The 71089-nt window shown below is 40.4% G+C and overlaps 3 protein-coding genes and 1 non-coding gene across 7 annotated transcripts in view; all 4 read left to right on the top strand.

Moving 5' to 3' along the window:
* The first annotated feature begins 18586 nt into the window (after positions 1–18586).
* Positions 18587–32266, top strand: PLIN2 (perilipin 2). 3 transcript variants are annotated; one of them, XM_063422298.1, is made up of 9 exons: positions 18606–19049; positions 21093–21149; positions 21230–21425; positions 22081–22163; positions 22664–22949; positions 23275–23459; positions 24206–24340; positions 24979–25269; positions 31296–32266. In XM_063422298.1, exons 2-9 carry the CDS (start codon positions 21120–21122, stop codon positions 31428–31430), a joined length of 1341 nt encoding a protein of 446 aa, XP_063278368.1. In that variant the 5' UTR covers positions 18606–19049; positions 21093–21119; the 3' UTR covers positions 31431–32266. The 3 variants fall into 3 exon arrangements, with proteins under 3 accessions (XP_063278370.1, XP_063278369.1, XP_063278368.1); XM_063422299.1 differs by lacking the exon at positions 24206–24340 and having other exon boundaries at positions 18594–19049; XM_063422300.1 differs by lacking the exons at positions 24206–24340; positions 31296–32266 and having other exon boundaries at positions 18587–19049; positions 24979–31287.
* Positions 32267–32817: 551 nt separating this feature from the next.
* HAUS6 (HAUS augmin like complex subunit 6) lies at positions 32818–53239 on the top strand. 2 transcript variants are annotated; one of them, XM_063422983.1, is made up of 17 exons: positions 32818–33020; positions 34106–34201; positions 34919–34991; positions 35967–36099; positions 36662–36809; positions 40074–40139; positions 40263–40314; positions 40515–40688; positions 41280–41461; positions 42050–42182; positions 42725–42800; positions 44500–44587; positions 45821–45902; positions 46642–46818; positions 47670–47805; positions 48163–49122; positions 52465–53239. In XM_063422983.1, exons 1-16 carry the CDS (start codon positions 32929–32931, stop codon positions 49089–49091), a joined length of 2637 nt encoding a protein of 878 aa, XP_063279053.1. In that variant the 5' UTR covers positions 32818–32928; the 3' UTR covers positions 49092–49122; positions 52465–53239. The 2 variants fall into 2 exon arrangements, with proteins under 2 accessions (XP_063279053.1, XP_063279054.1); XM_063422984.1 differs by lacking the exon at positions 34919–34991 and having other exon boundaries at positions 33002–33020.
* On the top strand, positions 45616–45746 carry LOC134564829 (small Cajal body-specific RNA 8). Its single transcript, XR_010083666.1, has one exon. It is a non-coding gene; the product is annotated as a small Cajal body-specific RNA 8 (non-coding RNA).
* A 16283-nt stretch (positions 53240–69522) lies between the features above and the next one.
* Positions 69523–71089, top strand: part of SAXO1 (stabilizer of axonemal microtubules 1) — a 6910-nt gene continuing 5343 nt past the window's right edge. The window contains 2 exon segments of the mRNA XM_063423409.1: positions 69523–69689; positions 69691–69764. Of these exon segments, the coding sequence (XP_063279479.1) occupies positions 69589–69689; positions 69691–69764 (175 nt within the window). The 5' untranslated portion in view covers positions 69523–69588.

Below are 71089 nucleotides of genomic sequence, written 5' to 3'. Positions count from 1 at the left end.
GAACATTTGATCCTGTTGGAGAGTCCCAGAGTACAGAAGTGATTCTCTTTCAGGACTCCACAAGTAAACAGCTACATGGCTGCTGCCTAGCCCTTTTCATACCTGAGCCAATGGTGTTGTCATTTGAACAGAAAAGACTTCAACATTCCCAGAGGTCTCTCTGTTCAAGTTTTCTATCTCCTGCTTGAGAAAGCTGGAGGGAATGACCTTGTAACATATTTCTGGCATCAGATGAGTGAGAAATGAGGTAGGATATTTCCCTATGCTACCCTACCCATTGGCTCAGGAGTGACTCAGCCTTTCATCTTTCTGAAGTAAATAAATAGACCTCTCTGCAGCATACCATGGGTGGTGGTTTCAGTCATGACCTTAGAAGTTTGTGTTCTCTTTGTTCCATGTATTTCTCTTTATTCTTTTCAGAAGAATAACTGCTTATTGTCCTTTTTTTTCCTGAATCTTTGTTACAGTTCTCCACTTCTTTCCTAAATTTGCTACATATTGCATAACAAAGAGGAAGCCTAGGTGTATGATCAAATCAGTGCTATTTGATGGCAAAATGTGCAGATATGTTCCAGATGCATGCTGTTCATTTATAGCTTTTCAGGAAAGTGGAAAATCTAATAGCCAGAGCATATCACAAAGGCATGAGTAATATACACAACCCCTGTATTTCTACTTCTTCCCTCAGGATTTTTAACTACCTTTTATGAGTTCCTTAATCTTTCTATGTAATCATAATATTGCATAAATAATATTTTCTGTAGCACTGTGTGACATCAGGATAAAAATACATCAAAATTGTTAACTGTTGTTATAATTTTATGTTACTATTGACTAACTAAAAAACCTAGTACTCAAACAGAAAAATATTTCTCTGCTAGAACAATGTCTTCAGACTTCATTTAACTGTTCCGTACATTTATAGCTATGGAACATTGCAAAACCCTGTGAAATCTGTGTTTCAATAGGAGACAATCCTATTGTATGATAATCCACATACAAACAAGATTTTCCTCAAATTGTCTGAAAGCAAAAGGTTAAGAATAAATGTATAGTCAGCAGGGGTGAAAAAGACATATGAATTAGTTCCAAAACAGTTGCCTGATAAAGTAGTCAGCATTGCCAATGTTTTGACCAAGCACAACTCGATGTAACTAGCGAGAGCATGGCCTGTTACACTATGATTTTTGTTATTTTGACTATATTTAAAACAATAGTGATTAATACCTAATATAGAGCATTTTGTATAGCAGCAGAAGCTGTTTCTCTGGTCTTTTACATTACAAGCATATATGAACAGTTTAATATGTGTATACTAATATTAATATCAATCGATTTCAGAAGAGTTCTGTACTGTAGCATCTAAAATTGTGTATTCATACACTAAAATACATAAATTTCCAAAATAATAAGCTTTTCTATTTGCAAAACTATAGAAATAGAAGAGTTCCTTATCCTGGTAAAAAAGAAAGGTGAAGGAGCTTGACTGTGATTAGAATCCAGATCACTGGACCACAAGTGTCTTAAAGAGAAATCAATATTGTGTATTCCATACATTCATGTATTTCTATTATGAGTTTTCTAAACATGACATTTTGCAGAATAGTCAGTTTTTAAAGCAATGTTATTATAAAATTTTAAAAATTGATGGAAAAAATAGTTAATAAATAGTATCTTTTTCTTTTTAAATCTAATAAAAATTTAGTTGGAATAACCAATTTAGGTACAGCAAGATTTCTTCTCAATTCTGAGCAAACTAAGAATTTTTACTGGCCTATTAATTAGGCTAGGACATGTTAATCTACTTTTTGGGGTCTTCTTATTCCTCTTGTCTATTTAATGCTGGTTTTCCTCTCATCTTTGTGGTTGTGCTGGGGTTCGTTGTTCTTGTTGTTTGGGGTTTTTTTTTCCTGTTTTTACATTAATTCCTGAGGCATTTCCATTTCAGCTGTATTCCAGTCTTTCACAGAATATTTTTAACTAATACCAAATCTGCCCATACTTGGTGACTTAGTATCTAGAACCAGAAGCACATACTGTAGGACTGAAAGGTGCACAATTGAAGGTAATCTGTATATCTTAGTAAAGGTATGGACGATTTGGATATTATAAGTTTGAGAACAGAATTATTTTTGGAAAAAGACAAACCACCTCTATTTCAAACCTTCCTTAGTAATTTATGGTGCTTTGGGAGAATTTTTTGTAGCTTATTATGCATTGAAGTGTTCATAGGATTATTCAAACTGCATTACTTGCTATAAGAATCCATCTTATCCATTCCAAGGTACCTTCACATTGTTTTTCTCAAAATGCGAAAGAAAGATGTTTTTAATTATATCCACTGGAGTAAATACAGAATTTTTGCATATCTACATAAAGGAACCCAAAAACAGATCTGCAGGATGTCACTGAATTGGCCTGATGGGCTGTGCTGCAGGTTCATCCCTAGTGAAAAACATACTGCAAGTACCTAATGAATTGGCACGTATATCTTTGAGTGGCATGTGTGAAGGTGTTTGTTTTTATCTGGAGAATGCATGTTACACGAGTAATTGGTACAGTATGGAAAAAAAGGTTCAGCAAACAAAACATAAGGACCAGATCTCCACCAGTGTAAGTTCAGGCAGTTCACTCAAATGCTGTCAGACTTTACACAAAGGACCTTTCCTGTTATTTAATGTACAAATGCAGCAACACTCAGCACATTCTCTGTTCTTTGGAAACTACCATGATGCCATTGATCTAATTCCAATGATAGCAAAAATCCATTAGCTGCTGAATACATGAGGTAAAGTTGCTGGTGTTTCTTACTTATTGCTGCCATAAGTCTTACTTATAGTGTTATTTTGATAAAATTACGTTTATTACTTTGATGCACCCTATTCAGTTGTGTCTTCAAACAGTGATTGTGTAGCAAATAGGAAGTGTACAGAAAAACCTTTTCCTTTCTGACCATTAGGTGGAGCTAAAAATCTCTTCTATGGGAAAGTTATTTACTTTCTTTCCATCAAATTGTCCCCGCCTCTATTTGGTTTAGTTGTATTTTCAGTTTTCCCTGACAGAGTGTGGCAGTATTGTATAATCTTCTTTCAGGAAATTTCAGACACTGGAGTTGGTCAAAACCTGAAAATTTTCAAAAGTTCAGCAATAAAATCATCATCATGAATGCTTCCCCGATTACAGATGTTGTCAAGCTTTTAGGTTAAATGAATGTTTAAGCACTTCACTGGGTTGTGTCTTATATATTCCTTATATGTCTGGATTGCTGCAGTAAAATATCTGGTGAAATAAGCGTGTTTGTCACATGGACCCAAAATACCTAATTACCTGTCTTTTTTATGTCAATCTTTAAAATTGTTAAAACCAGCTAAAATCTGGGAAGTCCTGATATTTAAACATAATTTGAATGTGTTGTGTCCTGTTGGTGTTGCATGGGCTTTGTTTAGCCAGAGTTCTGCAACACACAGATATAGTTAAAACTGGACTGCAAATGTCTTAATTATGTTTGTAATTCACAGAGCATGCAGCTGCCCTGACCTAAGGGAGGAAGACAACAACTTGTGGTTTATAGGATTTATTCTTCTTTGGATGAATGGAAGGAAGCACAAGAGATTCTGAACATGTTAGCAACAGTGAGATTTTTGTAGGAAGAGAAGGAAAAGTATTCCAAAGTATAGCTGCTCCTTTTGAAAGTCTGTAAATAAGATTGTGGTTATTATAAATAGACAAAGCTGTTGTTTACATTCTACTTTGTTTATATTCCACTGAGATAATTTGAAGAATTCCTGCATGCTCCTTCATATTGTCCTTCACACTATGTATAGGGTCCTGTAAAAATTTTGTAATTTTTTAAAATTATGTGTACAGTATTCATGTTTTTAACATTGTGATTAATTGTCTAAACTTTAATTTCTGCTGTGACACATTTCTTTCCAAATCTGATATAAAATGCAGAAGACAGTATTCCTTTAATGTGTTCAATTAATGGTTTTCATTTTTAATAGTCTGTAAATTGCAAGCCATAAAATACTGTTGAATTAGTTAGATGATACTTGCAAGGCAGAAGCAAATCGTATAACTAGTTTTATGGAAGAGAAAACACTAGTTTTAGGAAATAAAATGTTATTTCTGTGGTATTTAAGGGACAGAAATTGTAACCCATCACTTGCTGTTGTAGGGCAATACTAATACTGTTTTCACTGAGACGATAATTGCAGGCTTTAACAGTAGTCACTGTTTTGGAGACTGATTCAGACAATATTTTCTCCTGAGTGAAACTGTCCTGGTTAATTGTCTCAGTTCATTGAAGTCTCTTGTAATCCATAAGAGAGTCTCCTCATATCTCTTGTCTCAATAAAATAGAGTCTGTTTGAGGAGTCTTCAAAAACCATGAGGAATTTTATGTGGTTTAGGTTGATTTTGCTTGACCTCTACAAATGGGTTTTCACAGTAGATATGTGATTAGCGCTGGCCATCCTTTAGTATTTAATAAGAATAACAGTGTTTTTTAGATGAAAATGAGTAATTCCCCTGAGAAGGACATAATTATTTTTAGAATTAATATGGTATGTTAATCTTACTACTCAGCAGATCTGTATAAATGTAACAGGAATTAAGTTTTCACTTCAATGATTATTTTTGTGCTGAACGGGGCAGAACTTTTGTCATGTGACTATGGTTATGGGTTTCTTAAATATCTTATGCAACATGGTATGCTTACTTCTGAATAATTTCTTCTAGAATGATTGTTTCACTCTTGTACAGCAAGTTTATATGTTGAAGTTTATGGAATTATGCACCAGATCTCCTACCTTCATATGAAACTTTGATTGGACTCGTGTTAGTGACAGGTTTTATGCTGTGTATCAGTACTGGGTTTGCCTGGCAAGGTTTTGGTAGCAGGGGGCCTGCAGGGAGGGGTGACCTCTCTGATAAGCTCCTAGAAGCTCCCTCGATGTCTGACAGAGGCAATGGCAGACGGCCCTGAGAGGAACCCGCCACTGGCCGTGGCCGGTCCCATCGGCAGTGGTGGTAATGCCTCTGTGATAACTTATCAAAGAAGGAAAAAAAGGTATTGATCAGATATAACTGTAGCTAGGGAGAAGCAGGGAGAGAATATGTGTGAGGAACAACTCTGCAGACACCAAGGCCACTGAAGAGGGAGGGGAAAGAGGCGCTCCAGGCTCCAGGCGTGAGATTCCCCTCCAGGACGTGGTGCAGACCATGGTGAGGCAGCTTCCAGTCATTCTGCTACAAGTTACAATGACTGAAGATTGAAAGACATCTGTGAAATTTGCTGGTCATCGTGGTAAGGACAGTAGAACAGAACAGCATTTTACTCACTTGATAAGGTCAGTAGAACAGAAAAACATTTGCTCTTATCAAGGACAGTAAAACACAACAGCACAACCTTGGAGAAATAGATAAAGGATGCAACTTAGGCAAACAGAAGTCATGCAAAACACAAGCAGGATGCCAGCTCAGCTCTACAAGGATGGCAAAGTAGAAGCTGAACAAAACAATGATACTGTACTTACCCAGAAGCAGAGGTCAAGGAACAGCCACACAGAAAGGACACTGGACATTGAAGACAGACCCCAAAGAATCAGATAAGGACTTCTGATAAGGGGAGCAACTGTGTCAAATAAAGTCAAGTAAGTGGGCATAGCTAGTGAATATATAATCAGTGGGTAAGATGAAATCTCAGTTCACTTGATGTTCAGGGAACTGAAATGGAGGAAGGGTCCTCCAAGGGACCAGCATGCTTTCTAGTACTGAGAACTGTGTTAGAAAATTTCTACCCAGCCAATTTCAGTATCAGACAAACATACATACTTGTTTGCATCCACTAATAGAGTTAAAAGTTAAATTCTAAATTACATGATGTTATACAGATGAAAGCTAGCAAAAGTACAGAGTCTGCTTTACAACTATATTCCGCAGAGTATAGATTTCTTCTTTATTCCTGCTCTTATGACTGGTGAAGACATCTCAAGGGTTTGAGAAACTATAAATTCCACTTAAATACAGAAAAGATCACCACTACATTTGAGACAAAATTCAATTAATTTACAGTAAGCTCCATTTTTTTTAAAGGAGACATGGAATGCCATGTAATGCCAATATATATATTTGTTTTTTAAATATTTATCATAGGACAATGCTTTCATAAATGATGTGGAATTTATTCAGGAATATGTTAGCTAAGTGTTTGTCCATGAGAAGGTACCAAGAATCTTTTTATCAAAAAAAAAAAAAAAAAAAAAAAAAAAAAAAAAAAAAAAAAAAGAATGCATTGCTCACATCCAACTACAAATTTAGTAAATATGTGTATAAAACTAATATTGCTTACTTATGAACAGTCTTGGATTGTGATAGATCCACTACCTAAACAATTTAGCTAGCAATGGTACTTACAGGTACACTACATAATGACTAGTGGAGGAAATTCAAGTGAAGTTACAGCAGTAAGCAGAATTAAGAGGCCAGTTGAATGAGGTTACACAAGGCCAGGTGCCAGGTCTCTCCCTTGGGGTACAACAACCCCATGTAACACCACAAGCTGGGGCCAGTGTGCCTGGAAAGCTTCCTGCTGGGAAAGGACCTGGAGGTGCTGGTAACAGCAGCTGAACGTGAACCAGCTGTGCCCAGCTGGCCAAGAAAGCCAAAGGCATCCTGGCCTGGATCAGGAATGGTGTAGTCAGCAGGACCAGGTCAGGGAGTGTCCCCCTGTATTTAGCATTGGTGAGGCTGAGCTTCAAATCCTCTGCTCAGTTCTGAGTGTGTCACTCGCTGTGGGACAGACATTGGAGCATGTCCAGAGAAGGGCAAGAGGCTGGTAAGGGGTCTGGAGCACTCATTTTATGGGGAGCAGCTGAGGAAGCTGGGGTTGTTAACCCTGGAGCCAAAGAGGCTCAGGGAAGACTTTATCCCTATCTATGACTATCTGAAAGGAGGTTTTATCAAGGTGGGAATTGGCCCCTTCCCCCAGGCAACTAGTGACAGGACAAGGAGAAATGGCCTTAAGCTGCAGCAGAGGAGGTTCAGGTCAGACATGAGAAAGAGTTTCTACCTGAAAGGGTTATCAAGCAATGGAATGAGCTGCCCAGAGAGGTGGTGAAGTCACCATCCCTGCAAGTCTTCGAGAAATGACTGGAATGGCACTTAGTGCTATGGTTTAGTTGTCATAGGAGTGTTTGGTCAAAGGTTGGACTCTGTGATCTTGAAAGTCTTTTCCAACCTTAATGATTCTACAATTCTTCATCAAAAAGCAAGAAAAGAAATTTACTCATATTGAATTATATATGTACTTTGAAGCTTTGTGAGAAAAGCTTGGAAGATCAGTATTGGGTTAAGACTATCAACAGAAAAATGCTGAAAAGCTGATAAAGCCATAGCTGCTAAAAAGGAGGAAGATTAGTAGGCTTAAGAATTGTATACTTAGTGACTGTAACTGTCCATAGGTCACACCCACTCATTTTTTATTCAAATACGGATACTCTAGGGATTGCCTGGAAGGCAACAAACCTGAGAAGTTCAAGTAAGTCTATAAGGGTTGTCTTTGGAAGAGGGATGAAAAAGTGAGCATGAAAGCTAAGTCATTCTACAAAAGCAAATACAAGACTGTGAGGCTGTTCCACCTGAGTGCATCAAAGCTATTAAGTTGCTCATGCTTTATACTGATGCTGTGCTTACAAATACCAGCCATTTTACAGCATGATGCTTTATTTTTGTATTTTGATTCAGAGCTGAATGAACCGTTATCAGCCAATAACCTAAGAAAATAGGAACTCTTTTTGCAGGAAAAGACGAAGAAGAGTGACCTCCAAACCCTCAGAGATTTATTCAGTGCCTGTTGGAACCTCTATCTGCTCATTAAGGGATGTTAAACAGATCACTTGCATTCTAATCCAATGTTAATAAGAAGTTTAAGTGGGTTTGGAAAGTTATTATTTTCTCTTTGGAATTACATTTTCAGATGTCACTGTCAGGGGTTCCAAAATCTGAAACTTCTTATAAAGCAATAGCAATAGCACAGCATCGGGTGTGGGGTTTTTTTGCTTTCTTTTCCTTAGTTTTAGCCGCTATAAGAAATATTACATGTCTGTAAAGGAAGGCGTGATGTCTGTTTCCTGACAGAAGCTCTGTAATTTTGCAGCTTTATCAAAAAGAGAGCTTTCTAAATAGGCCTTACTGAATGGATTTTGTAAAATGTGAGGTACTGACATTAATTATTTAGAGGAATTCATTATTGGATTAATGGATTAAATTAATGGATTTCTGCTACCTGACTAGTTCTGTCCTTAATATTTGTGTAAATGTAGTTATTGATCAGTGGGATGAGCAAGTAAAAAAAACCAGGGAGATGATACCCTAACTTGTGAATCTGTTGTCTTTCCTTATTTTTAAAATCAAGGGTGTTGGTTTTGATGCAAAAGACTATGAACACACAAAAGGAAAAGAAAGGAACTAGAGGAAAGGTCAAAGATGAGGTATTTAGCAATTCTGGTAAATACATATAGCATTCTGGCAATCTTTGTCTGACACATCCCACTGCATTACAGAACAGAAGGGAAATAGGGACCACTGACTTCACTCAGGAAGCTTGTTGTCTGCTGACTCATGACTCACTGTGGTTCACTTCCAGAAAAAGTGGTTCCATATGAGAAGAAGACTTCACAAATAGCTGAATAGTTCTGAGGAAAGTCAAGGAAACAGCACCAAGATTTTGAGTGCATGGAGTTTCTTAACTCCACATGATATGCTTTATTTTTCTTTTTAAAAGGCAGCCTAGCTAGAACAGAAATGCTGCCAAAAGCATACTTGCTTAGTGCAAATATAACCTGATTGTGATAAAGTAAGAAAAGTTGAAGAAACACAAGCTTTTGGTAGGTATCAGGAAAAAGACTAGAGATATTTTTGAAAGTAAAGCTTGAAGTAGGTTCCACTTGCTTAAGGTACTAAAGAGAGATGCCTCCCTTATAGGGAGATGTCTGCAGACATTAAGAAAAAATTTTCCAAAAGTAGTTACCTTGGAATTCTCCCACTGCTGGAGTAGGAAGGGCATGGATATTCAAATATACTTTGCATGTCTTTATATTCAGTGCCTGCTGCCTGGGATTTTAGTGAAAAATCGCTAGTAGAGGTCTCTAGTTGTTCATTCTTATGTGATGCTAGCAGCAATTTCATAAAATAATTGTTAGTGTCATATCTATGTCTATCTGTCATAATTCTTGTTTGAAAGAGCAGTCACAGCCTCAGCACTATTTACTTACTAAGCAGCTAAATTGGGGTGAATTTATAAACCCATTGTTCTAATCTCTTAAAGGAAGAAACCTTTTTTTAGCAGGCATGTAGTAACTTAGAGAATTAGTTTCTGTTTTCTTTTTGTATCCTCCTTCCACTTTTAAGCTTAAATATAGAAACCTTAAGTATCTGGCAGAAGTTAAAAAAACCAAAGAAACCTAGAAGGAGCAAGAAGTTGGCAACAGAAGTAAGAAGAGTTCTCAGCCCCTGAATTAGTTTTTTTTCTCTTCTCAGTGGTTGTTGGTTACCGGAGCTATGAAATATTTGTTGGAAGGGCCCTGACACTATCTCTCCCCCTAGGGGTTTGGCTACCTCAGGACTAGTTTAATGTCATTGAGGACTATACTCTCTAGGTAAGCTTGGAGAGATCCCTCCAAGAGATATCCCTTGTAGACAGCACTGCACAAAGTCCTTACCCTCCTCTGGGAACTGACCTAAGGTGCTGCTTTACTGATTGGATCCCACCTGGGCTATAGGTGCTACTACATCACAATCCTGTCTATGCCTGGCCCTTAGCCTGCTAATCTGGGTCCAGACCCTAGGGCACAGGATGATGTCCCATCCTGACCTTGGACCTTCCTCATCACTATGGACCTGTCTGGTAATCACTTGTTATCCTTACAGGGCCTGGCCCTAACTCTGAATTTCTGGCTTGTATTCCTGGCTTTCCCCATACTATCCCATGACCCTGACCTTGCCTGATGTCCTGGTCAAGATTCTGGGGCCCCCTCAGCTCACAACTCCCCTCCTGTATGGAGTGACCAGCCTGTGCAGCGTGGTGACATCAGACTTTCTTGAACTCTCAACCCGGTCAGCTGTGAGGAGGGATGCACTTACAGTACTTACACTGGCATACATTATTGTGTGAATTGGCACAGGCAGGCAGAGGGAACAACCACAAACGTGTGGTTTGAACACAAGGAGTGAATTAATTTCTGTTACCCTGTGAATTGGTGTCTTGGGTTGAAAAATATAACCAAAAATGTGTATTCTATTTTCATCTGTTGAAACCATTTGGGAGATCTTGTTCTTTATCTCTTGTACCTCTAGGGGGGAAGAGGGCGGATGCCTTCTGTTAATGGGACACCTGATAACACCAGATAAGGCAGTGCCTTCTTATCTCTTCCTCCACTAATCCTCCTCCAAGGGACATCACCTGTGAATGGGCCATTTAAGGCCTCTCACCTGACTGATAACATCACCTCATTCCAGTGTGAGATGCTCCACTCAGTGGGAGGAGCCAAAGCCTTTCCACCTGGATAAAACCAGCAATCCCAAACACTAATTCAGCCGGTTTTCTATTGAATCTTTGGAGGAAGACTGGACCCATCTTGCCAGCATGGGACCCTTTGTTCTACAGGATCATCTCTACTTCACAGAACAACATCTGCTACTCCAGGAGGACTTATCTGGACTGCTTCCAACACCCTGACAACAGGGTGTCAGGTCATATCTCTGACTCTGTCAGGGTTTTCTAGGACTTTTGTTTGTTTGCTTGTTTGTTTTTTTGTACTACTGCATTGGTATTTTTTAATATTCCTAGTAAACAACTGTTATTCCTATTCCCATATTTTTGCCTGAAAGCTCCTAATGGCAAAATTGTAATAATTTCGAGGGAGGGAGCTTTTACATTTTTCATTCCAAGGGGAACTCCAGTTTTCCCTGACAGATACCTGTCCTTCCAAACCAAGACAACCAGGTTATCCCCAAAGCAACACCTGGCCAGAGGTATACAAGTAGACATGCAGGCACTCTTAAACTCAGTCCATGCTAGAGGATCACTGGCCTGCTCTTCACGTGTGCTTATCCAGAGTTACTCCCAGCTGCAAGTCACTTGAGCAATTTAAAATCCTCCTCTCCAGTCTTCTGCTTTTTCATCTATTTGCCACAATAATTAGTGTATATATTACACCAATTAATGTGTAAAAACTTGACATTTATTTTGGCATTTGAAGCAGTCATACTCCTAAGTATCCTGGCAGAAATTTGTGCTTGTGAACATGCCTAACAATCAGCACAATGAAAGGTGTCTACCCAGACCCAGGAAATTAGGGACCAGAGTTCAGACTGGTTATAGAAAACTGTTGCCCAAAGAGGGGAACTACAACAATCTGTAATTGCTACCAAACACACATATGCCTTCCAGGGATATCCAGGATTATTTTTTTAAAAATCCACAAAAAAATATCCATTTGCAGTTTCCGCTGGCATTACTACACTCCTGAAAAGAGTCTGATGGTCTTGATCATTCCATCACATTCTTTGCTTTTGTAGTCTACCCTGCTTTGTCTTTTGCGTGTTCCCTTGTAAGAATAGAAGATGAAGTTCCAACAAATGACCTTGTTCTGTACACATAACTCAAGATGGATGAATTATTTTAGTCCTGGAACCTTTTATGATCACAGTTTCGCTGTGTTACTGTAGAGTTTTTCATCAGCTCAGTACCTATTGTTCATTTGGTTACAGAACAAAGCTTTACAAAGAGAGTATCAGGCTACTGTGCCAAGTTCTCATTCCAGCTGTTTCAAAATTAAGTCCTAGGAGACTATTTATGTAAAAATTATACTTTGGTGAGAACATAATTCTTCCAAGTTCTCTTCTGTGATGATTTTGCTGCATGATTACAGTATTGTACAGGGGAGATGCAGCTTCTTTTTGTTTCACCAATGCTAATGGAAACATTGTTATGCTCTGCTAAGTTACAAGAGTTTCAGATTCTTATGTGAATTATTCATGCATTAACCCGTGTGAGGCAATGTGAGATGAGTTAACAATGTTATTTAAGCTATCTGAAATAACCAGGTGTAATTTGATGGACATGGGTTGGGGAGTATTACACAATTCTCTCCTTTGGCAGATCTGAGAAGCTGTTGACATCTGTATCTACAGAAAAGAGATACCTGGGTAATGTTGAAGTAGCAATTTCTTCTCTATTTCTTTTTATCATTTTTTCTTTGCATTTAACCTGCCAGTGCATCAGAGAAATAAGAATGGTTAGTGGTTTTATTGACTAAAATGCCTTTCAGTTCCTCTTCACTGAACTTTGTACAGGCTTCAGAATATTGTCATCATACCCTCAAAATATATGGTTGCTCTTCTCCATAACAAATGAAGGATTATTATTCGTTAATTATTTGTGAACTTGATACAAGTGGATACTTCAAGATAGATAATTGCTGAGCTGTTCAAATTCTGAAGGTTCATGACTGATGGAATCCAGCCCTGGTGGGCACGTGAGAAAGAAGACCAGATAATTTAATCTTCAGAATATACTTAACAAAATAGCCTCAGTGCTGAATTTCTATCACTTTCAGAATTCAACTAAGTCTGTGGAGATACTCTTATTTTATTCTAAGTGCTTTTCTTCTCCTTCTGGACTCAATTTCAGTTTCTGTTGCAGGTTTGGACCTTTGTGGACTTGCTGATGTCTGTTCTTCTGGTTTTTTTAAGTGGAAACAGAAGCTGGCAAAGAACAACCTTCAGCGTCTGCCTGTTTTACTAGCTTTCCTTGAACTTCAGATGACAGAACATTGAGAAACATCAGCCCACATCCTCATACAAGTTTCTTGTTATCTGCCTTGAACCTGTCAAGGCAAGCTTAGCCAGACTTATCTTGCAGAAGTTATTAAATTAAGAAACACTCCCAGGAAGTCCTTTGCTAATAAATCTAAGGAAGAAGTAACCTCATACAGCAAAACAAAGACAAAGAGATTGGGAGAGTCACATTTTTCACATGCTTTTAAAAAGAAAGGGAAAGAAGTGTTCTTAGGTTTGCCTACTAATGTACAGTCAATGAAGGTACAGGTTTCATACAAATTTACAGATTAACTATCAGGCTTCTTACACTATCCCACTGATATGAAATCTACAAATATTTTTCCTTCATTAGGACTTTTTTACTTAGTTCAGATGAAGAATACTTTCTTACTCTGATTAAGAAAACTTTTCCCCCTCCAGTTGTAAGATAAAGATGTAAGCGTGCTAGATTAGATCCACAGCATAAAATCACAGAATCATAGGATAGTTTGGGTTAGAAGGGACCTTAAAGATCATCTAGTTACAAAGACATAGGACTACAGATCAAAACTCTCCCAAAGACTGGAGGTCACTGAATGCATCTCATATTTATTTGTTAATAACAAATTGAACTCATAATTTTGTTTTTACAATTGGGAAAATTAAAACATGAAGAGAGCTAGCACACAGTTTCTAAGGCAACCTGATTTTGAATGTCTGAGCTGGACATGCCATTCAGAGGCACTGACTGTCAGGAAACTCCTGTTAGAGCTGAGGAAAATTTGCCCTTGTCCAAAGCTGTGTTAGCTACCAGTCCAGGCTTGCCAATTTGAAAGAAAACACTACTACATTATATAGCATAGTAGGATACGAATCTTGGTTATAATAATGGACATTAACATTCTTGGGTTGTTAAGTTCACTTTACTACTTTGAGCACTGGAGGTGAATGGCTCTATTTCTGACTACAAGAATAGCATTCAGAAATAAGCAATTAGAAGTAGACGGCAACCCTGTGAAGAATTTTTTGAGGTGATAGGGAGAAATAAAGTAACTAGTTATAAATTCTGTAACTTAGACTAGGTCAACACTGATTGGCTCAGTTTCCACAGGTTTATGCTCCAGTCTGATGGGAAGATATGCACCTCTGTTAATAAAGTCGGATACCTAAACCCTGCGTCTTACTGGAAGAATTTGAAAGGAAGGGCATGCTAACATAGCAATAAAAACTTCTGGATCACCAGTTCTGTGTTTAGCAAGTATAGAGTCTAGGGGAGACCCTCATTGTTAACAGTGGTTTTTGAACCTCGATCTGCTGCTTTTCATTCCCCTGAATCACTGACCAGAATGCATAATCTTGTGTACACACATTGCACAGTAGAATTAAGCAAGCACCAAATAGCCTGATTTAATAGTAGTGTTTGATTTAGCGGGTTGATGAACTTTGCACTGCAATAAAAGATGAGTCATTTTCATTGATTGTGGCAAAACAGCCAAGTGGGCTTTAGCCAGGTTTTGTGAGCATTTCCATGGATGAGTTGCATATCAGTAGCACATATTCAAGCATGTATCTCGTCAAGAGGACAATTTCCAGGGCTATCAGGGATGCTAAAATGCTTCTAAGAGAAACACATTTAGACTTGTTTGAGAAAAAAAAAACCCAGTAAGGTGAGGAGCTTGTGGAAAGCTTAGAGTATCAAGAGAATCCTCCACAAACACGGCAGAGTAAGAGCAAGGCTTTGGTGGAAGCCTCTTTGGGTTCCAAAAGAAGGATATTGTCCACACTGCCAAACCTGAGACTTGATTCTGTCTCCAAAGGCTTTTACCAAAGGATCATTTGCAGCTAAATCAGGATAGAACCCATAAAGTCAGTAATGCCACAATGATTTCCAGTAGCTGTCTGGCCCTCTTTTCTCTTTTAGTATCAAGTCAAAATAAATGAAAGTAGAGAAAGCTTGGATGCTTTGTAGTGTATTCATCTTAGATTCCTATGTAGTATATAAGAATAAAAATACATCTATTAAGGAACTAGATTTTTTGGAACTTAATAAAGGAAACTCTCAGATCCAGATAAAAAGAAATAATTAGTTGCTTATAAGTGGCTTGTTGATACAACATTAAAAAAATGTGGTTTAGGTGGAGAATAGCATGAAGTATCTCAGGTTTTGTGGTGGGAAGGTCTTATGGTAGAGCCATTACAGTTTTAATAGCTATGTTTTAATAGTTACATTATAATTAGTTATGAGTTATATTAATAGTCCTAGAAGAGTTCCTTAGTTCTTGAAGAGGGCCTGGACATTTTTGTCCTGTGCATTTTGTATCTACCAACAAAATCCTTACCCATAGCTACATCTCCTAACTGTTAATGGAATGCAGTTAAACAGTTACAGGATCTTGTTAGCATAAATACAATACTTGGTGTATTGTTTAACTGATGGCACCTAGATAACTGCCAAATAATGACATTTTTCTTTCTGATGGTGAGTTATTATGAAGTAGTTTTTCTTTTAAAATAGACTGCTTTATTGATAACTTCTGTCATGGCCTCATCTAGTATGTTTGACTATGTAAAGGGTGAAAACTAAAGGGGTATACATGGGCTGATGGGAGTTAAATGTCACATGAGACACGACGGCCTGCTGTAATCTTTCTGAAGTGCAGCATGACACCATGACAATAGGTTGCTGCCTAGCCTTCTGATGACATCTGGCAGGGTTATAAATGATCTGTAGCCAGATTAACAAAAAATTCTGTATAATGTGTAAATATGTATAATTGACTCCCTGTCCTTATCAAGCCAGCATGAGTTAGTCCCGTTCCTTCTTCTTCTGTCTTAATTAAACACATAACATCTGTTGTGGGGGTGGGTTTATAGTGCCTGTCTGCCTGTAATTGATGATATTGTTGTTTGTTTTTGCCTTTCTTCAAGTATTCAGAGGAGAATTAAGTTTGACCCAGTTAGTCTCTTTTGAATCAGATGCCAGGTTGATTCTGTTACAGCTGAAGAGGTAAGAGGTAATGGTCTTTGGACAGTGAACAAAAGATGAGACACACTGAAAGATAACTACATTCCAGAAAAAACTGAGTATGTTATAGAGAAAATCTGCAGGTTGTGTTATTCCGAAACAAAAGGTGGAGTGCTTTACTTCTGGGCAGAGCAGAAAAGGGATGCTATTCTTTCTAAGTACAATTAGTGCAGACTTACAAAAGGAGAATCAGGCCTCACAAATCTGATATCCTCTTCTGGAGACAAGAAAACTGAGAGAGTCACAGCAGCAAAACTATTGACTTGATTAATCAAGACAAGGGGAAAACTTTTCATGCAGGAACATACAAAAGGCTTAACCCCAAACACAAGGAGTAAGGCAAATAAACAGTTTAAGTGAATAAGAAGCCAGTTGCAAGTTCAATGACAGAATGGTGTAAGACAGGATTACAAAGACTAGAAATGAATTGTTGTGAAACTGGAAAGAAAAGGGAACAGTGAGAAAGCTGAGCAAAAATATTCTTTGACAATTGTGTTATTTCACAATTAATAGTCTCAGGATGTCCAACACAAGTATATTGATTCCTGGTTCAGTAGAATCATTTGCATGTTACATGACAAAGCAACATCTGTAAACACATAAAAGAAAAATGTTCTTTGAATATTAGACACCTTTGAGGTCAGATGAACGGGTATAATGAATTTAATTGATTATTTATGGTATGGACCCTGGATCATCTATCCTTCACAGCTATAAACACCCTCTTTTCCTTTATGTCCCTACAGCATTCCTGACTTCTGGGAATACTTCAGTGCTGGTGCTGCTGGCAAGAACTTGAGGCAGAGAAGGCATGTCAGTTTTCTTGTGCTTCTAGCTACCCATTGAAAGCCTCAAAAACTGTGTCTGGAGACAGTCCTTCAAAGCCTGCCAGCTTTCTTAAGGCTGTGGTAGACCTAATTTGTTGACAGCTTCAAACAGCTAACCTCCTCTGCTCTCTGTTTGCATGCCAATCAGATAGTTTTTTGATAGTTTCTCATAACACAGTTAGGAATATGACACCCCTTCAGTGTTTGAACAGTCATTCTAAAGACTAAGAAAAGGCTAGCCATATCTAGCTATCTCAACATGCAAGAGTGACTACTTTTAAATAAAAATAGCTTCAATCTGTTGGAGGGGCTCTCAGTCCCCCATTTTTTGAGTGCCCAAGATATCCCTCCATCCACCTTCTGTGAGGACAGGCGAAGATCCCTCTATCAGATCTGGTTAATACCCTAGCACTCTAGCTGTCAGTCAGCCCTACATCAGCATATTAGACTACACCTGTTCCTAAAGGAATATCAGCAGACTACTCAGGTCCCTTCAGACTTAGCACTGCTCTCCCCTTTGGCCTTTCTGTTGGGGAACAGCTGACAAGCTGGTCTCAAGACGAGTGGACGTGCCTGTCACCAGCTGGAACTGTCAGTCAGGGCCTCGATGGTATAGACAGGGCTTACTGTCCCTGCCCAGCCTCCCCTAGAGCATCCTGCCATTTCAGCTTCCTGGGGCTGCCGGCCCCTGCCCCAGTGAAGCCACAGCAGGGATGCTCCCCTGAGCACTGCTAGGCCCGGGCTTGATGTTCCAGCAGCTCCTGCACTTGGGTGTGCTTAGACGGTAAGAAAAGCTGAAGGACCCATGTTATCTATTGCTACTATCTCTATCAGAGCTACTATCTCTGTCAGAGAAAGGAGGCTGAAACCTGAGGTGTTCTGTATCATGAAGGACATTATAATGAGTTTAAAAAAGATACACCAACGGATAGATAGGTTTATTGTCTGAGCAATTCACTCAAATCTTTCTCTTTTTTTTTTTTTTTTTTTTTTTTTTCATTTAAGGATACATAGGTGGACTTACATTCTATAATGTTAATTAAATGGGCTTGGAGGGATGAATGTGCTGATGTATTACTCTGAGTTACTTCTTGAAAGAAGTACTTCTTTCATTAGATGCATGTGTGACCTTAAACATCTGCCCTTGCCTCACAGAAGAGAATAGGGTATACTATTATTGCCTTCCTCTTTTAGCAAAGTCTAGTGCATCACACTTTTGTGCTATCTGTTGCCTTTCTTGATGCTGTTCTTGATGCCTTCCTCTTCATCAGTCTTGTCATGGACCACACCACTGCTCTCTCTGTTTTATGCTATTTGAGGAATTTGATCCATCCAAGATGTACTGTCTTCCTCTCCCCCTTCCTCCCTTTGCCTTTGCCCTGTCTGCCTGTCCCTTTAACAAGGGCATTGTTCTCAAGAGGCAAGCTTGTAGATTTTCAAAACTTCAGATAAGCCTCTCCAAGTTTATAAACTACAGAAGGGCACCTAGTTGTGAAGAAAAACACTATCAGAGTCTACATTCTTAGCCTGCCAAGGACTCTCAAGGGGCTGGTACTATCTCTAGTTACTGCATTATGGCAGAATGTGTCACTGGCTGTGCGACTCTCGGGTGTTTCTGTACTACAAATAACCGTGCTACTTATTAGCAAATAATTCCCTGAAACAATATAGAATTCTCAGGAGAGGCACTCCTGACAATTGGCATGTAGCCATGGGCACGCCCAGTGGTTTACACTTGAGAAGTCACCTGACTGGGGGGAAAAGAAACAGAGTTCTCGGATGACAGCAATGTAATGAAAAGAGCAGAGTGCATGTAAATGTTTGGTATGCATGCTAGCAGAGATGTAATAAATCTGTTCAAGGAAGTGAAAAATTCTAGCTTGTTTCATTTATTCAGCTCTGCTGTCAGGGGAGGTTTAGGCTGAATATTAGAAAAAGGTTCTTCACCCCTGGGTTGGTTGGACAGGGGAACAGGGAAGTTCCCCGCTCCCCAGCGAAGTGGTCACAGCGTGACAGAGTTCAAGAAACGTTTGGACAATGCTCTCAGGCACACAGTGTGACTCTTGGGGATGTCCAGTAGCTGGACCCGATGATCCTTGTGAGCTCGTTCCAACCTGGCACATTTTGTGCGTCGGTGCACCGGCCTCTGCAGGAGCTCCCTCCGCTGCGCCGCTGCGGGCAGGGCCGTGCCCTCCCGCTGACCGCCGCTGCGGTCACTGCGCGCCCGGCCCCGCCCCGCAACGCCGCTGACGCGACCCGGCCGTGACGCCCCATAAATAACGGGGCGAGGCCGGCGCTCCCCACTCCGCGGCGGCGCCCGTGCCCGCGACCCTGCCCGTGCTGCAGTCGGCGGCGGCTCCGGCTCCTCCTCCCGGGTGAGTACGGCCGGCCCGGTGCTCCGGCGCGGCTCTCGGCGGCAGCGCCGGGCGCCCGCCCGCCCCGCGGCGCTGACTCCGCAATATGGTGGAGCCCGGCGCGGAGCGGGCGGGTGCGGCCCCGTGTGCGGCGCTGACCGCCGGGCCGGCCCCGCCGCCCCCGCGGCCCGGCGTGTTTCCGTGCGCTGGCCGAGGTTCTCCCGGGACCAGAAAGACCCGAGAGCCTTGTCCGCCGCCGGGAGCGGCGCTGGAATGCCCCATGCCGGAAGCGGCCCCTGGAGGCGCTTGGGAAAGCGGTGCGCCTTCCTGCTGTGGGCACCGCGGCGAGCCGGAGCGGGCGCCACGGCTCGTGTGCGGGGCTCGTCGCGCTGCTTCCTTGCACTTCTTTCCACAGCGCGAGGGGAGAGTAGGAATGAAGTTTGTGATGTAGTCTGTGTGCTTTCCTCTCTAGAATCTTTTGCTGTCTTTGAAATATGCCTGGACTTGTATTCCAGACGTCTCACTCACCTGCTCCAGAGCAGTGGATCTGACTTTTGCTAGGGCTGCACCTATTCAAGATGTTTCTGAAACCGTGCAAGAATCTAGTTATCTCCCTTGTCTTTAGGAGCAGGAATAACTTCACAGGCTGACTGGGCTGGTTTATTGACTAAAATTCAAATGCATGCCCTGTGTAGATGGATCTTGTGAGACACACTACGAATATTGAATCATCCTTACAGCCCTTCTTTCAGAGGCCAGATTCTCTGCCGTTAGCATCTTCTCCTGTTCTGTAGCATGCATTGCAGTTCATGGTAAAAGTCAGCTGTACTCCAAGTGATCTAACTTGTAATGTTGAGTGAGAAACATAGCACGTTCCTGTGGGTGTTTAAATTCTTGTTAAATGAAAGGAAAACTTTTTTGTTACCAATGTAACCATTGTCTGTTACTTGTCCTGCTTGTGTGTTCTATGTACAGTGGTTAATCTCATTACAGGCATTACTTTATGGCATGTATATGTTAATATGTGCAAATATGCCTGGAAAATGTTAACAAGATGCCTTTGTCCTCTTTCCCCATTACATAATGCAGAAAAGTTTTATTTTACCTCAGATGGACTATTAACATATTCCTTTTTTCCTGTCATATATATGAGACAGAAAACTGCTGTCGGCCCTTTGACAAACCTAACAAAAGGCCTTGTAAACCACAATCCTTATGAAGACAGACTCCTAGTTTACCTTTTTGTTGCCTTCATTCATGCAAATACTTCTGGAACTTAAGCAATATGTAAAATCCTTAATGGAACAGGTGCTTCTTGCAGATTTAGTTCAGCCTGCATGTGTGTGTATGGGATGACAGTGCGGTTCAGCGTGTTCTCCTTATATGGTACTGCCATACCCTGCCTCTTCTGTAGGGTTCTTGTGGGGAGAGCTGTTAGTATTTTCTCCATGGGAATACATGTTGGAATGCATGTTGAATACTGTGGATTTGTTGAATGACCAAGGTTTGCAACTTGTTTCAGTGGGGAATGTGTAATAATTTAGTCTAAATTAGCATAAAGGAGATTTATTTTCTACAGTAGAGAAATCGAATGCTCTCTGTGTCACAGGAATGCTAACTCCTTTGCAAGCAGAATAGAGTGAGCCTTAGGTAGCCTCCCTAGAAGATCTAATCTGATTACAGCTATTGGTGGTGGGTTCTTTGTCTGACTTGGACATTCTGAACTAGACTTTTAGTCACTTGTGGGCTGGCTTTTGTTTGTCCTGTCTCAACAGTTAAGTCTGTCTTAATTCTTCTAGAAAAAATGAATGACTCCACCACCTGATTATTCATCAATGAACTGCTGTACCTCAAAGCCTGTCCCGTGCATATGCTTTACTTGCATTACTTAAACCAAGTTTTGGATTTTTAAATTTTTGCAATAAAATCTAATTCCTGTACGCATGAATGTGAACATCCTGATCCCACTACATGGGGTGGATCACAAGAAGGTTGTTGATTTCAAAGTTTGGTCCTTAGGTGAAGCAGATATGATGCCATAACTCGTATATGCTTCTTTCACAGCCTGTGTAAAATTCAAGACCTGAAAAAATGGCATTGGCAGCAATTGATCCACAGCAGGTATGTCTGAGTTAGTCCCATAATTTCTTTGTCTAGATCAGAAAAATAGGTGTCAACTAACACCTTTCTCTTTTAAACAGAATGTTGTATCGAGGGTTGCCAACCTTCCTTTGGTGAGCTCCACCTATGATATGGTGTCCACAGCTTACATCACCACAAAAGATAACCATCCTTATCTGAAGTCAGTATGTGAGATAGCAGAGAAAGGAGTGAAGACGATCACATCAGTAGCCGTGACAAGTGCTATGCCTATCATTCAGAAACTGGAACCACAAAGTAAGGCAAAGATGAAGCTGTTGATAACTTTAGTTCAAATGATTGTTTTTTATATCCAGATGCACTTACGGTTGAACATGGTCATGCTGATCTTGAATGCTGTTGCAGGTAGCTGACTGAACCTGTTGCCTGACATGTTGCATAACTGATTACACATTGATAAGATTTTTTTTAACAAAAGTTAATAATCTAGAGTGAAAGCAGATTGTAGCTTTCATAATACTAAATTGATGGATAACTTTGATATGTGAGATGATTACGCAGTCTCTTGCCCAACACGTTCCTCACCTTTCACCTGGTTTCAAATGATACTGCTGTACTTTCTTACACTGAGAACTGGTTAAATTTGGAAGTGTCACAAGACTGTTGTAACCAGAAGCCTGATTTCATAGAATGGCAGAGGGCCAGGTGTTTCAGCTTCTTCTACCAGTTGCTTGTAAATTATCAAATGAATTTTGTTTGCCTGCAAGGATGTTTTTTTCTGGCACTGTAAATCTGCCTCGTTCTTTGGCTTCACTGCCTCAAATCTCACTAAGAAGGGGAGGAAACTACTTCAAGGATGTTGCATGGGTTCTTTTGTAAGAGGAATTTTTAGTTTGAGTTGTTTCACTAGAAGAAAAGTAGTTTAAACCAACTCCTGTAATTTCTTTTTTAGTTGTAGTTGCCAACAACTATGCTTGTATAGGTCTAGACAAAATTGAAGAGAGACTGCCTATACTGAATCAACCCACCGACAAGGTAAGTTCTTTCCATTTATGTATGCAGAATAACCATACACCCTTCTTTTCTATCATCATTGAAACCCCAAGAAGACACATTTCAAAAAGCTGTTCCTGAAGCACAGCTTGGAAGCAGTGAGAAAGTCAAAGGTCTATCTGTAGAACACTTTGTTGACTTTGAGAGACCATTAAGCTTTTTTTTCTAAATTATTTTAAATTGCCCACCACTTAACAACATCTTTGTATGGATGCAATTCACCGGTGAGTGTGTTTTAAAACTTGAGTCTTTATCTCTTTCTTGCTCAGTGTGAAGAGCCTGGATTACATTCACTGAAGTTTTTTGAGCTGAAAACTGTGTGGCAGTCATGTTCTTTTTTCTCTTGTACATATTATTTCAGGGCATATTTTCTCCTAGATAACCAATACATGTACAAGTTTTAGCATAAATTTATTATTTCCTGGATTATGTCGCTCTCACTAGTTAATACTTTTAGTGAATCCATGTATGTCCTACCACAGGTTGTTGCCAATGCCAAGGATGTGGTTGTTGGAGCCAGAGAAGCTGTAACAACCACTGTGACTGGTGCCAAGGAAACTGTTGCTCACACGATCACTGGAGTTGTGGGCAAGACTAAAGAAGCAGTGCAAGACAGTGTAGAAATGACCAAATCAGTTGTCAGTGGCAGCATTAACACTGTCCTGGGAAGTCGTGTGGTGCAAATGGTGAGCAGCACTGTGGACAGTGCTCTCACAAAATCAGAGACCCTTGTAGACCAGTATCTTCCACTTACAGAAGCAGAACTAGGTAAGATCAATTGAAGGTTTGATTTTGTTGGAATGCTTATATTGGAGAGGAGCAAGCAATCATCCACTTATTGCTTACTCATAGTGGGGAATGGGGCACGTGCTTCCCAAACTGCCTTTTGCCTTGCTAACTGTAATAGCAGCATCCTCAAAAGGAAGCAGAATGAAAGTAAGAATTTCTCTGTAAGGTGGTCTATCAGCCTAATCATGGTGCTAAATGACTCCTCAACAAACTGTGTATTCAGCTGTTACTAGGCAGATAAAATTGCCTCAGACCTCTTAAGTTTTCCTCCAGTGATCAATTTGCTTCCTTTCTACATACCTAGAGAAAGAAGCTGCAAACATTGAAGGCTTTGAAGTTGGAGTCCAAAAGCCAAGTTACTATGTTAGACTAGGATCCCTGTCTTCAAAGGTCCGCACACGTGCCTACCAGCAAGCCTTAAACAAAGTTAGAGATGCTAAACAGAAAAGCCAGGAGACAATCTCTCAGCTCCACTACACTGTTAGTCTGGTAAGTTTAAGCTTTCACTTGATATATAAAAAGCATATGTTGGCCTTGGTTTAAAGTGAGGAAAACAGCCAAGAGAGTCAGGAAAACTGGGATTGCTCTCTGACTAAATGCTTTATTACATCATTACACATACTACGTGTATTACATTAAATACAAAGAATTAAGAGGCCATCAGCCATTTTCATCACCATTCAGGAGAGTTCTAAATCAGGCTAAGCTGTGAACTAATGAGCAATTGCTTGTAACTGCAAGCACTGCAGGAATAGAAGTGACATGTTTAAATTTATTCCTCTTTTGTAGTGCTGGTTTTGACACATAGTTCATTAAGTGAAGTGTCATGCAATTTAGAAACATTTGAACATTTCAAATTCTTTTTGGGACTTGCTGTCTTGCTGCTTCTGTCTCTGAGCATTTCTGGTACTTCAGTAGTCTTATCCTAGAAGATACCTTTATGTACATGACAAACTGTACATAGAGGCATGGCTTTCTATACACTTTCAATTTCTCCTATAGGATGGAGGGAGGGGGAAGTAATTGAGGCAGAGAGGAACACTACATAACATCTTAAAACTGCTTTCAGTTTTCAATTTGTTGATGAGACTAAACATATTCTTGTACTCCCCAAAGTTGTTTATACTGATTTTGTGAAATATTTTAAAATGAGGTTACAAAACAGTCAAGGTAGAGAAGCCCTAAAGGAACTGTTTGGACTCTTGGCTCTACTTCCTTATTTGGCTATATTTCAGATCGAGTATGCCAGAAAGAACATGAATAGTGCCAATAAGAAACTTCTTGGTGCTCAGGAAAAGCTTTATCAATCCTGGGTAGAATGGAAGAAAAATACAGGCCAAAATGATGGTGATGACCTGCGTAGTGCTGAGGTAAATAGATGTAAATGTACACCAGAAGTAAATGTATTATATCCCATCAGAGTGATGACAAACTAAGTCCCTGAAGTGTGCAACAGAGAGGCTGGATGCTGAAGCTAAGGGCAGCTGACTTCTGAGAAGTAGGGGACCCAAACTCTTTAAATGAGCCTACTTTCTGCAAACACCCTGGGGTTCATTCTCTCTTGAGAATGGTCATCCTGTTTAGCATGTGAACCTGTGTTGGGATATATGTATGTAGATTCACTAGAAACTGTTTATGTGATGTGCCCAGATCACAATTAATGATTTGTCAGCAGTCTTAGGCACATACATATATGTAGCTTTCAGGGATAGTCCCTTGATTAGAATGTACTTACGTGCTGTGACTTGTTATCCAGAGTTGAAACAAGAATCTGCTTGACTGTCGCTGGGTAGAAGCTATCAGTTTCTTTTCATAAAGTACTTGAGTGTTGAAAAAATATCAAGTACTTCTAAGTCTTTGATGCTTCAGACTTAAAACCTGGTTTATTATCTTCTATAGCTTTCTTTCACTTATATCCCCTTTACTTTGCTTTTTTAAGTATTGTGATCAATATAAAGCTGCTAGTCATAAAAAGACACTAATGTGCTGTTATGCTTGTTCTTTCCAGCACATTGAGTCAAGAACTCTAGCTATTGCACGGAGCCTCACTCAGCAGCTTCAGACCACCTGCCTCACACTGGTCTCAAGCCTACAAGGGCTGCCACAGAATGTACAGGATCAGGTTTACAGTGTTGGGTCAATGGCAGGTGATGTCTACCAGAGCTTTCGGTCAGCATCCTCCTTCCAAGAATTATCAGACAGCTTTATTGCAGCTAGCAAAGGACAGCTGAAGAAAATGAAGGAGTCTCTGGATGATGTGATGGATTATCTTGTTAACAACACACCACTCAACTGGCTGGTAGGTCCCTTTTACCCAGAACTGCCTGGCATTCAGCATGCTGAAAGCGAAGGTGAAGGGGAGGAAAGTTCCAGCCAGAAAGACAAACAGCCTGAACACACTACTGAGTAAACTGCATAGCATGCATGTAATCTGCTGACTGACCAAATGAGTGGCCTTACTAAGTGTAGCTGTCAAAAAAATCAGTTTTCACTGTTTTTTGGTGAACATTCCATAAATACAGGAATAGAGGAATCTACAGGCCAGGACACCTACACATGGGCTGTATTGTCTGGTGTAGTTAAGCCACTTTTGAATACTGAACTAGACTCAAGTGCCTAAGTGTTGCCAGCTGACAGTTGTCAGGATGCCCTATTTGTCTGTCAAGCACATCATTGTGCTTCAGTGATATTAATGCCATTAGTCTAAACAAAACCCACCATAGCCGAAAGCCTTTGATTTGTTGCTTAATCTCTACCAGAACGATGTAAAGGCCTTACATACTGTGACGTGCATCTAAAAGCTCTACAGTCTAGCTATGTACACTTAAATGCTATGTTTGCTGCAGATCGCACATTTGATAATTATGCATCTGACTATCTCAGATTGTATTGCTGCATAATTCATGACAAAAGTTCTGTGAAAGAATGCCAAACTGAAAGTGGGGTTTCTGAATGAGTCAGCTGGAGTTAAATGCTGTAACAGTGTTAATATTAACTGTATAAACTTAAGTATTGAATAACATAGTAACTTGACCACAGAATCACAGAATATTTCCAGTTGGAATGGACCCATAAACATCATCAAATTCGACTCCTGCTCTTTGCAGGACTACCTAAAAACTAAACTAGAGGACTAAGAGCATCATCTAGATGCTCCATGAACACTGTTCCAGTGACTGCCCAAATAATTATAAATACATTTTTAATATGCAGTATAAAGGCAAGATTCATGCTGTTTGTACCCAGGTGCCTGCTGTTGTGTGTGTGTGTTTTTGTAGCCATCGTTTTGTAACTGATTTTTGTATGTTAGTAATAAATGCTTTAGTAGCCAAAGCCTGTTGTTTTTAATCCTTTGTTTTAAAACAATCTAACTTGCTCTTCTGTGACTCCCTCAAACTGGGTCCAGCAGAAGGCAAGTTTGACATGCAAATGAAGTAGATGTACATTGAAAGTGTTTGTGTATGTACTGATAGATAAGATACTGCTGCAGCATTTCCTTCCTTTGGAATTTCTGTATATCTGTCCATTGAGTCTTAGTTTTACTGCTGCTTTTGCTGATCCTTGCTGTTGTCACCTTTAAAGATGATCTAAGCTTGAGCTGCTGGATGTTCTAAATTGAATTGTTCTAAACTGTTCTAAATTTTCTATTGAAAAGAGATGGATATGGACAAAAGAACCCTCTCCTCCCTGACATGGCCATTTACCTGCTTTGTTTTCTGACCTCCTATGAACAGTGTTTACTTTTCAGGTGCATCACCGGTTTTAACTTAACTTTATTAATCCTTTTCAACAAGTGATGAATGTATGTTAACACTCAACTACTTCAGTGGAATTGTTCACAGTAAGTCCTGTGAACCCCTCCACTGGAAAAGAAGTAGTTACCAAGAAATAAGCTTTCTTGGGTTAGGGCTGTCCAGGTAATTTGTACCTTTTTTCCTGATCCATGCCCTAAACAACTTTGGGTTGCAATCATCTAGTGTAGCAATGATAGCTACCATTTTCAAAGAAGTCACCAAATAGTGTAAGGCAAAAATGCAGTTCAAAGACAGCTTAGCACGTAGTCACACACTGCTACATGGAACAAATACCTCCACGTGGCATGATGTAGGCACTAAAGCAAGTTACAGGTTGTCCAGCTGTCTAATGTGAGAGGGTTGTTAGATTGGGGTTGGCCTAGAAGTGTGAGGAAGACTGTTTTAAGCACAGTATTAAATGAAACTGTAGCAAAACAGGATTGCAGGTAAAGATTCTGTAACTTACAGCTTTTAATACTCACTTTATATAAGGAGGGGTGTTTAAAATGAAATTAACATGAGATGGTGAGACTCCTGTGAGAACTGAGCTGGCTGGGGTGGATAATATCTTAGCCCAGGTAGCTTATGCAGAAACCATAAACCTGAGACCATGGAAGGCAGGATACTCAAAGGATGGAAATTAGGATGCTAATGGCATCATTCCAAAGTATGTCACGTCTCTGGTTCTTGTTCTCTGTTGGTTTGGGACCTTTGACATATGATGTCATGTCCCTGTCCCGCGTTCGGGATTGGAGCCCTGCTCTCAGGTAACCTTATATTACCTGGTAACCAGGCTGCAAACGGACCAAGGTATGGTTAAATGCTTACCTAATGGCTGGGCTCCTGTGTCATGCTGTTGTGATGGGTGCTTGTTTTGTTGGATGCTGCCCACCCCCCCAAATGTTTTGAAGTTTCTGTCCACACACACACAAGCCCCCATCTCCCATCAGAATTAGGAACTCTTCACTAGTGGAAGAGGCAGCTGAATAACAGCAAATTGGTATGTTCCTGGTTTTTTCATATAGAGTGAAGTTCTCTGATTATTAGACTCTGCTAATAAGGAGAGCATTGAATGTTGAAACTGATTTGCAACTGTACTTGCATAGTTATCTTACTGCAGGTAATCTAGCATAGCATACACCACACTCCAGTCTAATTGCAGCTCTACAGATGGAACTTGGGATTTTCCTCTGGTGTAGCCAGAGAGAATGACTATTAGTAAGTCTGCTAAAGGCCAGAATGATGCCTTCCAAAGTCTTACTTGTATTTTTGGCCACTGTTGTTTTTGACTGAAGCTGAGGTGGTTCCTCACAAATAAAGAAGGGAAACCTGAGATACTGCCATCTTACCAGTTTTTCTCTAACTGCCTGTATTAAACAGCTCAGTTGCATGGCACAGAAGCTTGCATCCTCTTAGTCCAAAATTATGTTTGAGGATATAGTTTAGGCTAGAAAACTGTGAGGTTTCTCTGGAACCTTTTAAAAAAGTTAATACCAGATGTGTTGAAAATGGTAAGAAGTAGGTTTAACTGTTTTCAGCAAGGCAGGTAAACTAGACCAAATGGAAGAATGTCAAAGTCACACAAAACTTAGGGTGGTAAAGGTAAGAATACTAACATCATTATCACTTGTAAGGTTATTCAGGGTTTATTTAGAATTCAGAAAATCACTTCCTATTTTAGAGATCACTCAAAAATTGTTCATGCTAGTTGACACTTCCTCTTCCCAGGTGCATTTAACAGAGAACTATTATTCTATCATTGCTGATAATAGTTTTTTAGAAAAGCTATAAATATAAGCATTTGTAAATAGCTCCATATGGTATGTGAGTTTTGCAAACCTTTATAGCATTGGTCAAAGCCAAGTTACAAGATTTATATAAGGCCTGGAGTTGCAGCTAGTTTGCCTCAATGTAAAAAAAGGTGTAAAACTTTGGAAATGTCTCCTATTCCTCAAGATTAATATTTTTGCAATAATCTTTTCCAGAATTCAACTTAGGGTAATATTTTATAGCTAGTAAAACAGGTGAAAGGATTTGGGAAGAACTGATTAATTATTTCTCATTATTTAAAAAAAGCAGTAACTACCACCAAAACTTTAAACCCTCTAATTAAAAAGATGAAATGGAACCAAACTTATTTTAAGCATGCTGGGTTAGTAATTTGCATTATCAGAGAGTCTTACATGCAGCAACCTGCTGGAGATATTTTGCACAGTGTTTTGTTAAATAAATTTATTCTTATTTATTGCCAATTCATGGTAATTTTATTTCTTTTGGATAATATAGTCTGTGATGACTAAAAAGAAGTGCTTGCTTTGAAAGTTCACAAAGTGAGAATGCTGTGTCAAAATGCTAGTGGCTTAGTTCTAAAAACTTAGGAAGAAAAAAATGGATTGAAGTTAGTATTGACATTAACGCTTATATATGAAGACGGCAAAATGACAAAGTATTTTTTTGCACTGTTCTGTGTAGGGATTTTGCTAGTATTATATCTTTGTAAATTATTTACTGAATCATACAGAGAAACTGTATGAAGAAGAGTTATATCTGGTCTTACTCATTTATTGCAAGAATTTATAGGAAGTTGAAAGCAGGTAGTCAACTGTGAAAAGTGGTGTGGAAGCAAAGGTCTTCTACATAAGCAATCCCGTAACACCAAGGGTTTTGCATAGTTTCTGGTGCAGATGTCAGAATATGTGATTCTAATACAATTTAGCAAGGTCAAAGCTGAGATGAGTCATACTGATATCCAGTCTGTTTTACTCATACTGAGATACACTGCAATTTGAAGTTCTCTCATGGCTATCAAAATCTAACTATTACATTAAAGGAGTCAGATTCTTCTACTGCATGCATTAAAGAGATGAAGAAAGCAGAGACTTAAATGTGAGCAACTACTCTGTCACTAAGAACAAAACGGATATAAGTAATAAAGAGCTCTTAAATGTATGATAGAGAAAATTCTTTCTGGTCAGACACACTTACTGAACATGGCTGTGTCCTGGTCAGTTTAAATATATAGAACCATCCATTTGAGTACATTCTTAAAAACTGCATATGGACTACTTAGGCTTGTTAGGATGCCTGTATTTGTACCGCAGTATGAAATAAAAGGTCATGTGCTGCTAGTGGGGAAGCTTTCTTTAAGTGCAGTAATGAGAGGTTTAGGAAAACTGCCAAAAGCAGAAAGATGCAAGATAATTCTTGCTGGTAGAAAGATGCGGTTCTTGCATTCCTAGTGCCTTTTGATCTTTTGGGAAACAAAAATTACTGATCTTATATTGATGAAGTTTAAGTTCTCAAAGTTGTCCATGCATTTAATGGTATTCACAGTAGTGCCTGGTTAGGCACTGGTTAGTTACATGCTGCTTAAGTTATTCTAAAGATCAGTTTTAATAAATAATTAGTATTTCAAAGATCCCTGGTGTCCAGTGACTACTAACTCTGTAAGACCTGTAAATTAACATGCAGTGCTTCTCTGTTATGTACAACCTGGTAGCGGAAGCAGTAGTCCCTTTATTTGATATACTGTCTGTCTTTCTGACCTGTCTTCATAGCAGGCAAAGCATAGGTTTTTCTTGCTTACTGTCTTTCATAAAAGTAAGTCATAAGGTGTTTTGCAGTTAGGGAGTGCAGTAAAAATGCCTCTTCAGTCAGTGCTGAGCTTAATTTACAGAAATGCCTACAAGCTGCTGTTGCTTTGAATGTGCCGAACCAAAGTCCTGTCAAAATGCAGCAGTAGTTACTTGCTGATACTGTGTCTGGCTCCGATTATGTCACATCATCAACATTAAAACTAACCATATATCATATTACAGATGTGTTTTTCACTTGGGGCAAAAAACTTACAAGTACATTGCTTAATTTTATCCCATTTTTCAGAAGTGCCTAAGTAACCTAAGTCCTAGAAAGGGGACTTAAGGGTTGGGACTTAAGCTCGTAAGTGTCTTAGCCAACATTTTTAGAAGTCTGTAACATCCATGTATCCACTGATGCCTCTCTGGCAATTCCTAAAACCCTGTGCTGCTTAGCAGTATAGAGTACTACACAAGCAGTTAAAACAGAGGCCAAAGTGAGATTGCAGTTCTGGGTATTTGTTTTGTCAGAAGGGGTCTGATGCAGTAGGCAGGCAGAACAGCACAGCAACCCATATCAATCTCCTCAGGGCAGATTACTTTGTATAGTCCATTGCTTCTATGAAAAGAAGAAAGGCAAAATTAGTTAAAAAACCTCCTTTCTTAATTGTCCTGTCACCAGTTTAACTAAATGCAGTCCACTACATTCAGGTCTTTTCCACCTCTGCTATAAAATCCTACCTTCTAAGCAACTGATTTCCATCTTGTGTAGTATTTGAGCTGTCTTAATGGTTCGTGTGTCCTTTGTGTCTGAGCATATTTCACTCTGTAATCAGGATGTTAGGTCTGATTTCTAGAGGTGCTGAGCATCTTTGTGTCCTCTCTTCAGTGAAGGAGTACTGCACAAATTTGTTTAGTTTTACTTTTAAACTGACTGAAGTTTCATTCCTATACAGGTTCCAGATTTCACTATTACAGACCTGTCTTCAGAGTCCGATGATGTCCCAGATATTTTGGATTTGGATGAAGAGGAAGAACAGGATTTTTCACGCACAAATGGCCCTTACACTACAGGGCAAAGAGCTGAATAGAGAAGCATAAAAATGTCTTTTTGATACAGTGTACCTTTGCCATGTTTAATTTAGATTTCTCCTTTTTAAAGATGAACCTGCCTAGCATAGGGATTATGGGGATATTTTTTTAAAAATCAGTACTGTTTCACTTAGCTGCATCAAAAATCTGGGTTTTTCAATGTAAGGAATGCACGCTACATTAATTGCTTAGCATGGGTGTCAGGCTCCCATTCTACAAGCCAGGTATAGCCTAACCAGTGTATCCAACTAATCTAATCTTTGTTGATGATTTGTTCTCCTGCTGGTAGCAGCCATGAGAACACCCCAGTGCTTTGCATAAAGGGCTGCCAACAAAAGGAGTTGATGAGGATTTGCCCACAAAATTTCCCCTTTCAGTCTATGTGAAAAGCAGTGCTGCATCTACCTCTTTGCTGCTGGAAGCGGTAAGAGACTGTCTAGCTAAGATTTTCTCAGGTTCTTTTGTTAGGCTCTACACCTACAGAGTTTAGATGCTTAGAGCTTTTCTTTGGTAAGAGTGCTTTATGCATAAAAGGACTTCCTTTCTTTCCACATGCCTTCTATGTGCAAATATTTTGGCCGTAATGATGCTATCAGTTGAGGCGCCAGACTAAAAGGGAGTAAATGCTTCAATATTAAAGTGTTTTGGGTATAAGGATAGCATTTAAATAAGAAAGGGGAAGAGAGTGTAAAAAGAAAGGAAAAATAGAGAGTGCAGAGATAAAGACATCAGACGAAAGAAAATTTGGAAAAAAAAGAGGAAATTGAATGTAAGGAGAGTTCTGGTGACAGTGATTTTTAAAAAAATGTTTTAATAAAAATCAGTTATTTGCTAAGGACTGGTGAGTCTCCATTTCCTTGCACACAGTAACTTCTCTAGGAGTTGGGGAGAGTGGGAAGGGGCCTGGAGGTGAACTTGTTAACATTTCTCTCTGAGGGCCAGGTGCACAGCTGGAGCAGAGACCTCTCAGTCACGGGAGTTGTGGCAGAACTCTCTGCTGCGGCCAGGGGGACACTGCTGTGTCCTCATCCTGCGACTCCTGTCATTGTGAGGGCCTGGAAGTCCCGTCACTGAAATGCTTTGGAATAAAAGTAAACCGCGTAGCCGGTGCGAGTTTTTCTTGTTAGGTTTTTTGGTTGTATTGGGGGTTTTTTTTGGGGGGGGGGGTGGTTTGGTGGTTTTGTTTGTTGATTTAGGTGTTTGTTTTGTTTTGTGTTCGTTCTCCCGCAATCTGTAATTTCTGCAATCCGGCTACAAACCCCCTGTTTAAAGGAAGGGCCCTTCGGAGGGGTAGCGGCACGCGGACTACAGCTCCCGTGAGGCAGCGCGCCCGGCTCGCCTCGCTTCGGGCGCCGGGGGCGGACGGGAGGTCTCGCGAGGGTAGCGGCGCCGTGTGGGCGGGCCCGCGCGCGGGAGTTTTTGGCGGGCTCGGGAAGATGGCGCGGCTGTGAGGGGCGGGAGGGGTTCGCTGCCCGCCCGGCTGGTGCCGGGGCTGCCATGGACACCACGTGGGATAGCGAGCACCTCTGGTTCTATTTGCTGGCCTTGGGCTTCCGCCCGAAACGCCACCGTGGCATAAGACTGGGGAGGTTAGTGCCAGGGAGATCGGGGGGAGGGCGGAGGTGGGGAGTCGGAGCGGGGCCCCGGGTCTCACTCGGGAGGGCGAGGCGGGAGCATCTCGCCGTGGCTGCCGAGAGGCCTGGTGCCCCTGGCGGCATGCAGTGCCTGGGAAATGCCCGCAGTGCCGCCGCAGTCCACATTATCTAAAACTTTCTGAAGAAGTCAAACCCAGGAGTGGTGAGAACTCTTTCTCCTCCGCACAGTCCTGTACGGAAGGAGAGGTGAGGGGCTTCCTGGCGCGTATTTTGAAAACTTGTCGTGAAGGAATGGTTTCGTAGCATCGGAGATGGTAGGGGGGTTGGAATAGACCTTAAAACATCACACAGATCCCACCTTCGCCCCCTCACCGACGGCCAGGACGTCTCCCACTAGACCACGTTGCTCGAGGCCTTACCCAGCGTGGCCTTAAACACTGCCAGGGTCGAGGCATCCACAATCTCCCTGGGCAGTTTGTTCCAGTGCCTCACTACTGTCACAGTAAAGATTTTTTTCCCAATTATCTAACCTAGTTTTTCCCTCTTTCAGCTTGTACCCATTAGTCCTTGTTTTGTCACTACAGTTCCTGACGAAGAGTCCCTGTCCAGCTTCCCTGTAGGCCCCCTTCAGATACTGTAAAGGTTGCTGTAAGGTCTCCATTCAGCCTTCTCCAGGCTGAACAGTTCCAGGTCTCAGACTTTGTAAGGGAAGTGCTCCAGTTTGCTCTTCAGCTTCGTGCCCCTTCTCTGGACTTGCTCCACCAGTTCCATGTCCTTATTATTTTGGGGGCACTAGAACTGAATGCAGCACTCATTCAGTTGAGTGGGGGTCTCACAAGAGCAGAACTGAGGGGCAGCATCACCACCTTTGACCTGCTGGCCACGCTGTTTTTGTTGCAGCCCTGGATTTCACATGCGTTAAGTAGGATGCAAGGTGTATACTTTTACCTAGGAAATCAAGCATTCTGTTAGTTACTCTGTACATTAACACAGTTTTGCAGTCTTGAGCAGCCAGTAAAAATGCTCTGTTAAGTTTTCCCCGTTACTACTTCTGATGTGGCTGTTTGTTTGTGTCCTAGGGATATGTTTATTCGACCAAACAGCAAAGCATTTTCTATCATTGCCCGCTTCCTGTTTACTAAGTTGGACAAGCACCGCGCAAGAAACACTTTCCGGTAAGTGTTTGGCTACTGCTATGCCCTTAATTAAGAATATGTTTTATACAGTTGCTGGAGGTTTCTTGGGGAATGCTTTGGAAGAAGAGCATGCGGTCAGAGAATTTGTTTCCTTTTGATCACAACTCAGTCAATCAATTTTGATCAGTCAGAAACCTTGCCTTAATTAGTTCTTTCTGTTACTATTTGTTACCTGACAACTTTGATGTAAATTTTAACAGCTGATAAGGAACCTAACTGTCCCATTCTTTCTGACCAAACAGAAAATAACATTTGGCATTTGTAGATTGTTGCCAGGACCTTCAGCATGGCAAAACTCCTGTGTTCTTAAATGGTTTTCTTTTTATAGCAGAGCTATTTCAGCTTATGCATTTAAAGACATGGCAGGAGGAAGACCAGCAATATGAAAATGGTCAGGGTTCTGGTCTTTTTTTTTTTTTTCTTTCTTTTGTCCCAAGTTAGAAAAAGCTGCAGACAAACTTTTCTCTGAAATAATTTGTAATTAACTTATGGAAAGAAAACATTGTCATTTAACAAACTTTCATCTATTCTTGGTCTAGAGTATATGCGCCTCATTTTCTGGCTTGGCATCAATAAGAAATCTGTCTTACTCGTGTTTTTACAGTAGTTAATTAGGTATCTGAATATTTGAATGTGTTTTGACATGGCTTCTTCTTTTTTTTTTTCCTTCCTGTTTCATCCTTTTTTAATGAAAAGGCATTCTGGATTCAGAAAATTACCAAGTCCTAGATTTAGGAAGCACTGCAGTATGTGGCTAAGAGAAATTTCAGTGAGTATTAAGAAAAGTGGAAGTTGATGCTCTACTGGTTTATGTGACCTTAGTCTTTTTTTGAGGGAACTGTTTTATATGAGAGTTTTTTAAAAGGATTTTTAAAATGAAAAAATTCGGTTTTGCCTTTTGTATTCTTTCATATAGTTTATCTTGGACTTCCTTGAAGGAAAGATGTTGGCATTGGGGAGTTTAGAAGAGAGGGACCTAGCTGGGTCCTAAAAGTGCTGTGGCTTGCTTTTGGGTAACAGTATTTGATTAAATGGAGGTCTAGAGAGTCCCTTAGCCCTGGGTGAGAATAGCCTCCTTCAGCTTGAGGGGTGTTTAAGTGGCCTGGGAAAGTGTTTATTATTGTGGAAGTTGATTCACATGAATGAAGAACGTCATTGATAACACTTTCTTGTATATCGGGAAGGGGGCTAAAATGTAAGGCAAGCTTTTTAAAGACAAAGCAAAACTGATTGCATCAGGTATCGTTGATTATTATGTCGTTCTTATACTGCCTTTGTTTAAATGATTGTTCTAAAAACCTTGTCTTCATGTTCTTCAACACTTCCATATTTTAGAAATAGCGGGTGAGGTGAAAACCAATGACACAATATCTTTAAATATGATTAAAATACACAAATTCATGACTTCAGTACAAAATATGAGAGAAAACCTGAATGTGTTTTCAGAGATTACCTTATTCAATTAGGAATAAGGAGGGAACCAATTTTTAACGTTATTCCGACACTAATGTCTGCCTTTGCATTGAAACCATATTGTGTACAGACGTAGGTGGGTGTTGGGAACATTGAAAAAAGCTTTATTCTCTTCTGTTGACTACAGTAGGTGTCAACTGTGGTGGCAAAGTCATTTAGCTTTGCATGAGACTTGCTAGTGGGTAATCTGCAGCATTTTGGTATGCAGACAAATCTTTGATAGCTGTTGTTTATGCTTCTTAGATTGCATTTAATGATTGTACTTTTCTAGAATCAAGAGGAACTAGGTCTTCCACGAATTGCACCTTCCAAATTGATTTGTCCTGGTGGTGCTAAATTTATTCACGTGGTCCACCATTTTGCAAGATACGTAATGATTAAGAACATGAAAAAGCTCACTGTAGGTAAGCTGTATGGGACAATTAAAAAAGCTTCATTTGTTATGTTTGTAAATCTGTCAAGTCTTTAATATATGATGGGAGCTTTAAGCAGTTCTTAGCTGGCTGCTCAGGTCAGAGTCTTTCATGGGATTCTGTGCATTTGCGTAGAGCTACTGCTAATGGAACAGTGCAGATGGTTTTGCTCTCTATTGCTTTATAGGTCCTGTTGTAAGGTTCACCTGTGCAATGCTCTGCACAATTACCTGCACAAGCAATGGTTTGGTCCAAAAGTGTTGGACAGCTACACTATTTTCTTTCTTGGAACTTGAGGAATTCTGAAGGATCAGATCTGTCTGTTTCAGGCATCTTGTATTGTAACCTAAAGAATATAGAAAAGGAATGAGGGAATGAAGATGTATACAACAGAAAAAAGGGCAAAAGAGGCAGTAGGCTGCATGCTCTTATTTCAGGCCAGGTAAACATGAGCAGCTTGATTTGTGATTTTTGCAGTTTGATTTAGGCAGATTAGGAAGCTGTCCATTTTTAAAAAGCAAACTAAGTAATCCAAATGCCAATTTCTGTTTAGGTGCTGGTATACCTTTTGCTGAAGCTGTAATGTGGGAACCAGAGGATATGTACATAGCAAAAGCAAGACACAGAGTCGCATACAATAAACTGCTGCAAATTCTTCAAAGGGAAGACTTTGTTATTCAAGAATATAAGAAAAAAACACAGTAAGTAATGCAGTCAAAGAAAGTGAGTCTTTTCATAAAAGCTGATTTATGTGTATGTGTTTTTAAAAGGATTTGAAAAGTCTATATATGCTTTACATCACAGAAGTAATTTGGTTGAACTTCTCCCATATTTTCCCCTTTTATCTTCTTTCATCAGCAGTTCTACTGTTTGTAGGTCTTTTGTGAAGCATAATAGTCTAAAGAAATGAATCATTTAGGACATGCTGTATGTTACATGGGCATTAAAATGGTCAGGGAATTCTACATGTATAGCAGTATGATTTCTTTTGAAGGGTCATGTCCTAAAATGTGACATTCTCAGGATGAAACACTTGGTTTTATTTAGTGACAGCAAGACACATTTTATTTATTTAAACCTTAATTATTTCACTAAAAGTGTGCTATTCTTAGGTCTTGTTTATGGCAAACACTCCCAGCTTGAGAAATGTCAAGAGCTGGAACGTTCTCTGCAAGCATAGAGTTACATATCAGTGGAATCTACAGGATTTGTGTTTATATGACTGGAGCACTGTCACGGACAGTTTTGGGTTGTTTAGTAAATGGCAGAAAAGAGCGAGGGCTTGCACTGTAGGTAGAAGAGCAGTGTCAGTGTATGTAGTATAGCTCCATACAAGAGGACTGGTCATGTGTCATGCCTTTGGATGAGGGTTTAGCATCCAGGGAGACCTCATGGTGGGTTTCTGCCGGCCTTGGTTCTCACAGAGGACTTCAGCTTACGCTGGTACTTGCTAGGAAAGTAGCTCAGTGGTGCATTAACCATGTAGGAAATGGGAGTACCTAGGGGATGACTTGATAAGGCAATTGCTGAGTGTGTTGAGTAGGAGCAGTACTCTTTTGAACTCACTGCATGTCAATGAAGGAAACTTCTTCTCTGAAAATGTTATAGGGCTCCTATGGTCACTCCAGCCAAGAACTGTAGAATTTTAAATCCCAAGGAATGTGAGGATGACAAAGAAAATTGATGGCACTGTCCTTCTAATTTGAGTGTATTTCCACTGGTCTAGGCAACTGTAGGAGGTATCTTGTGGAAACAGAAAAGCTCATGAGATGGATACTTTCAGAGATCCTTGCTGAAGCTCATATGTGATCCATCTCTTTAAGTCAAAAAAGAAACAGATGCAACAAGGAACCAGCCTAATTAGGACAGTGTAGCAACATATGGAATATGGAAAAGGGAGCTGACACCAAGACACCAATATAGAACTATTTCTCAGATGTGCAGTGATGTAGCTAGGAAGGCCAAAGTTCAGCTAAAGCTCCAAGAGCCTGATAAGAGCTTGAAAAAAGAATTCTGTAGTATATTATTAGGAGAAGAAGTACATGGAGGATTTAGACCTGCTTCTGAACAAAATGGTAAGTTACAAGTCTCACAGCTTGGAATACCCAATATGTGCCTTGACTCAGGCTGCATGGTAGGATCAGTAGCTGAGTCTCTGTGCTAAGAAGCAATAGTGAAAGAAGCAACAAAACACTGACAGCAGAAGAGGGTAAAGGAAAAGTTTCATTGCTTTCATCCAAGAGTTGGGATACTTACCTGATGTCGTTTCAGAGCAGATCTGACGTATTTGGAAAGACAGAAGGCTAGGTAAAGGGGTGGTCCCAAAGGATGAGTGCCTCAAAGTCATAACTGGTCTGTGAGTGGAATTCCTATGAGGCTGATGCTGTGTCTTCTTAAGGAATATCGATGACAGGCTTGAATACAAACCCACCAAAGTTGCAGATGGTGGTGAACTGTGAGGAAGGAAGATAGAAGATACTGCAATGGGGAAGTATTTCACAGAAAGAGCTTGCTGGATCTGGGGACTTGCACAACAAAAATTGTGTGAGCTTTAACAAAGAAGACCAGTATGAGGTCCTGCACCTGAGAGAGAGAATAGTCCCCAACAGCAGCACAGGTTTGTGAGTTATTAGCTGGAGAGTAGCACTGCTAAGAAAGAGTTAGAATTGAGAGTAGTGTGGGGCCACTAGTTGAGCATGGGTCAGCTACTAATCAGGACCAGCAGCTACCATGTTGTATGGGAATGACCACTGGTCAGCAGATGGTGGACAGTTGTATTATGCATCACTAATTTTTCTTTCTTCAGTTTTACTCTTCTCTCTCTTATTTACATCTGTGTTATGGTATTTTTATTTCAGTTATTAAACTGTTCGTATCTCAGCCCATAAATGTTACCATTTTTCAGATTCTCCTATTCATCTGGGACTGGGGAGGTGGGAATGGAGTGAGCAGCTGTGTACTACTTAGTTGTTGGTCTGGCAATTCTAATGCCATATGTGGAATACTGTGTTCAGCTCTGATCAGCCCAGTTATGGTAGAGAGTGAAAGATGGGAGAGATACTAGCAGAGGACTGCAATGGATTACAGGGCTGCACAGTCTGAAATGTATGAGTAGAAGCTGTAGAAATTGGGTTTGTTTAGCCTGAAAAAGGCAATGCTAGGTGTTTCATCAGAGTTTCAGTATCTAAAAAGTAGTTGTAGAGAGCACGGAGGTAGTCTTCACAAGGATGTCCTGACAGAACAAGGCAACAGGTCCAAGGTGTTTAGGGGAAAACTCTGTCTGGATTTGAAAAAAGTGTCTTGTGAGAACAATCAAACTGAAAAAAGTTTCCCTCAGGATGGAATCTCAGTTCCTGGAAGCATCCAAGACTTGGTTTGACAAGACTATGAGTAGCATAATTAAAGGCTCTGCTTTCAATGGAAGGCTCAAAAATACAATTTCCAGAGGTCAAAGGCTCCTAAACTTCTTTGATTTCTGTAATTCTGTGCCTCCTGTGACTTTGTTTGGGAAATACTACTGCTATTTACCGTGTGAATGATACCCTTCAAAAATGTAATGCTTTATAGTTTTTTTTATTATTCTTGTCAGTGCATCAGAACTCGGAAGATCCTTTCGAATGCAGCATGATTCAGGCACACAGTGTTTGTGAAAATCAGACTACTACATTTTTACATGCTTAAAATGTCAGTAAAAGCACTTTGACGAAAGAGCTTCTATGGTCCAACGGCTTGTACACCAGTATTCTGTTCTCTGGTCTTTTGAAAGTGAGGGGTTTGGGTGCTGTAGAATTGCTGAATATATTTGTAGTTCATGTTGATAATAGATACTTACAGTAACTTACCTATTGCTGCTGGGTGTAAGAAACAATTGCCTCAGTATGTAGATTTGGAAAGAATGGACACGACTGGTTAGTGACTGTAAGCAATTCTGATAAGCCTGTACTAGCTCTTGAATTTTTTCCTAGGGATTTAATTAGAGAAATAGAATGGACAAAGTCTGCATGTGCAGTTCTAGAGAAGCAGTCTTGCAGGTAAGTGTATTTCCTTGTAACTAAGCTAGGATGTATGAAATATATTAGATGCTTGGTTTTATCAAGTATGAACTATAATTTCACTGTAGTCCACTTGAACTTTTATTTTGCATGTGCATACAGGATGAAACAAAATTACCAAAACAAAAATGACACAACTGAGAAAATTCAGAAGGTAAGCATTTTGTTCCTGCTGTGGCAGTGTGTTGAATTCTAACGTTTCTGCAACACTTACTGGTCAGATACTGTTATTTGCACTTGTCTACCTGTGATTATGCTAACACTTTCATCTGCCTTCATGCTGTTTTGGTACTCTGTCATTATAGGTATTACAGCAAACGTTTTAACACAGTGTTTTTGTCCTTCCTTATTAAGGTCCACCACGTGTGGACACTTATAGTGGAAATGCTTGCATCTCTGAAAAAAGAAAGGGAAATTGTGGATTCTGTACTTGAAGACTGTCTTAACCCATGCATTCTAGATGGAACTAATATTGTTTTGAGTGTTCCAGGATTGTTGACTTACAGAGTTGAAAGCAACATATATGGAGTAAGTGGTTTTTGTCCTTCTTGCTAAATTGCTAAACTGCTTTCATTTAGTCCTTAGGCATGCAATTAAATACCTTAAAAATTAAACAAGTACTTCATGGATTATTAGAGATGATTGTGGAGGGATGCATGAAATACATGTAATTCATATACAAAGATTTCTTGTTATTATAATGCTGTTTTGTATTTCTTATGTCTAATCCATTAACTTTTTCAGTTCAGTAAATACATTGATAAGTCTGCCTAATTAGTACTTGACTTTTTTGTTGTTTAGACATTAAAATTATGTTGACTGGTTTAACTGGTGCTTCAACTGATTGGCTTTTGTTTCCATTCTGTAATATATGGTGTTGTTCAGTTATGACATCAGTTTTGTTTGTGCCCTATCTTTTGGGGCAGTGGTCAAACAGAATACCTCATTGGTTGAAGTTTTCTTGTATTGCTTTAACCTAGAATGTATTTTTTGAAAAATGAAACTATCAGGACCTGAATCTAAGTGTAATGTATAGTGTCTTGGTTCTGCCTACAGAAGACTTACCTTTCTCATAGTGGTACTGTTCCCTAATTATTTTTATCTATTGCTTACTCCAAGTTTTGCACAGGAAATTTATATGAAGATGGAAAACTGAATTTCCTAACAGTTATTCAGTTGCTAAATGAAGCCCTGACGACACTGAGAGATGAACATTGTCCATACGAATTAAAAGAACTCCACAAAATTGAGGATGTGGTTACATCCTACAAGAATATACTACAGGAGTTGAACACAAAAAGGTAATTGTTGGGAAATTTTCTCTAATTGCTTGTTCTTAAATGGTAGGATCATGTCTACTAGAGTTGTTTCTAGAAAAATGTTACAGCAAAGATATGTTGGTTCAGTCTTTTTCTTGTGCCTCTGGGGAAATTAGTGTTTGTTTTAATTATTTATATGACTTTTTATTGAGATTCTTTTCTAGTTAACTTCAGCTTTTTGCCTTTGTTTCATTAATATTTTAGTCTTTGTTCCTGGGGACCTCATTTGCTTGCTGATCTGATTTTTGCCTTTTTTTGTCTTGTTGCATTAATAAGTTCTGAGACTCTTAAAACTTTCATCTATAACTGGCTTAGGGAAATTTAAAGTGTTTATTGTGTATATGTTTTAGTATAGTTTTTCCAATTCTGCTGTAAGAAACATGAAGACTACCTAATAGCAGCTTTTTTGGTTGTGAATTTCAGTTCTTAGTGTATGAATAAATGCATGAATAAATTAATACATATGAAAGGTTTCTCCGGATAAGGGAGAACATTTAATACTGTCCCCCTTTATGTAATTTGTTACCTCTACCAACAGATGTATTCATTTTCCATGTTTATATGTTACAGTCTAAGAAGAAAGCAACAGCATTGTGAGCCAAAGCATCAGTCTATTTCTAGAAAACAGGAAATCTGGGAATCAAAGTGGGAAAAGTTTCTTGGCCAGTGTCCTTTTAATTTAATCTTTAAAATAAGCAGCAAAGTAAGTAGTGTTCATTTTATCTTATTCTGAGAAAGGAAAATGGTGAAGTGAGAGAGGATGTAGGTCTAAACTAGTGTGTTCTGTTTCAGCACTTTAACTTTATATGTAAGGTCAGGGGCTCACATAATGCAGTATGTCTGATTCTGCATTAAGAAGTCGTGTTTCTTAAAGAGAATACATTTGGCTTTATGATACCTGATGTATTCACTGGAGGTGTTGAAATGGTAGATTGGCATAAGAGTGAGCAGACTGGTTTTCATTTTGTTTCTGTCCTTCCCCCTGTGGAAGCTGAGCATTTGTACATTCAGTGTGAATATTTGCTGATTTCTGTTTTCCTCTTTTAAAACAATGTACTTGATAAAGGGACAATTCCCATTTTGATGACAGAAAGTTATGCCCTTGTGTAGCTACCGAGCAGAGAGAGGAGAAACTTCATGTTGAGTCTGACAGCTGGTTTGCTGAAAAGCTGTTTAAAATAACTGTCTGTTATTGCTGCTGACTTTTTCTGCATGCTTGTGTAATCTTTTCTTTCCTTTTGAAAGCAACCAACTTCATCACGCCAGTCTCCTAGTTCTTCAGATGAAGATGAAAACACTATCTTGTATCAATCATTTTCAGGTGGGTGAACAAGAGAAGATCCTTTTCCTTCTCCCCCACCACCACAATTGTTAAAAGTTACATGAAAAAGGCTCCCTTCCTGCATTTGCAGATGGTCTTTGATAGTCTTTGTTAATTGGTTTTGAATGACTCTTTGCCAAAATTGCCTTGCGTTTTTCAACTTCATAGTATCATGGAGATTCTCTGAAGCTTGGCAAAAACCCAGTGCTGAACTGTTTGATATTTTGTTGTTCTTGCACAAAGGATGTTGAGACAGATGATGTCTGTGCACAAAGATTTATTCATGGATTCTAGAGAATGCATTCAGTCTTAACAGTAAAGGTTAATTTGGGTTGGAGGAGTAATAAAGAGAGAAAGAAGATAAAACTTTTCCCATTGACCATCTAGGAAAAGAAATTGAAGGTGTCCCCCTAGGTAACTATCTTGTCCTGGTGTATTCTGAAATACTTTATTCCTTAGAAACTGTGCCATTTGAACAGGACCTCACTTGGTCTGTGTTGGTTGCATTTGGTCAGATCAGGCATGGTTGTTACACATGCTGATTGGCTGATGATCTGATGATATTTTACTGGGTAACCTCATTTTACTTATTGACCGAGTCCTGTCTGTCACTAGTACAGAGTTATCAGCTAAAAGCTGCAAAGCAAGGGGGATGACTGCTTGAATCATGACATTTGCAGTCCCTTTTAGGAAGAATGGCATAGCAGAGGTGTATTGGAATGTCAGGATTCAAAACAATGGTGGGAAGATCCTTTTGCTTACAAAGGTGAAAGTACTGCTCCAGCCATCTGAATGTGTGTGGGTATAAGACTACAAGCTGCAGAGGAAAGACAACAGAACTGGATTTGGAACATAGTTTGCCTTAAAAATTAAAAAGATTGAAGCACTGTACAATGATGCCGTGAGCTGGTAGAGTCAAAAAGCTTGAGCCAAACTGATGTCTGTGACATTCTCTCTACTCTGTGGTTAAGATGCATTATTGGAGAATACAGCCACTAAGAAAACTTCTGCCTGTTAATAGGGTCAACTCCAAAAGCAAAATACTGATCTAACTACTGGAAGTGAGCTTGGATTTTTGATGTGTTGTTGAGTTGAATGTGATAGGAAATGCCATTTGTCCTTGCAGAAGCTGAAATTAGGATTAGTAGAGAACTACTGAGGTTAAACTTTGGCTGTGTATTCAAGATGTGCCAGAGTTAGTACATTGGTCCAGACAATGTGCTGAGGTGACTGAAGTATGTGTACCTCCAATAATGTTCAAAACATTTACTTCTGTAACATTTGCTTGCACAAAGCTTTACCTTGCTTGGACTGATGCAGCAAGAGGGATGAGTATATCCACAGATATTTATTGATTAATGCAGTTGTGGTAAAGGTGAGTGGAATTGTGCTTTGTGGAATTGAGGTGTATGTGGAGAGGAGGATATAATAAAGTGGCAGGGATTGTAGTTTGGAGGAAGGGGGAAGGTCCGATTGGCATGTGCAGGTCAGCAGATAGAATCATGGTTCTTGGTCATGTGCTCAGGAACAACAGAAAGAAGTGCTGGCTGCTAGTGGCATCTGTAGCTACAGGTACTGCCTGAGCAAAAGGATTGATAGTACTATTCTGCTTATGTATGAGTTTATTTTTATGTGTCACATGGGAAGCCTAAGTGAAAAAAATGGAAGCAATACTAAAACTTTTGGGTTGCTTTTCTAGATAATGACTCTGGTGATGAAGAATGCCTTGGGAAGAATGATGAGGCTTTGGAAACCATGATGGATACAACAATAGTACCCTCAGGATGGTATGCTTAATGAGAATTTGATTAAAAACAGTAGAAAAATTAGATGTTTACTTATGGACTTGAATATTTTGCATCTCTTGAGTCTTAGTGAAATATTTCAGTAGCCCACTCATTACATCACAACTACCTGATTTAGCAAAATAATCCTTAAGTAACTCCTGCTTTCTCCAGCTGACGACAGATTGATCAACTGGTTGCTGCTGAATAGGAGGAGTAGCAGTCAAATCGCAAGGTTTTTTGCTTGGTTTCTAACTATATTCTAAGATTCAAGAGACAGATGGAGAGAACAGAAACTTCTGTTTCTCAGGCTAAACCTTCTCTGCAAGACTTTTTTTATTACTCTTCATTAGAGTTAGTCACATAGTTCTGTAGCTACTCTAAAGGGTTAAACACAGAACAGCGGTATCATAGAAAGTTTTTCCCTTGTGTCATTTGCTTGGTCCAGGAATATTTCATGACTTTCTGAATAATGCTGTCTTTCATAATATGACTTCCACAGATGCTTGAACATGGCCTACTAAGAGACCCAGGGAGTTAGCAAAGGAATGCTATCCATTCTTAGACATCAATAGATGTAGTTGCATGTAAATCTCAGAGGCTATTAGAGTACTTAATTAAATGCTGGGTTTCTTTCAGTGACTTCATACAGCATGGAGGTTTGTCTGCTTCTGAGGTTACAGACAGGTAACACCAAAAACATTTTAAGGTGTGCTTTTCCTAGCAGGTGAGGACTGTGCAGTTCTGAGAGCTATGAAATTGGCGTAAAACTTACCAGAACTGATAAGGCTGAAGTTTTTGGTAGCCACGTGATTGTTAAATATTAGCAAGTTTGTATAGGAACAGACCTGTGGATGCCAGAAATAGTTCAGACAAAGACTGCATAGGAAAAAGAATGTTGTAAAGTCTGCAGAAGACTCTTCAGTTATCTTTTACAGCAGAATGCAGAAGACTTGTTTATAAGTGTACTGAAATATCCCTTATTTTTCTTTGTACTAGCCAATAGCAGAGTTTTATTAATCTGCTGGTTTTGGGAGGCTGATACACAACTAGGGCTAAAGCTGCTCTAGTTGTCACGCTGTTCTCCCTATAGTAAAATTGCTTTCTGATGACCGGGACGAATTGAGGGAAATCGTAACGGACAGATACGGAGCAAACAACACAGAACAGCCTTCTAAGATTTGCATTCCAGTTGTTTAATTTGTCTCTAAGATTGTTGGGGTTTTTTTTGTCTAGTCACTTCATCTCTCCCTGCTCGAGACCATCAGTGCCATCGTTATCAGACGCATCTGAAAATGGAGACCTGTTAACTGAAAATGTAACCTTCTATCTCTGAAATTAATTGAACTTAAGACATGTCCTTTTCATATTGGTTGAAACTTAGACTTTTTGGAAAAGGGTTTTGGGGGTGGTTTTGGGGGGTCTTTGGTTTGTTTTGTGGAGTTTCAGGGGGTTTTTTGTTGTTTTTTGAGCAATATTTTTACACATTTGAGTTAGTCTAGCAAAATTGTAAAAGCTAACTCTCAGTGACTTCGTTAAGCTTTAAGGAAGAACAGTAGGAAGAAGATGCCTTTGTATCTGACTTCCTGTATGACATACAGTGTGTGAGTGACTGATTCCTTGTTTGCTGAAACAGTCTTTTTGATGTGAGCAGTGGTCAGACTGTTTCTTTAAGTTGTAAATGAAATTTAAGTGTTAAAATGTGTTGTAAGAGCAACTTGGATGTACAGTTGTCCATTGCACAACTGTTCACTGTACTGTGATCAAGGTAGTTGCAAATGAGTCATCTGTGTTGTATGTAACACCTATCCTAGTCACTACTTAGGTCCTACTTTGAATACAGTTGTAAAAATATTTTGTATTTTGTTAGAATTCAAGACTGAAATATTTAATATTAATTAATATATATCACTATTATATATTTGTTAGAATTCAAGACTGAAATATTTTTGTTGACTAAACACTGGGGCCATTGCAATTCAGAATTTCTACAGCAGTTCATGCTAATATCCTTGCTTCATTTAAAAACTACTGATAATTCCTATGTATTCCTGTAGAACATGCGTACTTGTGAGAAAAATAAAACACCTGTGCCTCCAAAAATCTTAAAAAAAGGAAAGGAAGAATTCCCCACTTCAGAAATGGAGAATGCAGGTGAAAATACTACCCAGCCAAAGTCTCCTGTGAAAAAAGATGACATTCTTATGAAAGCCAGAGATGAACTGGCAGAAAAGGTTAGGATTTTACATTTTTTGGTTGTTTTTAAGTAAGTGATCTCTAAGTTCAGAGAACAAATCACTAATTATAACAAAAAATGTCTCTTGTAATCCACATACATTAAAAGTTACCTTTTTCTGCTAGATAGTTACAGAATCACAGAATTTTAGAGTGGACTGATAAAGTACACTCTGAAAGCAGGGCATCTGTGTAGGTATCATACTTAAAAATCATGGTGAAGTGAATAGCATGTTCAGTAGAATCATGGTATGATTACGCTTCAGTCTGAAGTACACTGCAAATATTCAGAAACAAAAAGAACTTGTTAAATTCTTAAGTTATACAGGTTAAGTATTTAACTGGGACTTGGTAATTTAAGCAGGAATTTAAGTATTTTTTCTTTTAGGTATTTTATTTAACATTTGGCTGAGGAATTCCTTCACAAGAGTTACTATAAAATGTACCACATCTTATTTTGGAGAGTAAATTGCATTTTTCAGTGAAATTATAGTTATTTTTCATCTGCTAAAATGTTTGATTTATCTGAATATATCTTGAGTCTTCCTGTGTATGCAGTTCTTGGCTAATGTCTTAAGTATATTCTGTCTGAGCACACTTTCTTATTTGAAAGGTGGATTCATAGATGATAAGTGAACTGAGAATTGAATCTGATTTCAGTCTATTATCTTCATTTTGTGTTTGTAGGATACTATGGTCATTGGGAACCTAAGTAGTAAATAACAGAAAAGGATATTCCAAATTCTCCAGATGATTTGGAGGATGATATTTATTTTGAACCATAACTGACAGAAATGAAGATGTTAAGATTTTGCTTTCTCAGAATTTGCTGTTCTCTAACATCCTACAGATTGCACAGTCAGTGATGTCTGAGTCACCTGACGGTGGTGAAGAAAAAGGAATGTCATTAGATGATCTCATTAGCTCTCTGTCTTTTAACCCATTTTTAACGAGGAAACAAATACCCCGAACTCCAGAAAATCTGCGTGAGTTTGAAATTCTGGTTTTATAATGCTCATTGGTAAAAAATGTGGTTAATTCATTGACACGTCACACAAGAAGAAAGGGATAGTTATTTTGGTGATGTTGCATGTTTTTCCAATGGTTCACTCTGTAACACGACACAGTAGACCTAATAAGATGTGAACACAGTGAATTCAACTTTATTTTTTTTCTTACGTAGAATCCTCTTTATGTTGAGAAATCATAAGCAGTATAAAGCAGCTATACATATATCCTCTTGGGTTGCTTATGTCATTGAAGGGACATAAAAATAAAAAAAAAAAGAATAAAAACAGACTGACTGAAAATACTGAAATTTTACCTTGGTTTGTTCCGTTTAGTTACTGAAATTAGAAGTTCGTGGAGGAAAGCTATTCAGACTGAGGGCTCCTTAGACCTAGAGCTGTCCTTAACTGAAGTGGTGACAGAAGAATCTTCAATGAATGCTACACTCAGTATGCAGGAGGAAGTGGACTCCAGCTTTGTGTGCTCTGAACCTGCAACTCCTCTATCTGACTTTGATCCTTCTGTGTCAGAAAAGAAGTCTCAATTAAGTTCTACAGAATCTAGTTCTCAGGAGCAGGTGAGCATAAGTCATACATTTGAATCTTCAGATTCAAAAACATCTGGAATTCAGGAAAATAAGAGAACTGAATCAGAGGAACTAGATTGTTCTGCTTTGAGTGGAAGTTCTGTAGAAGATCTAAGCCAGACTTTGGAATATGTAGAGAAGAGCATGAATATTCCAGATACTTGTTTGAAAAGTAGTAGAACAAATACACTTCTTTCAGATTGTTCCAGTTTTCTGATGGATGAGACAGTATGCTGTAATGTATCTGTATTAAATTCTGTGGGTCATGAAACTCCTGACATGGGGATATTGGATGAGACAATTCCAGAATCTGATAGTTTAGATCTCAGCATATCTGCAAGCCCAGACTCCATTTTTTATTCAATGGGCAGTGAAAATTTAAAGAGAATCCCAGAAAATAATGAGGATGTAAAAGAATTGGACCTAGATATACAGTCCCCGTCCAACTCACATGAAGTTCTAAAAAGTACTGCATCGAAGAGTGAAGAAGAGCTGCATCAAACACATAATGGAGACAAATTTGAAAGTTACAGAGCCGAACTAAGTACGATACTAGAAGAAAAGGAGGAAAATGATGATGATCCTTCCACCAAGATGCCATTGCCGGATTCTCCTAATGAAAGCAAGTATTCCCTGTCATCTTTGCTGGTATCCTGTCAACAGATGGATGGTACATGAAGTCCCATTAACTTACTGCATAGATTGAAGGGTAAGTGTCTGTGTTCTTTAGGCATCAATATTTTGTCCATTCTGTCACTGGCTGTACTACCATGAATAACCTATGAGTAGCTGAACTGTGCTGTGTAAGTGGAGGGAAACTATTTATATGCTTATTCCTCATAGAGGATGAGACATTAAAAATAAAGGAAACATGCTTCCTTTAGTTCTGGAGTTCTATCAGCATTGTTCAATTACAAGAAAAGATGTTCATCTGACTTTCTGCTGTAATCTGGAGCTGTTAAAGAAAAAAAACAGCCTTAAGGTGCATTGACTGCAATCTGCAGTTAGATTTTGAATAATCTGAAGTTAGATTTTAAGATTTCACAAAGATAGTTTGAAGTCTGTGTTTACTCTAAACAAATTTGGCTATTTAGAAATGTGTCATAGGTCTTTGAAACTTCTTTGAGATCCTTGAGGTGTTGATAGAACTATCCTGCATTCCAGCTTGCCTATCCCCTTACCCCATGTCCAACAGAAGTGTCAACTGTTTAACCAGTATTGCAGTGTTTATGTTTATTGCAGTTACATGTGAGCTTAAATTATTGAAATGCATTGATAAAAATGAACTAGTAAATGAGGACTTCCTTGAAAACAGGAGGTATGCAGGGATGTGATGAGGGAGGCCACCACCCACTTGGAATTGAGTCTGGCAAGGTATGTCAGTGATAGGTACATCAGCAGGAAAAGGAAGATTAGGGAAAGTATGGGGCCATGGTTGAAGCAGATGGGTGTCCTGGTGATGGAAGACACAGTGAAGGTGGAATTAGTGAATGCCTTCTTTGCCTTAATCTTTACTACTGAGACTATCCTTCAGGAATCCCAGACCTCAGAGGTAAGAGAGGAAGGCTGGAGAAAGGAAAACTTGCCCCTGGTCATAGAGGCTTCAGTTCGAGGTCAGCTAGACTGACTTAGCGCCCATAAATCCATGGGCTCCTATAGGATGCTCCCATGGATGCTGAGGGAGCTGGCAGATATGAAGTTGCTAAGCCATTCTCCATAATCTTTGAGAAATGGAGAGCAGTGTGCCTGATGACTGGAGGAAAGCAAATGTTACTTCCATCTTCCAAAAGGGCAACAAGGAGGAACTAGGAAACCACTAGCCAGTCAGCCTCACCATCATCCCAGAAAAGGTGGTGGAACAGATCACTCTTGAATATTGTTACCATGCACGTGGAAGAAATGCAGGTCACGAGGAATAGTCAGGATGGATTCACCAAGTGGTCAGGATGGCCACTGGGAGTAGACAGGTGGAAATCATACTTCACCAATAGCCTTCTGAGATGACATGGCAGGACAAGTTGGCCAGGGGAGAGCAGTGGATGTTGTCTGCTGTTAAAGAAACTTCCCAGTCTGGCCATTCATGAGACTCCATGGCGGTGACATTCGCGATGTCAGAGACTTTCACTGTTGGGAAGCCCCTGCACAGTGGGTGACTGGTAAGCTGGTGGGTGCCCTGTGTGATTCCTTACACAGCCCACACTCTCATGCAGTCAGTTCAGGTTTCCCATAGCAGTGTCTCATGTCTCAGTCCACAAAGCCATTTATTCACAGCACAGTAACACAAAATCAGCTTGAGCTGGTGCCTCTAAGCAGAACCCCCAGCAAAGAAACCCCAGATCTTTTACATCCTCAGTCTCCCTGTGTGCAGTTTAGCTCTTCCTTCTGATTTTCAGCTTCTGTCCCTACTCTCGTGTCCCTCCATCTAGATGGTGTCACCAGTCTTCATCTCCTTTGCTGTCCAAAAGGCAGTGCCCAGCTCCTGATGTGTCTGTCATTGTCCATTCACCTGGCTACTGTCACCCATGTTCATGCACCTTGTTACCATAATAAAGATTGGCAGTTCACAGCCTCTTGTCTCAGGTTCCCAGCCAGAGCTCAGATTACATCTCAGTCATCAGCTTGGGTATCCATCTGCCTGGTGGTATGGATGGTTATCAGCACTACCTTAATTTCAGCTAGAGTTTTGATGTTGTCTCCCATAACATCCTCATAGGTAAGCTTAGAAAATGTGGGTTAGAGGAATGAACAGGGAGGTGGATCAAGAACTGGCTAAATGGCAGAGCTCAGAGTCATGATCAGTGGAGCAGAGTCCAGCAGGAGGCCTGCAGTCAGGGGTTTTCCCAAGAGATCAATACTGAGACCAATCTTACTCAAGTTGTTTGTCAATGACCTGGAGGAAGGGATCAAATGCACCCTCAGAAGTTTGCTGGTGACACTGAACTGGGGGCAGGGGCTGATCCACCAATGGCTCTGCTGCCATTCCGTGGGACCTTGATCAGCTGCAGGGATGGGCAGAGAGAAACCTAAGGAGGCTCAACAAGGGCAAGTGCCAGGTCCTGACCTGGGGAGGAGCAGCCCCAGTGCCAGCACAGGCTGGGGCTGACCTCCTACAGAGCAGCTCTGTGGGAAAGGACCTGGGACTCCTGGTGGGTCACAAGCTGTCCATGAGCCATCAGTGCCCCTGTGGCCAGGAGGGCCAAGGGAATCCTGGGGTGCACTGGGAAGAGTGTGGCCAGCAGGTGGAGGGAGGTGACCCTTCCCCTCTACTCAGCCCTGTGAGGCCACACCTGCAGTGCTGTGTGCAGCTGTGGGCTCCTCAGCACAAGAGAGACAAGGAGCTGCTGGAGAGGGTCCAGTGGAGAGCCACAAGGATGGTCAGGGGTCTGGAGCTTCTCTCTTATGAGGAGGGACTCTGGGCACTGGGCCTGTTTGGTCTGGAGAAGAGAAAACTGAGAGGAGCTCTCATCAATACTCAGAAATATCTGAAAGGTGGGTGTGGGAGGATGGTGCCAGACTCTTTTCACTGGTGCTGAGCAACTGGATAAGGAGCCATGGGCATAAACTAAAGCACAGGAAGTTCCACCACAACTCGAGGCAGAACTTCCTTACACTGAGGGTGGCAGAGCACTGGAACAGCTGCCTGGGGAGGTTGTGGAGTCTCCCTCTCTGGAGGCTTTCAAATCCCAGCTGGACACATTTGCGTTGTCACCTGCTCTCAGTGACCCTGGCTTGGCAGGGGGGTTGGACTGGATGATCACCAGAGGTCCTGTCCAATGCTAACTATCCTGTGATCTGTGATTTAATGAAGTACTTGGAATTTCATATAAACTAGTCTTGGGGAGTAGTGAAATTTATTTCTTTGTGCAAGCTTTCTGCAATATAGGTTTCATTTAGAACTGTAACTGTGTTGCTAACAACTGATTGGAGCACTTACCAGAATTAGAGCACCATTTCGTATATGCTGTATTAATACATGTGAAACAACTTCATTATTTCCATCTCAATAATTGAATATAATACAGACTACAAACTAGTATGTTTTCTCTTTCAGATAAGAACAGTTGAATCAGAAGCCGGGCATAAAGGAACCTTCATCAGGATGGAATTGGTAAAGCAGAAGCATAATCGTAGCAGTGTATTCGTTTATAGTTCACTGGAGTGTGTAGCATCTTCTCAAAGCATTGTCTGGATTGGGAAGTTGCGCTTCTTTTGGTGGAGACTCCATTCCAGTTTCCTTGTTTAAGAGTGTCACTTGCCTGCTCTGGCGCTGCCAATTTCATATCATCCACTGTGGCTCTCTGTGTACAGCCCATCATTTATATACAGAACTGTATCTTCTTTTTTTAAAGCATATTTTGAACAGAAGATGTTGAGTAAATGGCATAACACTAGAAAATGGAAAAATGAAATGTCAGAGGATAAATAGTGAAATTTGTTAATTTGCTCCTAATCCACATCTCATATTCCATCCCAACCCTCGACCCAACAGATTGAAATTACTTGGTGCTCCACATTCCAGTGCATTAATCTCTCTTACTGAGACTTCTGGTCTGTACTGCCATCACTTCTACTTGTTGACAGTGGCTGTTCCCTTTTCTAAACCTCGCTGGAGTGCATATTTCTTTAGCTGTATTACTGAATAAATGCTTTACACTAAAGTTAGAAAAATATGTTGCTTGTGGTAGTGTTAATGCTACTTGATTTAAACAACTGACGTGCACTTACTATGTTGTGGAGATTCCAAGAGGTAAACCTCTCATTGTAAAAATACTGACTCCTAGCCTAATTTGTTTAGAGTCATTGTTAAATAAAGATGATTTTCTGTTCTGGATTGTCTTCCTCCTTTCTTCAAAAACCTTGGGTTTTAAGAAGAAGCTCCACCCGTATTTGACATCTTCCTTATAAAGCAGAATTTGACAGGCTCTATGAGGAAGCTGTAATATGTGTAGTGTGGCGGTGTACGTTAGCAGACGGGGGAAAGTGCTGCTGAATAGCCAGTTTACATCTTGGTCAGACAGTGAATCAGGTGTTCTCCAGGTTTGACAAGTGGCAGGTGGGCGTCAGTCTCCCATGTACCAAGGAGCACGGCAGAGGAAATGGCCCCAAGTTCTACCAGAGGAAGTTTACATATTAGGAGAAATTTCTTCATGGAAAGGCTACAGTGCTGATACAGACTGGCCTGGGGATTGGTGAGGTCACCATCCCTGGAGGTGTTGAAAAAAAGTGTGGATATGGCACTTCATGTGGTTTAATGGTGAATGCAGTGGTGGTGCTAGGCTGTTTGTTGGGCTTGAAGATATTGGAGATCTTTCCCAACCTAAGTTCTATGGTTCTGTTGCCACCTTAGCTACTGGCTGCCTGGAACAGGCACAGTTGTGTTCTGTCTATGCCTGGGCTCTGGAGCTCAGCACAGGTGACTTCACAAACATTGCCCAGGTAGCTAGATGGGCTGTAGGCTAACTAAGTGTATGGATGTGGATAATAAGATCGTGGCCTATCTTAGGGAAAGTTAAACTACATTTTGTGTCGCTATTGCATTGACAGTTTGGGATTAAAAAATGGCATCTAAAAATTTTGATTTCCTGTGAAGATCTGGGCTCACATTTTGAGTTATGTATAAAAGAATCTTTTCCTCCTTGCAGTTAAATGTAGCACTACGATTTTTGTATTGTAAGTAGTAGCTCTCCTGTTCACTGGTTTGTACTGGATACTTAGGTCATTTTTGGTTAGGCTTATATTGGAAGTCCATCATAACTAATTTGAAATTCTAGGTAAAATTCTCATTTAGAGGGCTAATTTGCTGATTAGTAAGGGGAAGTTGAAAACAGCTGGGTATTATGGGCAACCAGAAATACAACTTTATATTTCTGTGACTTCTTTAAACCTAGATATTTGCTGAAGGGTAAAAACTACAAAATTAGTGGTTTGAGCCCCAAACCAGCTACTGTTAACAAAATCAACTCTACCCCAGCCAAAACAGATTGGGGGAAGATGGGATAAAAAGGGACTTAAAAAAGAAGTATCTAGATTACATTCAGGCAGAGTCTTTTAGCAAGCCTGAATTACATTCATGGCTTGATGGTTCTGGTTCAGTTTTTGTGTTGGAAAAACTCATTTGGAAAAACTTTGGCAGAAATTACTCTATTGGTAGTGATGGCAAAACAGTGTAGGAGAGCTCCCCTGCAGTGGTTAACTCCAGCTGGGTTAACTCCAGTGGGGCACCATTTGGAGGTAGCCCTTCTATACCAGAATGCTTTCAGACCACCCTCCCTGGCGATACATACCCACACTCCGGTCTATATGGAACTGTTCAGCTGTGTCTCCTGGACTGTACCTGAGCTTACAGCTGGGGAATTCTGTGTGTAACTGGCAAAAAGCACAACTGCAGACAGTCTGAGCACCCTTTTGTCTCTATTGTGGGCATTTTATCACTTCTAAATAAGATCTTACTTTGGATGGTGTTTTTCTGTGGCACAAACACTGGCTTCTGATTCATTTATGTCTAGACAGTCATCCCAATGTGTGAATCTAATCTGTAGTCACTCATTTATGTATTTCTGGCAGTCTCTTACAGCTGTATATATTTTACTAGTTTGCATGTAGAAATACCAGTCAGAGAAAGCTGCAGGAAAGTTCTCATGTTTATTATAAAATACCCCAGTAGCCAGGGACCCAATCAATTCATTGGTGTTGGAATATTATTAATTGTTTAAAGAGTTGATTTACACGCCTTTTTTTTAAAGGAGTTCAGTAATGACACAAGTAGAAATAGTCATTGTTCCAAGAGCCTTTCAGACTAAGATCCAGTGAAGAATCCCATTAACCCATTTATTCATCCTGTTGAGATCCCTCTTGATGGCAACACACACAATGGGTGTATCAACCACTTCTCCTAGTTTTGTATCATTTGAAAACTGCCTGAGGGTGCCATGTCTCCCATGATATATGTAATTTATAAAGATGTGTAATAGTTTTTTACCCCATTTCCCACTCACTGGGATCACAGCTGGTGACATAAGGAACATCTCCTGGTTGTCAAAACCCTTTAACAATAGAGAGAATCGCCTCAAAATTACATGGACCAACTCCTGTATTGCTTGTGGGTACTCCATGGACCCGAGCATGCCGTTTGTTTAAGTGCTTCCTAGCCTGTTTCTCTTCCTTGACCCAGTCTTTTCCATCGATCTCAGGGACACGGGATTGCTGAAAGCTAGTCATATCAGTAAAGACCAGGGCTGAGCCTGGGAGTCAGAGGTCACACCTTCACTCTCCAATATAGTTTCTCTGCTCAGGGAGCATGAACAGCCAGTTCTTGCAAATCAAAGCTGCTGATCTTGACGAATGAGAAAAGCTTTTGTGTGAGCCAGGGATGATTTCTTAGGGGTTGACCATCTGTGCCTCATTTTAGGCAGATTTTCTGCATTAAGAGGAGCAATCTATGTGTTAATGCTGGTCATGCAGGTAAGCTTTACTCACCATTTGTCTCTTAAGTTCCCTTCCTGCTGCTTAGATGGTTTTGATTTGGAAACCTGTATCAGTCATCAGTTAACATTTCTTGCAACCATTGTTTTTCAGTTAGTGGGAAGTGCTAGTGGTTAAAAAATCTGATTTTTTTAGGAAAAAAAATTACACTTTAATGCTCTGGCAGTAATTTTTTAACTTATTGTATAAGTAGAAAGGGTAAATTAATATTTTTTACGTTACTTCAAAGTAGAAATTTCGAAAACATTTACTGAGTAGAAAAATAAAAAATAGTAATGCAAATGGATTAAGAAGGGATGCTGAAGACAACTTGTCCTTCTGACAGTCCAAGTTATTACATGTATGGTAAAGGGTCACTTAAAGGGGATTTATGAGAAGGATCCTTAATCCCTGTGAGATCACTAACTATGTTTCTCTCTAAGTAATTACTCCACAAGAAATATCACATTGTCTTCCTGTGCGACAGAAGTGCAAGATAATGGCATCAATTGTATATGTTGTTGTTTAATGTCCTGAACTTTTCACCAGAAGATGGCAGCAGGCTGATGTTAGTCACAAATATTTCTGCTGCTTATTGCTGGATAAACATGGAGATACTGTGCTAGACACTTGAAACAGAATAGTTTATCAGAGCTGACATCAAGAAACCTGGCATGGCAAACTGTTGCCTGTCAATCCTTTTTGTGGGTTTCTAGCTCTGGCTGGCTGCTGGCCTGCAAGTGCTCTGCAAGTCTTGGCCATTGTCCAGTGATGTCCTTTCCCTTGACAGCTTTTCAAAAGCTTTTATTTTGGAAGAAAAATCAGAGCAGGTAGGACTGTTGCTTTAACAAGTTTGAAATGTTACATATTGCATTTCAGCTCAAGAAAATATTCTGTTTCTAGAATTAAATTTTTCTGCATATAAATAAACTTCAGTTAAATGTGAATGCAACTTTTCTGTGATGGAAACAGCAAAAATGAAGAAAGGAGTGGAGAAAGGACTGGAGCTGATATTGCATGGTGCAGAAAGAATTATTGTTTTCAGTGAAAAGCCTGTATAAATAATAATAAGATATGTGAAATTCAGCAGCTGTTGCAAATGTTTTGTGGTATCTTTAATGGAAAACAAGCTATGTTAGCCAGAGAAACAAAGATGGGTTTTACCCTCTAGCCATAAATTAAACTCTGCCACAGTATATGTTTAATATCATCAAAATATCAGAGTTAAATTCACTTATGAATATTCTATTTTCAATGCATTCAAATATTGCAGAATAAATTCAACATTGCAGACCCATCCTGTCAAAGGCCTTAGATTAGGAGTAAAACAGCAAATCCAACCAGTGTGATCCATTTCACCATGGGTTGATGAAACTTACTGTCAAACCTTTATATTAAGTTAAGTTAAGCTGAGTTACATTAACACGTTCAGAATGGTCAGACATGTAAGAAGAGGTAACCAGCCTAAGGTCCCTTGCTCTTACCCAGACCCACTTGCCCACTAACAAATTGCAGGTTGAGTCCAAGATGGCACAGCCTAAGTTTTGCATGCTGTTGCCATTTGTTACTACACGATGATTCCTAATCCACATCCAAAACAGTGATGTGCCTGCAGTCTTTTGTTGCAGTCTGGGTGATGGAATGGTGCCATGACCCTCCTTGTCAGAAGCATCTTTGAAAGGACGCCCTGTATGGAGCAGGCACAGGCTCTGGGAGTGCTTGGCTCTTTTGTGACTGCTGCCTAGGCAGCAGTGCCGTGACTGCCACCCAGGCAACACAGGAGTAACGAGGCGGGACGGGGCCCTCTGCTCTTCAGGAGTCTTCTTCCGCCAGCACAGTTCGAAAAGGAAAGAACAAACAGCTCAGGGGAACAGGAATTACATAGAGTAACCAGGGGGTGGGATTTTACAACTTGGCCAATGGGGAATGGAATTGGGGAAGGGACCAATCAGAGAGAGGATCCAAAAAGCAGCAATCAGCAGGGGTAAAAACCAGGCACTAGGGAACTGACCTATGAGAGGTGACATATCAACATAAGGCTCATGGTTTTGACACACTTGGGTCACCGTGAGCTCTTAGGAAGACTTCACAGAAGGGCACAAGTATAACGTGAGCCAAGTTACAGGCAGCACACTCTGCACTGCAGGGCAATATCTTTTGTGCATGACCCAGGGGCCCCTACGGTCTTCAATGACCTATTTACAGCAAAACATTTTTGCAGTTTCAAAAAACCCCAAGAAAAGTAAAAGACCTAAATGCTCTTAAAATGTGGCTCACAAGTGAGTCTTCATCTGTGGAAAATTTGATGTTTGTTGTGTAAATTAATTTATACCACACTCCATATTGATAGGGGGTCTAGACTTATCTGCTACAGACAATCTTGATTTCAGTATTTTTGGCTTCTAAAGCCTTCATTTCTTACCTTTGGTTCAGTATTATAAGGCACAGATATTATGTATGGTTGTCCTGAGATGACTTTATGATGCTGGTATCCTCACTGTCTGTTTTTCTGCTCAGAAATACGTCCTCTGTGTTTAAGCTAGATCCAGAGAGGAAGGGGTGGGGGGAGCAGTGGAATTTCTCCCCGTTTGTGTTCAAAACACAGAGAGATAAAGAGTCCAGTGCTCTCCAAGTTCCTGGCTTTTGCGGAGACAGACGGGCAGTTTCTTTTTGCTTTTTTCACTGGTTTTCCTCATTAGCTACAGCAGGAAAGATTTTCCTAGGACTGTGTCATTTTTCTGGAACTGTCTGGCTTCTCTCTGTCCCAGAACCCCAGGACAATCGCCCGGGCCTCCCCTCAGCTGCTCTGTAGCCTGGACACCGGGTCCAAGCCCAAGAGACTGAGTGAGCTCAGCCACACCCCACGAAGGGACCCCCTGAAATACAGAAGGACTTTCTGAATGTGCCATCTCTTCAGAGCAACAAGAGGTTTCATTGTTTAATATGATTCATTTTTTTTCATGCTTGTGAGTACTTTGCTTGTTAAATAAACAGTTCTTGTTCACTTTTCTCCAAGGAGATTTTTCTCCTGTACTGGTTGGGGAGGGGCTGCTGGAATTTGCTATTTATAGGAGATCCTTTCAGGAAGTTCCCTCCCAAATCTATCCCAAACCAGGACAAGCATATTAGGAATATTACATATGAAAACTTCAGGTTTCATTATATGAGAATAGCCTTTCCAAGCATATTTATTAAAAAAGTAATCACAATGTCATTATCAAAACAGTCCTTTCAATATGCAAGATGTCATTCATGACATTTGGTTAGCTTAAGACATGAACTTGCATTCCTATTAAAGCCCATGATGAGGCTTTCATGTCTTATGACTAACTTTATGTAAACCAAAAAGTAGGAATAAGGAATGTCAAATTTCAAATGTTCATGTATAGTTTTATTAGAAATATTTTCTTGTGCACTACTTAGCATTAAAAGGCTTCACACGGGTGTACTTCCAGTAGGTGCTATTTGTTTTTTAAAGGGGACAAGTACCTGTGGCTAGAAAGCTATCATGAGTTCATGCACCTCCAAGTAAGTGCAGTAATTTAAGGATGCTTTAACAGGCCAAAGACAAAGTGTATATTTTGCCAGATTTTTCTACAATTAATGCAAGCTGCCTAGTTATATAATCAAATTGATCACTAAAAGGTTTCCCAAAGGATGGTTTTTCCTAGTGTTTTGATACCACTTTTCCTTTCTCACACACTTTGTCCTTCCTCCTTAAGTCCTGGATGCCCCTCTGAGGGCTTTCCATAGTCACCTCCAATATGTTCATCTCCTTTTACTTTGTCTGTCCTCTTGTGTAAGAACAAGCAGAGCCTTCAATGTCTTTCAGCATGGTTTCTCCCCAGCTCCCATCTAATTATATTTGCTCCTTCTAGTTTCAGGAGTTCTTCTTCCCTGCTTGCAGCCTGATTCCCTGCACATACCTGATTCCTGCAGAGATTATTCCGATGGGAAACGTGTGGGAACTGTGTTTTTAAAGTGAATGAACAAGATATACCTTCTGAGATCCCAGTTGTCTGTCAAAAGGGCTGGAGGAGGTCCTAACTGGACTCACAAAGTGCTTACAGCCTGCTTCTTCAAAGCAGAAAAATCCTAGAGAAAAGCCCCTTCATATTTTCTAGTGTTTCCAGAAACATCTTCGAGAATATCTATGTGGTTTTTTAATTCCAGCATGTATCAACACTTCATATAAAGCACCCTGTCAGTGAGAGATACTATGTACACTCTGGAGTTAGCCTAGGGATTTGATCAGAAATGCATGTATACTGCACTAAGCAGTGACTGTGTAAGACTTTCTGAATCTGAATTTCCAGAATGATTTGAATTTTTCTGCATAGGAAAGCAATGCCTGTATGAAAAGCAATGGCAGAGATTAGGGAAATGAAAATCGAACAACTATAATTCCCATCAGCAGCGTATTTGGAAAGTTTTACAGATGTATGCAGGAGTAAGAAAGAACACAGAACTGTATGACCACATTAACACAAAGGGCAGAGAGCATGGCTTCACCTGTACAGAACACAGCTGACACACCAGTTTTGTATAAAAAACACTGGCAATTTCTGCTAAAGGCAGCTGTAATGGAAGAATTGGATAGGTTGGCTGCCAGAACAGAACTATACTGCTCAATGACAAAATCTAGGACTTCATTACCATGCAGGATAAACATGGATACAGGGAACAGTTAAACAGGAAATAAAAGTTCTTCCTAATGTATAACTTACTTTATTCAATGTTTTTTCTCATCAAAAGGGGTTTTTATACCTTAAGAATGTCTGTCCTTCAAAAGTAAAGTGACTGTCTTTTAGCAGTTACCCAAAATTTGTATTCAATTCTCTAAGCTACATGGATTCATAGAGCAACTTCTGGTCTTTCCAACATGTTTATACTATGAGACTGCACTTTTCCATAGCAGCTTTCCATGACAGTAAATTTGAAAGATTAAGCAATCATGAAGTTCCTTCTGTGGGCACTAATGAGCACTATACATCTACAGATGCTTTTCTCTTTTGCTAAACTTTTGCCTAAAATTGCAGTAAAGACTGCATGCATGTAAATGTGTCAAAGCCTGCTCTCAACATGTGTTTATTAATTTGGAGGTGGCTACTGAACCATCTATTCTAATGTGGTAAATGTAGGTGTTGGTGAAAAAAGTAAAGATGGGCATTCAGACTTCAGCCTTCTCATATGGCACTAAAGAAAGAAAAGGTTTCTGATTTGCATGGGAATTACAGATAATCTTCCAAATGTTTTACGTTAACATGCTTTTGTACTGTTATGGTCACAAGGGCTTAAAACTGCACTCAAGGAAGACCTTTCTGTTATTGTACATTCACTGTTTGTTTCAAATTGATTCACCATCTAAAAGCAGAACATTTTACTTCTCACATGCTCCTTTTTTTACCATATTCAATATCTCTATATGATATACTTTGATACTTTGCACATGGATGATCTTCTTCCCTTTGCAAGCATCTCATCTGTCATCTCTTCTATAACTCAGTCAGGTTACACACTCACTGTAGAGTGTTTGACTCAAACCAGAAAGGGCCTCTAACTCTATCTCCACAGCTTGGAAAGAAGGTATTTACAAGACTCCTCTTGAGTGATTTTCTTTGCAACCTAACTGTGGGCAATCAGTTCCTCTTATTAAAGCCTGCCCCAGTTCTTCAGCACATTTTTTACAAGCCTGTCTTGTTCTGCGCAGCATCATCATGCCATCTAAATAAGAGATTTCTATGTTGTTGTTTCAGTCTGACCATTCATAGAAATTAGAGATGGTACAAGATGTAGATTATGTGGTTAAGGAGATGTTGCTTTTCCCTGTGAGGGTTAATTTCAGCAAGGGGGAACTACATTCTCCTGAATGACAGTTCAGCCATTTATGGGCTGCAGTTTTTTCACTCAAGCAGTAATACTATGGCACCATGACCTCTATAGACAGCAATCATCAATAGTAAGCCACAAAGCAAATATCCTGAATTCTGGTCCCGAGCTGTGACTCCAGGGTGTCCACCCTGGTTTAACCAACTATTTAATGTAAGCTGATAAGTTATTCATTAATTTCATCTCAGCTTTTGTTTAGATAAATCAAGAAGACCTGTATTCTTCTTTACCCTCAAAGAGTCTGCTATTCTTCCATAATTCTTTGTAAGGCTCCCTATCCTTACAAGTACTTACTTGTTTTATTTTATTAGCAGTATTGGTGGGACTAATTTGATAGACCTCATTCAAGAGAAGTGTAATTTGGAAAATCAGAAGACAGTGAAAATCATAAGAATTAACAAAAAAATACTAACCCCATATCTAAGCAGACAAGCATAGCTGATGCCAAAATTTAGGTATCACAAGTTTTTAGAAAAAAGAGGACAATTTGACAACTGCAACATCAAAATGCTTATGCAGCTATCTTTACTGTTTAGCACTGATATTAATGTGCTGACTTGCTGCAGTCACAGAACAGTGACTTCAGCCCTGAAGAATCATGTAGTTCTTTTGTAAATATTTATCATGCCAGTAGGAGTAGTAAAGTATAGGACACCTCTAAGTCTAGTATTATTCCACTCCTTCTTGTTAAGAGTCTTGCTCTGTTTTCCCCATTATTTTTCAGTAAAAATATTTTCAGGCATGTCTGTGGGTTGAGAAATAAAGCTTTCATACTGTCATATGTTAGAGTTGAATTATAACTCAGGATGCTCTGCTGCTTGCTGTCTATAACATAGCGAGTATTACTGTAAAATCTGAGGGCATACTTCATAATTTGTTATTAAACAATTCAAATTTGAAAAAATTCACTCTGAAATTCCCCGAAGAAAGCAGAATTATATACAAGAGGAAGGGAGGAATACTTGAGGTGTACAACCAATTGTGTTGCCAGATCATGCTGAAAACTTCATCATTGAGCAAAGATCATGACAGCTTGGGGCTACTGCCATCTGCAGGCAGTCCTGGCCTTTTTCAACATGGAAAAATGTTGAGAAGTTCCCTGGCGTTCATAGGAATGTCTGCAAGAGGAAAAATGTAGGTTCTGCCAGCTGTTCCTTGCCTGCTCCTGTCAGGTGTTCAGAGAGGTACCTGCACTGCACACCGTTGTCCTGCCGATCTGCAGGATCCCTTCCCTGTTCCCAAGTGCTATGGGGCAGGTGCAGGATGCTGCCTTGCAAATGTCCATTAGGATGCAGGATAATGTGTCTGCAGAGGAGAGCCTCTGTGGTACTGCAGGAAGCTGCACAAGGCCTCTGTTGCAGTTCTTTTGGGAAAACAGGTTCTTCCAGACCCTGTCCCTCCAGACTCTATGCATGCAGCCGGGTTGTAATGGGATATTAAGTGAGGAATTAGTGAAGTGCCATTATGTTGCTCCTCATCAGCCATTTCTTATTTGCAAAATGCTGCTGCTGGCACCTGGCTGTGCCACCTGCAGGTCCACAATGTGCTAGGCAGCATAGCTATTTGCCCCACTTAGGTCTGAGTGCAGTCTTACCATAAGAAGCTGACATAAGGGCCTCCTCAAAACGCTCCAGAATCAAGCTAATGACTGGCCTGCTGCATCATGGATCTTAGGAGAGCAGGGGGACTAAAGTGATGTGAAGTTAGCAGATTTAGAACAGAAAGGACAGGCAGATCATTTTCAGCTGGAGAATGACAAATAATTCCAAAGAATGCTGGATGACCACAAGTGTGGCCAGAAAGTGGCTGTGTTGGAAGGCTTTTGTGAAAAAAAATCCATTCCAAAAAGGTCACATGGAGTAGCAAGAGTGAGCACATTCATTGTTTTTACATCTTCCTGTTTGACTCTCCTTCGGTTACATGAAAGTGGAAATTTTGTAAAATTCTTGAGGAAGTGGCTCATCTTTTTCTTTCCCCTGAGATTTACACTCCAAAGTGGTTTCTTCTAATATTTTAATTGTCAGGTATTATCTGTGTTCTGTCTTGTTCCCTGTAAAGACTTCCTTTTCCAAGTCCTAACTCAAAACTCCTTTGAGACAAAAATAAATCTACAAGGTCTCCTCCTGATTTATGATTTCACAGAAGGAAATTTGATGCAAATGAGAAACTGACTCCTCAAAAGTATGGTGAGCTTTATTTGAGCCCTCTGGGCCCTTCCTCCTCTATTGTGTTTTGGAAACAGATTCAGTATATGGAAGTGTACCCTTGAATGTAAACATAAACTTCTATGGATCTGGGAAGAAACCTGAGGGTGGGATCTCAAGCCTCTTTTTGACAGGATGAGCATTGCCCACCCTGTTCTAGCCTGGTCTCGGTGTGGAGAGAAGGAAGTCACCAATGATAGACAATCTCGGTGGAATTTTAACTTCATTAGTATGGAGATTAATTAAAAAATCAGTTTGTTCCCACTGTCCTCTTTTTTTGCAGATATAATGGAGATGTCTTGCACAACCCAGACTGAGCTACTTTCAGAGACATCATAGAATGGCTTGGAAGTTAAGTTGGAAGGCAACTTAAAGATCATTTAGTTCCAACTCTGTGGGCAGGGACGCCTTTCACTAGACCAGATTGCTCAGAGCTCCATGCAGCCTGGCCTTGAACATTCCTAGGGGTGGGGCATCCACAACTTCTTTGGGAAACTTGTGCCTGTGCCTCACCACCTTCACAGTTAAAAATTTCTTCCTAATACCTCATCTAATACTACTCTCTTTCAGTCTGAAGTCATTCCCCCTGGTCCTGTCACTACATGCTCTTGTAAATAGTGTCTCCCCTTCTTTCTTGTAAGCTCCCTTCAGGTACTGGAAGGCCACAGTTAGGTTACCCTGAAGCCTTCTGTTCTCCAGGCTGAAAAACTGCATTTCCCCCAGCCTTTCCTCACAGGAGAGTTGCTCCATCCCTCTGATCATCTTACTGATTGTCCTCTGGACTCTCTCCATCAATTCCATGTCATTCCTGTGCTGGGACCCCAGAGCTGGATGCAGCCCTGCAGGTGGGGTCTCAGCAGAGCAGAGCAGAGGGGCAGAATCCCCTCCCTGGCCCTGCTGCCCACGCTGCTCTGGATGCAGCCCAGGACACGTTTGGCTTTCTGGGCTGGCAGTGCCCATGGCTGGGTCATGTCCAGCCTCTCACCCACCAGGACCCCCAAGTCCTTCTCAGCAGGGCTGCTAGCCATCTGCTCATCCCCAGCCTGCGTTGGTACCAGCGGTTCCCCCGACATAGGTGAAGCACCTTGCACTTGCTCTTGGTAAACATCATGAGGTTCCCACTGGCCCAATTCTTGAGCTTGTCCAGGTCCCTCTGAATGGCATCCTGTCCTTCAGATGTGTCAGCCACATCACTTAGCTTGCTGTCACTTGCAAATTTGCTGAGAGTGCACTTGCTCCCTTGATCATGTCATTAATAATGATATTAAATAACACCATTCCCAATGCAGAGCCCTGAGGAGCCCTACTTGTCACTGCTGACCACTACCCTCTGGATGTCATCATCCAGTAATTACTTATGTGTATGTTCATGATGGTCAGGAACCTGATCTCTACAGTGGGAAGCACCTTTCTTCCCCAGTCCTCAACGTGCTGTCCGTCCACTTGAGAGGTGTGGGGAAAGAGGTTGCCATTGAAGAATGAGATGAAATTAACTATCTCAGCTTTCTCCTTATCTTTTATTACCAGTTTACTAGAGTTGTTTATTGGGTGTGGCACTTTCTGAAGGTTGAGATGTCATCTAATCAGAGAATCCAGGGGCCAGAGAAGCACAGTTAAGATCTTGGCTTTTTTGGGAAGGTTTCCGTAAACCAGAACGAATGTCTGGAAAAGTATTTAGGATATCAGAGGAGCATTTTCCTTTTGTTCTGTGTTTTCTGTGGTACTTTGTATACTGGAACTTTAGTGCCTGATTTTCAGGAAGATCTTGATGATTGAAAAGATATGTTAGATCTTGATGATTTGAAAGAAGGGGTGTATATTTTTCTCAAGGCAATCACTATGGATTTCTGGGCTGTTTATTTTTTCTCAGCTATGTTGTTTTTCAGTCTTGATGTTAGGAAGTCTTCATACTTACTCTGTGCCCATTTCCCTGATGGAATTTACTTCTGAGGCTTTTCCCTTCTCCTGGGAGAATGATGTTACAAGTACTTGTCCACAGGAGGAACTCATGAAAAGTAGGAATCTGATCCTTTAAAATGGATCTGAGAGTGTCCCTTTCCTCAAACAGTGCTGTTGCCTGATACTGATCTCCATCAGAGATCAGATTCTCCATCAGAGATCCTGATTCTCCATCAGAGGCACAATCTTGAGTAATATAACTCTTGCCTTTGCTGAATTGAAGTAGAGACCTAAGAGAAGACAATGGCTATTGAAGTCTTGTCGGCTAATACCATCCATTTGTCCTCAGAAAACCCTTTAGGCTGGAAAAACCCTAGGACCATCAAGTCCAGCCATTAACTTAGCAAGTCTATCAGTAAACCATAATCCTGAGCACCACGTCTACATGGCTTTTAAATACCTCCAGGAGTGGGGATTCAACCGTGTCCCTGGGCAGCATGTTCCAATCTTCAACAACTCTTTTCATAAAAAGATTCTTCTTAATATCCATTCTAAATGCCACTGGTGCAACTCGGGGCTATTTCTTGTCTCCCTATCAAGAAGAAACAACTGACCCCCAGCTGGCTACACCCTTCTTTCAGGTAGAGAGTGATAGGGGAACCTGTGAGCCTCCTCTTCTCCAGTTTAAACAACCCCACCTCCCTGAGCCACTCCTCACAGGACTCGTGCTTCAGACTTTTCACCAGCTCTGTTGTCCTTGTCTGGACACACTCCAGCATTTCCGTGCTTTTCCTGTAGTGATTGGGAGGCCCAAAAGTGAGCACACTTTGTCCCCACCAGTGATGAGCACAGGGGAATGATCTCTTCCCTGCCCACACTATTCCAGATGCAGGCCAGGATGCCCTTGGCCTCCGCTGCTGCCTGGCCACATGCTGGCTCATGTTCAGCTGATGCTGACCAGCATCCTTGGGTGCTTTTCCAGCCTGCAGCGCTGCCTGTGGCTGTTGTAACACATCAGGTTCCCAGAGGGCAGTCCTGCACTGCCTGCTCTGAGGCAGCTGATGTTCGGGATGCTCATGGGCTGAATTACAGCAAAACAACACCATATGATTAATTAAAAGGTTTTATTTATGGTAGGAAAGATTTAAATGTTATGGTAGGTTGACAGGTGTGTGGCAGCAATGATTTAAACTTTTCTGGACAGCCACAGATTAAGCTTTTCTGAACAGCATGTGACAACAGTGATCTTTGAACAGCCTGCAGAAGCAGTGATTCAAACTTTTAAGCAGAGAAAGAAAGGAAGAAGGAGAGATAAGAAAACAGAGGTAGAGAAAACAGACCTGTGTCACCACCCAGGGCTCCAATACTGCCTCTGGTCTCTTTCCTCTGGATGGCAGGTGCACGGATGATGGGCGCATACCCTTGCCTCTCTCCATTTTACTGTTTATTGACTAGTCCTTGCACATGCATTTTGTTATTCTAGAACTTATCAGAAGGGTCTCATGGTTTCAAACTTGTTTGTAAAAATAGTTACCCAAGATAAGGAAGCTGGTCTCAGGGAAGCACTGTGCTGCTTCTGCAAGACCCTCTTTTCTAATTACATCTTACATAGTTGGCATGGTAACATTCCTTTTCCATCAAGTGTTTGAGACATTAGCTCTTTCAGGTTTGCATTAAGTCTTTCCTGTTGTCAGTCTCTCACACAGTTGAAGGGCAGGACCTGGTGCCTGGCTTTGTTGAACCCCATGCCATTGGCCTCAGCCCATAGATCCAGCCTGTACAGATCCCTCTGCAGAGCCTTCTGGCCCCCTGGCAGATCAACACTCCCACTCAGCTCGGTGTCCTCTGCAAGCTGAATAAGGGTGCACTCAATTGCCTTGTTCACATCATTGATATAGATACTAAACAGGGCTGACTCCAATACTGAGCCCTGGGGAACACCACCGGTAACTGAAGCCCATCTGGATCTAACTTCTTTCACCAACACTCTCGGGACCCAGTTGTCCAAGCAGTCCTTTACCCAATAAAGAGAGCACCTGTCCAAGCCAGGAGCATCCAGTTTCTCAGGAGAAGGCTTTGGAAGGTGGTGTCAAAGGCTTTACAAAAGTCTGGGTAGATACATGCACAGCCTTTCCTATATCGACTAACCAGGTCACCTTGTCATAGAAAACAATCAGGTTAGTCAAGCAGGACCTGGGGCCTGTGTTTCAGAAACCCACACTGACTAGGCTTTATCCTCTGGTTGTCTCACACTTTCCTTAAAATGACACTCCAGATGATCTGCTTCATGACCTCCTGTGACACCGAGGTCAGGCTGACAGGCCTGTAGTTCCCTCCTTCCAGCCTTTCTTATAGATAGAGGTAATATTTGCTAACCTCCCGTCTTTTGTGACCTCCTTGGTTAGCCAGGGTGGCTGGTAAATGATGAACAGTGGCCCAGTGAGGACTTCTTCCAGCTCTCACAGTACCCATCCTGATGCAGAGCTGTACCAACTCCTTCCCCTCCTTATACCTACTGCCAGAAAACACTCTATCACTCTGGTAAAGTATTGCCTACCTGTGATCTGTTACTTGGTGCTGGTACATATTGACTGTTTCAAACATGGAAGTGTGCAGTGACTGGCTTGGAAAAGACCCTTTTTGTTACTGGGTTCTCCCTGCTCTGAAGATGCAGAATGTCTGTTGTGTTCTAGCTTGTCTTTTCTTGACCATTCTTAAAAAATACATTGGCTTTAGATTGCTGAAAACAGTATGCCAAGGGGCTGGAACATGTGTGACATCTACATAAGCTCCCCTTGATGGTCTTTGTTGTTTTTTACTTCTGCATTTCCTTTTTTTTTAGCACTATACCTAATACTTTGCAATGTGAATTCTCTTTTCTTCCACTTTACACAGACTTTTGAGAGCTTTGTACATTTTGCTAAAATATCACTAATACAGAGTATTCAGAGGCTCAGGCTCTTGCCCACTCAGCATCATTCCAGAAGCAAAGTGTAATATTAATTAACTAGAGAAGATGCTATATTGACTGTTTCTCCTGGCTGGCTGCAATGGTCTAAACAGATCTGCACACCAGTGGAGAATTACTTCTGATATAAGAAAGTAAATTTGCTTGTGTCAGGCAGCAAACTCTCTGCCCCGTACCAAAGGATTTGGTGAAATGTTGAATGTTGGATGGTAAAGTTGTTTTCTTCTAAATCTTTTTGTGGTTCTGCAAGGTTGTCCTAGAGACTACCCCAGTATCTTAAGTAGCTCTTTTAAAGCAATAGCTGAGAAAAAGCTGACTATCTGGCCATGCTGATGTTTCTTTGCCCAACTGGTGTTTGCTGTAAAACAGTTCTGATGTTACCTCCCCAAACTGGGCTGCACTGGTGTCCAGTGTGTTGCCTGGGAAGGCTGTTGTTGCCTCTCTCCTGTGTTTCTTATACACACTAGATAGCCTGCTATAATTATTGCCCTTTAAAAGGAGTTATGTCTTCTGGTGTAATTCCACTGTAAAACAGATAGCTCTATATAAAGCCATTACCCTTGCTGGGTGGAAAGAAGGGGAAACCTGGCCTGGCTGGGGTTATCAAGAGCTGCCTCTGATCCTTTTGCAGTGTCCATGTTTTCAAATGCAAAAGGCTTGTGTGTTTCACCAACTGCTCGTATCTTATTCAAATTTCTTAGCTGGTGGAGATAAGGGGAAGTATTCATTTCTTTGTGTGCCCAGAAAAAGGAGCATGTTTTTCTGGAACAAAAAAAGAAATAATGAAATTATTCTTCACAGGAGAGATTACGTAGCTCATGAAGTGTTGCCACAGAAACCTAAACCATCTGAAAAGACATGAGAATATGGATTTGACTTCCACCTACAGACATGATTATAAGTCCTACACTATGTCTCAAGTACCTCCATGCCTCTCCTGGAGGATGAGCAGCCATATCCCCAGGACCAAGATGGATATAAGAACCACTTAAAAAGGTAAGCTGCCCTTGCAGCTTTGTTCAGGAGTTCACAGGTACTTTTTTTTTTTTTTAAGAAGACAGATCAAAACAGCGTGCAGCCTTTTACTCGTTCTGTATATGTATGCTAACAAGCTGTGCAGGAACCATGCAGACAGAAATAGATAGTTGATAATGCAGCACTGCATTAATGGTAGCATTGAGATCTCTCTGAATTCACCTCCTTTCCATATCTAACAGGCATATAGAAATCCAAGGTAGAAGCAGAGCCATGGGAATTCCTGTATGTTGATCCAACAACAGCATCTTTGAGATGTACTGAACATATTCCTGGTATACTGCATACATGATCCACACATTCAGCGCATGAGACACATCTAAAATATATAGAATTTCCTAGATCTGAGCAGTTCATGAAGCATGAGACTCTTTCTGTGTTTGCTGCAGAGTTACTCCATGAAAGTACAAGAGATGTATACAGGAAATACAGGAAATATACACAATGCACTCCAGCTCTAATGCTGGTAAAACAGGTGAACTGTGCATCTAACTATGCCCTTGTTTCTCAGTTGCACTAACATGGTGGCTTGTCTTTGTGGGAGCTTTTTTCCCTCCTCTTCAGCAACACAAATTGTCTTCCCCATGCACTGAGAGAAAACTTTCAGTTACAGAGTTACAAAACCCTTCTAGTTTTGGTTGTAAGTCGTAAGTAGCAAGTCAGAGGATTTTATCTCCCCTCTGCTCACCTTGCAGCTAGCTAACATGGGTAGGCAGAGAGATAGTTTTTGTGTGTTTCTGTATTTTATTTTACTATGCTGTGCAAATACAATAGCTTTTGACTGGTCCTTATTATTGCAGATTTGTCCCAATGTACACCAACAATATTTTTCTTGGAATTCAAAATTATAAAAGAAGTTGAGGAATAAAAGCCATGTGAATGTATCATTAAAATTACCTGGCTGAAATGATTGAACTTTATACTTTTTTCTAACTGCTGCTTGTTTGCAGCTAAATGTTTGCTGTGGGATTGCATTTTATTGAAATGGTATGCTCTTGTTCACCCCTGGAAAATGTATGGTTTATCCAAAGTCTGTACCCTCCCTGCAGTATCGTGTATCTGTGACCTCATTGGCTGGGGAATGTTACCGCGCCCCTTTGAACCTCTGTGATAAGAGTGCAAACGGAGAGGGCTCCTCCTCTTTTGCCCTGGTGGTATCCGGAGACTGCTCTCTCCCCATCCCTCTCCCCCTTCTCCCTGTCCCCCTTCCCTTCCCCCTC

Source organism: Prinia subflava, chromosome Z (genome assembly GCF_021018805.1).
Source record: "Prinia subflava isolate CZ2003 ecotype Zambia chromosome Z, Cam_Psub_1.2, whole genome shotgun sequence".
Lineage (NCBI taxonomy): Eukaryota > Metazoa > Chordata > Aves > Passeriformes > Cisticolidae > Prinia > Prinia subflava.
Note: the sequence above shows the minus strand (reverse complement) of the source record. Positions and strands in the feature narration are given on the sequence as shown.

Bases quoted from the DNA above. Each gene is read 5' to 3' on its own strand.
- PLIN2 (XM_063422298.1), top strand. From the start codon at position 21,120: ATGGCATTGGCAGCAATTGATCCACAGCAG. The intron at 21,150-21,229 runs GTATGTCTGAGT...TCTTTTAAACAG, and splicing joins CAGCAATTGATCCACAGCAG to AATGTTGTATCGAGGGTTGC. The intron at 21,426-22,080 runs GTAAGGCAAAGA...TTTCTTTTTTAG, and splicing joins TCAGAAACTGGAACCACAAA to TTGTAGTTGCCAACAACTAT.
- HAUS6 (XM_063422983.1), top strand. From the start codon at position 32,929: ATGGACACCACGTGGGATAGCGAGCACCTCTGGTTCTATTTGCTGGCC. The intron at 34,992-35,966 runs GTGAGTATTAAG...GTACTTTTCTAG, and splicing joins TGTGGCTAAGAGAAATTTCA to AATCAAGAGGAACTAGGTCT. The intron at 36,810-40,073 runs GTAAGTAATGCA...ATTTTTTCCTAG, and splicing joins GAATATAAGAAAAAAACACA to GGATTTAATTAGAGAAATAG.